Below are 72,089 nucleotides of genomic sequence, written 5' to 3'. Positions count from 1 at the left end.
CAAAGTTGATTGTATGATATTTCTAATGTATTATTTCTATTACTTTGTAAATGTTCTCCTGTTTTTCTCTCCTTGTAGAAGTCTCCTGATGTTGAAATTTATATTTAACACATACTCTTTTCATCAAGACTGATCCAACTTGGTATTGGCTAAAGCATCTTCTGCCCCAGCATCTATAACACCTCCTATTTTGAGTACTTTTAAATCTACAATGTTTTATTGGCTACTTTCTTAAATCTTCAAGATTTATCTAAAAGCCATAGGCAATGCAATGGCACTTGGCATACAAACAAGTGATGGGCAATGTGGGTAGTGTTACATTCATTTTCAAAGATTGCAGTGTGGAAATATTTTATGATTTGCCCAAGAGAATACAGTAAGTAGAACTTGAGCTGGTAATAAAAGCCATAGCTCCTAAGTCTACTGACTACTTTTAGCCATAATAATTAGTCCAATTATGTTACTAAATGAGATAATATGTAAATGATGCAACTATATGTAATTTTATTCATTTAGGATATATTTTATCCTAATATAGGATATACTTTATTCACAATGAATGCTATTATCTAGTTATTAAAACAGCAACAATATTGAATATTCTTTCAAAATATTTAGAGCCATGCATAATTCAACTTTTTTTCTGGTTGAAATGAAACCCTTTTTTTCTTTCGTTTTTTCTTTCTTTCTTTCTTTCTTTCTTTCTTTCTTTCTTTCTTTCTTTCTTTCTTTCTTTCTTTCTTTCTTTCTCTTTATTTTTTCAAAAACATTTGTCCCCACCTTTCCCCCACCACTTTCCCCTATCTCCCCCCAATCCTTCGCTACTTTGGCTTTGTCCATGAGTCCTAGCTATATGTTCCTTGACTTGACCCTTCCCTTCCCATTCCCTGCACACCCCTCCCTCCTTCCCTCTTGTCTCTGTTGCTTCCTTTTTTCTTTCAGTGTTGCTGGTCTTATTTTCCTTGCATCTTTGTATTGTTGGTTAGGTTACACTTATAGGTGAGATCATATGGTATTTGTGTTTCGCCCCTTGGCTTATTTCGCTTAGCATAATGCTCTCGAGTTCCATCCATGCTTTCGCGAAGTGTAGTAGTTCTTTTTTCCTTTCTGCTGCATAGTATTCCATTGTGTAAATGTACATAGTTTTTTTATCCAATCATCTACTGATGGGTATTTAGGTTGCTTCCAGCACTTGGCTATTGTAAATTGTGCTGCTATGAACATTGGGGTGCATAGGTTCTTTTGGGTTGGCGTTTTGGATTCTTAGGGTATAGTCCCAGCAGGGGAATCACTGGATCAAAAGGCAGTTCCATTTTCAGCTTTTTGAAGAAATTTCACACTGCTTTCTACAGTGGCTGCACCAGTCTGCATTCCCACCAACAGCGTACTAGTGTCCCCTTTTCTCCACAGCCTCGCCAGCACCTATTGTTTGTTGATCTGTTTATGATGGCCATTCTGACTGGTGTGATGTGGTATCTCATTGTGGTTTTGATCTGTATTTCTCTGAAGGCTAGTGATGCCAAGCATCCTTTCAAATGTCTCTGGGCCCTCTGTATCTCTTCTTTGGAAAAAAGTCTGTCCAAATCCTTTGCCCGTTTTTTGACTGGATCATTTGTCTTCTTGGAGTGGAGTCGTGTGAGTTCTTTATATATTTTGCAGATCAAACCTCTATCTAATATATCATTACCAAATATATTTTCCCATAAGGTTGGCTCCCTTTTCATTTTGCTGATGTTTTCTTTTGCTGTGCAGAAGTTTCTTGTTTTGATGAGATCCCACTTGTTTATTCTTTCCTTCATATCCCTTGCTTTAGGAGACATATCGGTGAAAAAATTGCTGCATGGGACATCTGAGAGTTTCTCCTCTGGGACTTTTGCTCTCCTCTAGGATTTTTATGATGTTGCAACTTATATTCAAGTCTTTTATCCATTTTGAGTTTATTTTTGTGTATGGTATCAGTTGATGATCAAATTTCAATTCTTTGTATGTAGTTGTATAGCTCTCCCAACACCAGTTGTTGAAGAGGCTATTTTTACTCCATTTTATACTTCTGCCCCCTTTGTCAAATATTAGTTGCCCATATAGACCTGGGCTTATTTCTGGGCTTTCTATTCTGTTCCACTGGTCTATGGGTCTGTTCTTGTGCCAGTACCAGATTGTTTTGAGTATAGTGACTTTGTAGTATAGTTTAATGTTCGATATTGTTATCCCTCCTACTTTGTTTTTATTTCTCAAAATTGCTGTGGCTATTCAAGGTTGTTCATGGTTCCATATAAATTTTGAAATGTCTGTTCTATTTCTGTGAAATATGTCATTGGTATCTTAATAGGGATTGTGTTGAATATATAAGTTCCTTTGGGTAGTATGGACATTTTGATGATGTTACTTCTTCCAATCCATGAGCACGGTATATGCTTCCATTTATTTGTGTCTTCCTTAATTTCTTTCTTCAGTGTTGTATAGTTTTCTGTGTACAGGTCTTTTACCTCCTTGGTTAAATTTATTCCTAGGTACTTTATTTTTCTTGTCGCTATGTCCAATGGTATTTTTTTTTTTACTCATTTCTTCTTCTTCTATTTCATTCCTGGTGTACAGAAATGCATTTGATTTCTGAATATTGACTTTGCATCCTGCTGTTTTGCTAAATTCACTTGTTAGGTTGAGGAGTTTTTTGGTGGAGTCTACAGGGTTTTCCATGTATACTATCATGTCATCTGCAAACAATGATAGTTTTACTTCCTCCTTTCCTATTTGGAGACCTTTTATTTCTTTTTCTTGTCTGACCGCTGTGGCTAGCACTTCCAATATTATTTTGAAAAGAAGCGGTGAAGGCGGACATCCTTGTCATGTTCCCGATCTTAGTGGGAAAGCTTTTAGTTTTTGCCTGTTGAGTATGGTGTTGGCTGTAGGTTTTTTATATATGGCCTTTATTATGTTGTGGAATGCCCCATTTATTCCCATTTTGCTGAATGTTTTGATCATATGGGTGCTGTATCTTATCGAACGTTTTTTCTCTGTCTATCGAGATGATCATGAGGTTTTTGTCTTTCTGTAAGTTTATGTGATGTAGTACGTTTATTGACTTGCGTATATTGAACCATCCCTGCATCCCTGGGATGAATCCCACTTGATCATGGTAGATAATCTTTTGAATGTATTGCTGGATGTGGTTTGCCAATATTTTGTTGAGGATTTTAGCGTCTATGTTGATCGGCGAAATTGACCTGTAGTGTTCTTTCTTTGTAGGGTCTTTATCTGGTTTTGGGATCAGGGTGATGCTGGCCTCATAGAAAGAGTCTGGGAGTCTTCCCTCCTCTTGGATTTTTTGGAATAATCTGAGAGGGACAGGGGTTAGCTCTTCCTTAAATGTATTGTAAAATTCTCTTGTGAAACCGTCCGGCCCAGAGCTTTTGTGTGCCGGAAGTTTCTTGATTAATGCTTCAATTTCCCCAGCTGTTAAATTTTATATATGAACAAAATAGATCTAGTCATCAGTCTTAGGGGTTGGCAAACATATCATCTGTTTTATTACTACAATATAAAACTATGTATTTATTTTCTTTTTTAATTTTTAAAAATACATTTACTGAATTTTAGAGAGAGAGAAAGGGAGAGAGAAACATCAGTGCAAGAGAAAAACATTGATTGGTTGCCTCTCATATGCATCTTGACTGAGAATTGAACACTCAGCCTTTTGGCGTTTAGGACAGTCTACAACCAACTAAGCCACACTGACCAGGACAAAAGTATACATTTCTCTATGTATTTTCTATGACTCCTTTTCTAGTAAAAAAGCAGAGTTGACTGATTGCAACAGAGATTGTATGGTCTGCTTCTATACAAAAAACGTTTGCCAATCTCTCGTCTTCTGTCTGACTTCTCAAAGAATTTCAAGTGAAGGATAAAGTTACTAATGTTACTAGAATGCTCTTCCGACAGTCATCCAACCAAATATTACAGAGTGCTTATTCTCAACACCAGAAGCATAAAAACAATAGAAACAAGATCCCTACTCTCTTAGGATGGGACCTATTAAACAAGAAATTATTAGGAAACACTTATAAGAATAAAGAAGAAAAGCTGAGTATCTTCTTTGCATTTTTAGAGGAGGCATAAATCAGGGTTTAAGGGACAAGTGGGTATGTAGCAGCTGATCTATAGAGAAGAAAGCAGCTAGTGTTGAAATTCTATTGTATTTCTTTTTTGTACAAATGCCTAAATAAGGAGAGTGGGAACTGAACCACTTCTTGACAAGACACTCTCGGGGAGCTGGCACTGTATTAGCAACAGGGTGAGGAGGACCAACATCTAAACATTCTACTCAGGACACCTCTGAGTGAAATGATATGCTCTCAAAAACCGCTCCACTTCTCGAATTCTAAAATTTATTGATTCTATGTTTCCAACTAACTGTTCAAAATGAAATTGCTGAGGTTTAGAGTAAAAATCCCAGATCTCATAATTTCAGATATTGAAGTATTACATGAAATTTTAGAACCTCTGAAGATTATCCTGACCATCCTCCCTTATACAGATGATTAATTGTAGATTTTTATGGCTTGTTGTTCTTGATGTACTTGTTCAACTTATTTTTATGGAATACTTTTCTAAAGATGAATGGAAATCACACCATTACTTTCAAGTGACAAGCACATTCATGGTTTATTCACATATGCTTTAACTTTACATACTTAAACTTTTCAAGTTAAAATCTTGAAAGAATCTATTTTACTACTCTTCACTACATTTAATATACCTTCTCATGGCATTTGCCCTATGAAAGTAGATCTGTGCATAGCAAGGGTAATGGTGTCATGTAGAATCTTCACGTGGTATCACTTGTTCATGCAAATACATTTTAACAACTTCCAAATCTCTCCCCTCATCGTCCAATGATGATTTTTGAAATTCATCAAGAGAGATTCATTTATACAAAAATGACTGCTTCATTCCCTCTTTTTAAAAACTGTAATTATACCTGGACAAAGAACCATAATCTTGTAAATGGTTATTAAGTCTCTTAATTTTCTGATAGAGGCAAACCTCACAGTTTCAAAGATGGGCAGAGGAATTTAAGACACTTAAAGTAAAAGGGTAAAAGAAGGGCAAATAGACCCTTTATACTGTTTTCCATAGTGGTTGTACCAGTTTACATTTCCACCAGCAGTGAATGAGAGTTTCTTTTTCTCCACAACCTCCTCAACACTTGTTATACCCTGTCTTGTGGATAATAGACATTTCAACAGTTGTAAGGTGGTATTTCACAGTGGTTTTGATTTGCATTTTCATAATAGCTAGTGAGGCTCAGCATCTGTTCATATATCTTTTAGTCATTTGTATGTCTTCTCGAGACAAGGTTCTGTACTCATTTTTTAATTACATTGTATGTTTCATGTTGAGTATTATGAATTCTTTATGTATTTTCTTGCAAATGTATTCTCCTTTTTAGTTGGTTGTCTTTTTGTTCTGTAAGCAGTTTCATTTGCTGTGACAAAGCTTTTTAGTTTGATGTAGTCTCATTCATTTATTTTTTACCTTTACTTCCCTTGTCTTTGGGGTCAAATTCATAAAATCCTTTCTAAGAACAAGGTCCATTAATTTAGTACCTATGTTTTCATCTATGTAAATTATTGGCTCAGGTCTTATATTTAGGTTTTTTATTCATTTTGAGTTAATTTTTGTATATAGGACGAACAATAATCTAGTTTCATTATTTGGCATGTAGTTTTCCCATTTTCCCAATATCATTTTTTGAAGATGCTATCTTTTCTCCATTGTGTGTTTTTGGCTCTTTTGTCAAAAATGATGTGCCTATATTCTTGTGGATTTATTTTGGGGCTCTCAATTCTGTTCCATTAGCCTATGTCTGTTTTTCTGCCAATACCATGCTATTTTGATCATTGTTGCTTTACAGTATAATTTGAAGTCCCAGAGAATAACACATCCAGCTTTGCTCTTTTTTCAGGATTTCTTTGGCTCTTTAAGGTCTTTTGTTGTTCCATACGAAAGACTTAGCAATCCCTCTTCAGGATATCTATCCAATTTTTTAAAACATTTATTTGCAAAGACATATGCACTCCTATTTTCATTGCACCATTATTCATGGTGCTCAAGACATAGAAACAACCAAATTGTCTTTCAAAAGATGACTGGATAAATGTGTTAGATATATATGATGGAATACTAGTTAATTATAAGAAAAGATGAAATACTGCAATTTGTGATAAAATGGATGGATCTTGAGAATACTATGCTAAGGAAAATAAATTGGACAGAAAAAGTCAAGAGCCAAATGATTACACCCATATGTAGGATATCAAACTGAATGCAAAAAAAAAAAAATGAACAAACTGAAAATAAACAAAAACTCACAGACAAGATGATGGTGGTTACCAGAGGGAAGAGGGGAGGAGAGTAAAGGGTAAAGAGTGCTAAATATATGGTAACAGAAGATGATTTGGCTGTGGGTGGTGGGCACAGAATGCAGCATACAGATCTTGTATCTTAGAAGTGTACACTTGAAATCTGTATGATCTTATTAACAAATATCATGTTTAATAAATTTAATTTTAAAAAGTATAAAAGATGAAGATAAATGATGGAGAAAAAGAAGAGCAAGTGCATCACATTACATATCATGGATAAGGGTATAAAGCTAAGGTGTAATTACTAAGGGATCCTAGAAATCAGCGATCTGAAAAACAGACACAATTTCTCTCTCATGCTGTAGTTCAGGGTAAGAGGGTGAGTTGCTTTGCTCTGCAAGTTATTCAGGAGTCAGGTTTCTCCCGTTACGTTTTTACATCAGTTGCATTTTTGGAAAAGTATGGATGACAAGGTAAAGGTGGTAAAAGCTTGTTGCATTAGAGATGTATGTCTTCTCCCAAGGTTTCTGTACTTTTAAGTGAATCACTTGTCTGGTCCCAATTAAAAGTGAATCTATTTAATACTTAGGACCATATCAATGAATTTATTATACTTCTTCTTTAGTCTTCCCATGTTTACATCTACTTTGTTAGTTTTATGATTAATGTATCTATATTTTCAGAATATATTAAATTTGCCTGCTAAGTATTCCTGTCTGTTAATCTTAGTCCTTCAGTGAAATGTGTTTGTACTTTTCCTTAGATCTCACATAGCTGTCTGACACTTGTTCTTTTTTAAGGAAGATTCTGTGGGAAAAATACTTTGAGTTCTTGTACAAATTTCACTATTTCTTTGGTCTATACTTTGAATACCAATTTGTTTTGGGGATGAAACACTTGAATTTTTGTTTACAAGTTCTGTCGGGAGAAAGCGCTAATTGTTAATATAATGAGAATGGTTTGTATGATGTCAGTGTAACCTGGCAGCCAAGGAGAGTGGACTGGAATGTGCATGCAAGAACAATGATGACTTCACTGTACTAGTCAGTGGGGGTCGTAGACACCGTTGAGTGAGCATGGTGTACCATGTGGCCATCACATTCGAAATAACTGAGCAAGTAGAGCAATAAATATGCATCAAATTTTGTGATGAGCTTTAACATTCCTCCATGGAAAATATTTCCTTGATTCAGAGGCCACAGCCATGGGCAACTCATGGCTGACAGCTTCATCAGCAATGCACCCACTCATGCCTCACATCACGTGCAGAGTTTTTCGGGGAAACATGAAATGACCCAGGTGACTCAGCTCCCCTATAGCCCAAATTTGGCATTCTACAACTTCTGGCTTTTCTCAAAATTAAAATCATCTTTGAAAAGGAAGAGATTCTGGACTGTTGATTAGATTTAGGAAAATACAGTGGAGCACCTAAAGACGATTGAGAGAACTATGTGATGTCCCAAGGTGCCTGCTTTGAAGGGGACTGAGGAGTCATTGTTCTATGTACGATGTTTCTTCTATCTTGTGTCTTCTTCAATAAATGTCTCTGTTTTTCATATTACATGGCTGGATACCTTCTGGACAGACCTCGTATATTTACTGCTCATTCACAACAAATATTTAGGAACTGCAATAACAATAACAATTTTTAGCAATCAATAATCAATTTATATAAATGTATTTTAATATGCTTGATATATAAATAAAAATGAAATTAAAATATGTATTTCGCCAATCTAGTTGTTATTTTGAAATTATTTTGTGACATTAATAAGATACTAAAAATCTTAACTTTTCTTCTTCTCAACTTTCCTTTTGGTTTTCTTAATTTAAAATGTCTAGACTTGTTCACTTTGCAGTCCTATCCCAACTTGTGCAATGTTAATTTTTCTTTCTAAGTTGCCTTCACTGTACTAGAAAAAGAAAATGCAACATAATGCAATAGCCACAGGTGAAACTACTGGTTTGTTCAGATTTTCTGTGATCACAAAGCACAGTAAACTCCCTGCAGGAAAAGGTTAAAAGATGTAGTGAATCTAGATGTTGTGATTAAATTTTGAAGGCAAATAGTTTTATTTCCTATGAAAGTTTCACATCCTACAGAGGTGTATACTTTGTTTTCTTTAAAAACATAGAAAGTATAACTCTATTTGATTCCTGAAGCATTTCATTCTCTAACATGTTATATGAAATCAACCTACTTTTCATTTTCCATCTTTTTCTCTCTTTATTTCTGAGACCAGTCAGCAGAAATTGTGTTCTAAAGCACCCTGAGAACAAGAGCCGTGACCTCCCCAGTTGGAAATTTAGACCACCTTCCTCTTGTCACTCTCAGCTGTAATTTAAGATATAAGCTTTAAATTATTTAGTGGCTTATAGGTATAAATAATTCACCAGTCAACAACTAAGGTGACAGGCCATTAATCAGCCTGCAAACGTGCACAGGTGTCATGCTGTGGTCTGAATTAGGCTGTGTTCTGTTGAGTTGGACATGCTTAGAGCCATTCTACGTTGCTTTTCCTCCCTAATATGTGACCCATCTTGCTTGTGTATTGAATTAATTGGAGCTCATGTTAAGATGTGTGCTCTAAAACTCTAATTTTCAGAGATATAACCAAACTTTGCTACAAGAGTATATGCAATATCAGCTTTTCTGGTGCTAACTGGTTACAACTGTACTGTGACATCACTAGAAAACTGTGTAGCAAAGATAGATTAAGTGATAAAATTTTACAAAGAAGTTGCATTTTTTTTCCTTTTTATTGAATGAATTAGAGTGACAATGGTTAGCAAAATTACACATGTTTAGGCACACGATTCCACAACACTTCATCTGTACACTGTATTGTGTGTTCACTGCCTCTAGTCAAGTCTCCTCCCATAACAATTTATCCCCTCTGTACCTTCTGCCACCTCCCCCTACTATCCCTGCCACCAGTAATCACCACACTGCTGTCCATGTCCATAAGTTTTTGCTCTTTTTTTTTTTGCACAGTCCCTCTACCCTCATCACACCACCGCTCGGCCAGCAATTTGTGATTTTTTTAAAATAAAGAATGTATGATAATATTCAATGTTTGCGTTTATCTTCTTGTTTTGGTTTTTAAGTCTTGACTGATGATTTTTTCAGGAGCTTTGTTCTCTTTCATCATCCATGTGTGCTAATGAAAACATGAACAATTCTTTTTATAACTTTAGAGCATTTTAATATAATTCAGGTAATTGATTTTTCCTTTTTTTGCAATGAGGTTTGCACTCTCCTAAATCTCTTTAACTTTGTAAAAACGTACGTCACCTTCCTTTCAAAATAGTGACTTATGGTAGTTTAAAATACATTCAACATTTGTACAACAGACTAATGAAGACATTCTTTTAGTAAAATTACAGACTCTTGGCAGCAGGGTAACTCCAAAATTACAGTATGGTTATGCAAGCTCTTCTCTTGTATATTGATATGCGAAGAAGAAAACAACAGAGTGGGTACTTAATCTGTACACTCTAATCACCTCTAACTACTCTTTGCTTCCAGTCTCTCTCTCACTAAATCTCTTTTGAAAGCACAAAGTTAAGTCTCAAAATTTTGTTGTTATTCCTCCCCAACCGAGCATACCAACATCTGCACATAATAACCACCCATCCTATGTAGTACTGTGTCATACTGCCTTAAAACACACACACACACCATACACATTTTGAAAGTGTTTTAGTCAACTAAAAAGTCAAAAGAAATATCTCCATGAAAGGTATCTCCCTGAGAAGAGGCCCTCTGATCTCTCTGTCATGCTAAACCCTTATAGATTAGAGTCTGATGGTGGTTGGAGAAGGATGTTCCTTTCTCAACTATGAGTTTCATCTAAAATCCTGGATCAGATATTACATATTTTGTGTCCAAACTGTTTCAATGCTATCATGAATTAAGCCCATCTAACTTTTGCTTAGGTAGCCAGAGGTTGGGTTTAAAGTAGTGTTCACATTTTATACTGAAATTATATTTGGATGATTATCCAAGCAGCAATTTAGACCTCTACCTAAGTCATTTCCTTAGTCTTCATGTTATGTATATCTTTGCCTTTGTTCAAATAATCCTCACTAAACAAAAGTTACTTTTTTAACTCAAATTCTCCACAGACAAATCCAAAACATAGTCTATAGAATTCACTTACAGTTTCTTTACCCATAATCATCACATAATCATTTGTCCATTGTCTAACTCTAATTGATATAACTGTCATTTGATAAAGGTATATTATGTGTTAAGCACTAATGAAATAATTTTTAAAATATTTTACCACTTAATTGTCTTCATAACACAAACATGCTAACAAAACTACTAACCACTAGTAGTACTAACTACTACTCGTTAGTAGTAAAATGAGGATCCACTTTGGGCCTGTCTGACTACAAAGCTCATGGCCCCTAAACACTCCTCTGTGTTGGCTTTAATCCAAACAAAACATCTACTTTTCTCAGAGATGAATCCCTGTCATTCTCACAATATTCTTATTGTTTCTAAATGTCCTTCTCCAATAGAATCTTCCCTTTTAGCTAAAGTGACAACCCCAGACTCAAAATGCCTTTGTCCCTGAAATCTCATGATAATTATTGTATTAATCTCTTTGTCTCCTAATATGTATACATGAGTCCTGATATGAAGAAAGTCAACTGATATTCTGCTCCCTATTCCATGGTTCATGTTAGTATAATTCAGAGAGTAAATTTTTTCACATCTAAGTTTAAATTAAAACATGTAGCATATTACTTTCCTGAATCCTGCAACTAGAAATTATAGTTCTTGACTCCAGCAGCTCTTCCCTTTTCTTAGGTCCCTGTGTCCTTGGTGTGTACACTGCCCCTTAAGATGTCACTGTGTGTCAAACTTTTCCTCAAACCTTGTAAGCAATGGGGGGATGAACTTAAGTGATAAAACAGCATAGCAGAGCCAAGTATGCAAACACACAAATCTTTAGGACCTTTTTTACTGCCAATTTCTTGAACCTCCTCTGTATCCTGATACTCCTCAAATTTTCTTCTCCCTGAATTTTCTACTCCCTCACTCACTCTCCATCTCTGGCTAGCCATGGAAGCTGTATCCATCTTCCACTTCATAAGCATTATACATCAGGTGTCTCTTTGTATTGACTTGTTCTATGCCATTTCTGCCCAGAATGAGAGCTTTATCAACCAAAACCTCTGTCAGGGAACATTCATATGTTTTCCTATATAAAATCAACCACTTATATAAAAAAATACATTATGCTTTGCCTCTAAAAGTTTTTTATACATAATAATTTGCTGAGTAAAGAAACACATTTTTTTTGTACTTAGATTTACCTTAAGATTCAATTTATTTACAAACCTTCCTCTATGTTTAACTCCATGCCAACTACTGTATTACTTTTATTTCCATATATCTACTGTGAATATAGCATCTGGCACCGAATTGCTACTCAAGAGGTATTTGTTAAATTAATTTAACATTTAACAACTTCACTGACATGAATGAAAGCATAATAGTCTTAACCAAAGAAAAAGCAATGGTGATCAATTGTTTATTTCTTAGAGGAAAAGGATAGCACAGAAATTGTATTTCAATAGCTCTAGATTTCAATAACACAGTTCTACAGAGATATCTTGGAGATAATGTGCACTTGGTTCTAGACTACCACAATAAAGCAAATATCACAATAAATTGAGTCACTTTAATTTTTTTGTTTTCCAGTGAATATAAAAATTATATTTACACTATATCACCATCTATTAAGTGCACAATAGCATTGTGTATAAAAAAATAAACAATATACATACCTTAATTTAAAATACTTTATTGCTAAAAAATATGAAACATCATCTGAGTCTTCAGTGGGTAGTAATATTTTTTGCTGGTGGAGGGTGTTGCCTCACTCCAGATGGCTGAAAACTCATCAGAGTTGTAGTTGATGAAGGCTGAGTGGTTTTGGCAATTTATTAAAATAAGACAACAATGAAGTTTTTCAACTGATTAACTCTCCCTCCTGCGAACTATTTCTCTACAATATGTGATGCTGTTTGATAGCATTTTACCCATAGTAAAACTTCTTCCAAAATTAGAGTCAATCCTCTCACACTCTGCTGTTTTACTGAATCAGTTTTCTTGTAATATTCTAAATCCTTTGTTGTCATTTCAACATTCTCCAGCAGCAGAAACCACTTTCTTTGCAACCTCATGCATGAGAGTTTAATCATGAGGTTGCAGCAATTCAGCCACACTATTGGCTCCACTTCTAGCTCTAGTTCTCTTGCTTTTTTCACCACATCTGCAATAACTTCGTCCATGGAAATCTAGAACCCCTCAATGTCATCCATGAGGATTGAAACAAGTTCTTCCAAACCTTTGTTAATGTTGATGTTTTGACCTTTTCCCATGAATCAAATATGTTCCTAATGACATCTAGAATAGTGAGGGTTTCCAGAAGGTTTTTAGTTTGCTATGCCCAAATCCATCAGAAGAATCACTATCTATGGCAGCTAAACACCTTATGAAATGTATTTCTTAAATAAAATAACTTAAAATTTAAAATTAATCCTTCACCCATGGGGCTTTGGAATAGATATTGTTTTAGCAGGCATTAAAAAAATAACATTAATCTCATAGTTCATCTCCATCAGAGTTCTTGGATGGCCAGGTTATTGTCAATGAGTAGCAGTATTTTGAAAGAATTGTTTTTTATAAACAGTAGTTCACAAGACTGGACTTAAAATATTCTGTAAACTAGGTTGAAAACAGATATGCTATCATGAAAATTTCATTCGATTGATAGAGCATATGAATTTTAGATTAAGCATAATTTTTATTATTGTTTATTGTGTTACAGTTGTCCAAATTTTTCCCAACTGGGAATCAAACTGGTGATCATTTGGTTCTCAGGCTGGTGCTCAATCCACTGAGCCACACCAGCCAGAACAGTTAATAATTTTTCTTGATGTTATAGTAAATTGAATTTTTTTTCTAATTTCTGTTTCTGATATTTCATGTTGGTGTACCAAAAATACCTTTGATTCCTGAATATTGACTTTGTATCCTGCTGTTTTGCTAAATTCACTAATTAGATCAAGTAATTTTTTGGTGGAGCCTATAGGGTTTTCTGTATACACTATTATGTCATCTGCAAATAATGACAGTTTTACTTCCTCTTTTCTTATTTCAATGCCCTTTATTTTTTTTTTCTTTTTTCTTTTTCTGTTTGATCACTGGAAAGAGCTTCCAATTCTATGTTGAATATAAGTGGTGTAATCAAACACCATTGTCTTGTTCCTGATCTTAGTGAGAAAGTTTTCAGTTTTTGCCCATTGTGGATGAAGTTGGCTGTAGGTTTCTCATATATGGCCTTTATTATGTTGAGTTTTGCTCCACCTACTCCAACTTTGCTGAGTGTTTTCATCATAAATAGGTGTGGTATCTTATCAAATGCTTCCTCCATATCCATAGATATTATGTGATTATTGTCTTTCATATTTTTATGTGATGTATTATGTTTATTGCTTCACAAATATTGTACCATCCTTGCATCCCTGGGATGAATCCCACTTGATCATGGTGTATGATTTTTTTTAATGTATTGCTGGATGCAGTTTGCCAATATTTCATTGAATATCATAGAATCTATGTTCTTCAGCAGTATTGGTTTATAGGTTTCTTTCATTGTTCTGACTTTATCTGGTTTTGAGATTAGGATGATGTTTCATAAAAAGAGTTTGGGAGTCTTCCCTCTTCTTTGATTTTTTGTAATAGCCTAAGAAATATATGGGTTAGCGTTTCCTTAAATGATTTGTAAAATTGTCTTGTGAAACTTTCCAGTCTAGGGCTTTTGTGTGCCAAGAATTTTTTTGATTACTGGTTCAATTTCACTAGCTATTATCATTCTGTTCAGGCTTTCCGCTTCTTCTTCATTCAGTTTTGGAAGATTACATGTTTGTAGAAATTTGTCCATTTCACCCAGCTTTTCAAATTTCTTGGCATATAGTTGTTCATAGTAATTTCTTACAATCCTTTGTACTTCTGTGTTGTCAGTTGTAATTTCTCCTCTTTCATATCTGATTTTATTTATTTGGGTTTTCTCTCTTTTTTCCTTGAAGAGTCTTGTTAAAGACTTGTTGATTTTGTTTCTGTTTTCAAAGAACCAGCTCCTGGGTTTATTGATCCTTTGAATTGTTCTTTAGTCTCTATGTCATTTAATTCTGCTCTGATCTTGATTATTTCTTTCCTTCTATTCATTCTGGGCTTTCTTTGTTGTTCTTCTTCCAGTTCAATTTGTTTATTTGAAATATTTCTATCTTTTTTAGTTAGTCCTGTTCCTAAGAATTTCCCTCTCAGGACTGTTTTTGCTGTGTCCCATAGGTTTTGGACTGTCATGTGTTCAATTTCATTTGCCCAGAAAATTTTTGATTTCTTCTTTAATCTCATTATTCACCCATTCATTGTTTAATAGCATGCTATTCAGTATCCATGAGTTTGAATATTTTTGAGTTTTTCCTTGAGGTTGATTTCTAATTTTAAGCCCATGTAGTCCAAGAAAATGTATGGTATGATTACAATTTTCTTGATTTTGGGGGTTTGTTTTGTTTCTATGTCATATCATGTGGTCTGTCTTTGAAAATGTTCTGTGTGCATTTGAAAAGAATGTGTATTTTGCTTCTTTGGGTTGAAAGGTTCTATTTATTTCATTTGAGTCGATTTAATCTAGTTTGGAGTTTAGATCCACATTATCTTTATTAATATTTTGTTTGGAATTTCTATCCATTGTTGACAGTGGGTGTTAAAATCCCCTATTATCAGTGTGTGGCTGTCTATATCCTTCTTGAAGTTCTCCAAGATTCTCCTTATATATTTGGGTGTTCCCATGTTGGATGCATATAGGTTTACAACATTTATGTCTTCTTGATGGACTCCCCCTTTGAGAATTATGAAGTGTTCTTCTATGTCTCTTTTTATGGCCTTTGTTTTGGGCAATGAAAGAAAAATGATTTTGAGAGGTGGAAGGAGGAGCACTAATAAAAGCAAGGAATCCGACAAAATGAAGAAGAAATTAAAATTTACATCATAAATAAAAAATGGAATGAAGAATGCAGAATGGAGTAAGAAAAAGGTGCATAAAATATTAGTTTTAAACAGAAAATAAATAATAAAATAAGTAAATAAATAATAAAAAAATTAGGAACCAAATTGGACAAAACGATATGCCACAGCACTAACAACAAGAAATGAGCTAAAATTAATATATGTGGGATGGAAATAAGAAGAAAAGATAAGAAAGAAAGGAAAGCTTAAGAGATGCCTAGAGGGAAGGGAAGTGATCTTGAGATGACAGAGGGAGATGAAATACTAAGAATGAGGAACAGAAACTAGGCTAAGACTGGGAAAAATTAAAATTTGAGACAAAAAAAAAAAACTAGGAGAAGAGAATGGTAAAATTTGAAATACAAAATTAGTAAAGATGTATGCACAATCAATGAGCAAAGATTGCTATAAAGGTTTAGAGAGAACACGAGAATATAAGAGCAGGAAAAAAGAACGTGAGAAATTGACAAGAAAATTGGTTTTGAGAGGTTGGACAAGGGAGAAATAGTAAGATGTGGAATGGATACAAGTTGTAGGAAGAGAGAAAACAAAATTTAAAATGAAAATAATAAGAGGAAAAAAAGAAAGTAAAATAGGGTCAGAGAAGGGAGGAGCAAAATATGAGAACTGAAATAAAGTATAGTATAAAATCTAGTGACTTAATATGCACAAATGTGATGAACAAGAAGTGAATGTTAAAAAACTATATCCCAAATCATGGAGAAGACCATGGTGGATATCCTATCAGTAGCATGTTGTATTCACCATTGTTTGTTTGTTTTTTTCTGGATCCACCTTCGGTAATGTCCGATGGTGTGACCCCATCTGATCTTAGACAGCCTGTTGAAGGCTTCCAGGGATCTACTGTCTGTGGCTGTCTCCTTCAGTTGTTAATCTAGTCACTCTGCAGTCAGCGGTTAGGCATAAGCACAACAGAACATGGGCAGAATCCCTCCTGGAGTTGGGGTTACTGTTTCCCCTCAGGCTGATGCCACTCTGAGGGGAGTGCTCTGCCTGAGCAAGATGGACTGCTGTCGTATGGAGAATGACTCAGCACTGGCATCCCTGTGGCTACTGTCTCAGCTCTCCCCCTAAAATTCTGTCCCAGTCTCTCCTCAAGTGTTTCTAGTCCACTATGCTCCCTCCTTTGCCAGAGCCCAGGGTAAGTGGCTACAAATGAAAATATATATTTTGTCCCTTTATAATGCTCTTTGTGTCTCCAGTTGTCAGCCTCTGGCAGCAACCCTGCCGCGTTTTGCCACTGGTTGTTATGTGTGTATTTTTTGGGCTCTGGCGCTCTAGACTGGGGATCCTAGCTTAGGGATTTGACCGCACACTTCTCTGAAGGAATACAACCATCCACTTTGGCATCCCTCCAATGCTTCATCTGTTGCCTTTGGCTGCTCCAGCAGCCCTCTTGCTTCTTCACTGCATGCCCTACCAGTCACGTTGTGCTGAAGCTGATTCTTCTGTCTCTATGATGATATAAGGCTTCGCTCTCACTATTTTTCAGTTGTTTGTTCTGGGTGCTTTCTCCACAATTTAGTTGTAATTCCAGATTTGTTCTGCGAGGAGGTTAATGTGACTTCCACTAACTCCTCTACCATCTTGGGTCAGAATTCCTCTTTTTTTTCTTGTGTAAATGTACCACAGATTTTTAATCCACTCATTTACTGATGGTAATTTAGGCTGCTTCCAACTCTTGACTATTATAAATAATGCTGCTATGATACAGGTGTGTAAGTTCTTTTGAATTAGTATTTAGGGATTCTTAGCATACATTTTCAGCAGTGGAGTCACTAGGTCATTACACAGTTCCATTTGTAATTTTTTTTTGAGGAAATCCCATATTGTTCTCCACAGTGGCTGTACTAGTCTGCATTCCCACCAACAGTGCACTAGGGTTCCCATTTCTCCACATCCTTGCCAGCATTTGTTGTTTGTTGACATTAATTATGGCCATTCTGATAGGTGTGAGGTGATATCTCATTGTGGTTTTAATTTGCGTCTCTCTGATGGCTTTCATATGTCTTTGGGCCATCTGTATGTCCTCCTTGGAGAAGTGTCTGTTCAGGTCCTTTGCCTATTTCTTAATTGGATTATTTGTCTTCCTGTTGTTGAGTCTTATGAGTTCTTTATATATTTTAGAGATTAAGGTCCTTGTCTTATGTATCATTGGCAAATATGTTCTCCCATAGAGTTGGTATACTTTTCACATTGATGATAGTTTCTTTAGCCATGAAGAAGCTTTTTTATTTGATGTAGTCTCATTTGTTTATTTTTTCATTATTCCCCTTGTCCTAGAAGATATATCAGCAAAAATAGCCTCAGCAATCTTGAAAAGGAAGAAAAAAGTTGGAGAGATCACAATTCTTGATATCAATCTATACTCTATACTTCAAGGCCACTGTAATCAAACAATCTGGTACTGGCATAAGAGCAGGAACATAGATCAATGGAACAGAATAGAGAACCCAGAAATAAGCTCATGTCTCTATGGTCAATTAAAATATGACAAAGGTGCACAAGCATACAACGGAGCAAAGGCTGTCTCTTCAATAAACAGTATCGGGAGAACTGGACTGGTACATGTAAAAAAAAAAAATTAAACTAGACCATCAGCTTACACCATACACAGAAAAAACTGAAAATGGTTAAGACACTTAAATATTAGTCATGATACTATAAAAATGCTAGTAGAAAACATAGGTAGTAAATTTTCAGATATCTCATGTAGATTTAACATCATTCTTAAAGGCCTTAGTATATTCAGAATGGTAAATAAGCATTAGATCAAATTAGAGTCAAATTTTGATGCAAGCAATTGTTTCTATCTTGCTATAAAAGTCCTAGATGGCATATTCTGTCAATATAAGACTTTCATCTACATGAGTGTAGTCATCATAATTTATTATCTTAGCCAGATCCTCTGAATAACTTGCTGCAGTTTCTATATCAGCACTTACTTCTTCACCTTGTGCTTTTATGTTATCAAAATGGCTCCTTTCCTTAAACCTCATGAACCAACTTCTGGTAGCTTCAAACTTTTTTCTGCAGCTTCCCCACTTCTCTTAACCTTCATAGAACTGAAGAGAGTTAGGGCCTTGTTCTGGATTAGGATTTGGCTTATGGGAATGTTATAGCTGCTTTGATCTTCTATCTAGACCACTAAAACTCTCTTCATGTTGGCAAAGGCTGTTTCACTTTCTTCTCATTCATATGTTATAGTAACATTTTTAATTTCTTTTAAGAATTTGTCCTTTGTATTCAAAACTTAGCTTTTTGGAACAAGAGGCCTATTTTCCATTTCATCCTGTTTTTGGACATGCCTTCCTCATTAAACTAAATTATTTCTAATTTTTTATTTAAAGTGAAAGACATGTGACTTGTCCTTTCACTTGAACACTTAGAAGCCATAGTAGGGTTATTAATTGACCTAATTTTTATGTTATTGTGTCTCAGGGCATAAGGAGGCCAAACACAGGGGCGAGAGAGGCAACGGCCATTTGGTGAAACAGTCAGGACACACATATATATTCGTTAAATTCATCATCTTATATGGGCATGATATTTGGTTCCCCAAAATAATCACAATAGTAACATTAAAGATGACCGATTAGAAATTAATGTATCAAATGTAGTAATAATTAAAAAGTTTGAAATATTGCAATAATTAGCAAAATGTGACACAGAGACATGACAACAAATGCTGTTGGAAAAATGAAGCCAAAACACTTGTTTGATGTATTGATGCACAAACCTTCACTTTGGAAAAACAAAACCATACAATATCTGCTAAGTGCAGTTAAGTGACATGCAATAAAATAAGGCGTGTCAGTCTATTAGCTTTTTAAAAAACAAGAAGTAGAGAAAAAGGAACAGAATAGATGGAAAAAATATGATACTAATAATAAAGTGGTAGAGTAAAATATGTAAATAATTAAATGTACATTAAATAATTATAAAATTAAAATTAAATATTGTCGAATTAGATGGAAACAACTCTGTGCTGCTTATAAGAGCTGTACTTTAGTCTTGGCCAGGTGGCTTTGTTGGTCAGAGCATTGTTCCAATATGCCAATGTTGCAGGTTTGATCTCCTTAGGGGATGTACAATAATCACCAATTACTACATAAATAAGTGGTATAACAAACCAATGTCTCTCTCTCTCTCTCTTTCCTCTTTCTTAAAAATATTAATAAATTAAAAAAATGATTTCCACTTTCAACATACAAAAATATGTACTCTGAAGCATCTACTAATAAATAGCCTGATATAAGACTAATTAGGTATATCAATATGAGTTGATTTGACATTAAAAAAGAAATATTACCCATACTTAAGTTCACCAGAAAGAGATAATGATTCTAACTTGGTATGCACTCATAGTATAGGTTTAAAACATGAAAGACAGAAAATGAAAGAACTAAAAGGACAAATAGACCATCTATAATCATTGTGGAAAATTCTCACACACTGTTCTCAGTACCTGAGAAAGTCTCAGACACAAATTAGTAAGGATATGGAGGACATAAATAATATGATTAATGAAATGGATCTAATCAACATACATAGAACACTGCTGCTAACAACTGCAAGATACATCATCTTTTCAATTAAACACAGACTCTGTTCTGTAATTGACCTTTTCATTAATTGACCATCATCCCCAAACAGCAATACTCAATAAATACACAAGAATTAAAATAATATGGGTGAAATGTTCTATGACAAGATGAGAATTAATCAGAACTCAATAAAAAAAGTTACCTAAAGAATTGTAAAAATATTTGGCAACTTTTAAACAGTATATAGGTTTAGAAAAATAAAATAAAATTTTGGGAACATTTTTAACTGAAAAATAGTAATAATGATAATAAACATAGTAACCTTTAGAATGCAAATAAAGTTTTATCTACAAGGAAAATGTTTACCTTTAAATACATATGCTATGAAAGAAGAAAAGATGAAAGTTAATTTTCTAAGTATCTATCTTAAGAAATTAGACAGATAATAAATTGAATCCAAAGAATTTGAAAGAAAAAAATAAGAGTAAATTGATAAATTCTAAAGCAATATATATTTTTAAAAAGCTTAGCAGAGACACACTAAGTTCTTTGAAAATTAGCAAGTTGACAAAATAATATAAAGACTATTAAATACAAAAAGTGTAGGACACAAACTATCAATATGAAAATGAAAAAGGTTGTTACTACAGTTTCTGTAGGCATTAAAATTATAATAGAAAATATCATCAGTAACTCTATGCCAGTAATTGTGATTATTTACACGAAAAAGACGGTAGGGTAAGTGGAGGCAGTCTAGCTTCCTCACCCAGATGCTTAAGTAACTAGGGAGAGCAGCTTCTCACAACATTGAAGGAGTCTGATAAAGCAGTATTCTCATAGCCTTGAGACTGGGTGTGATAAATTGCCCTTTTGCCTTGAGTTGACTGGCATGTGCGGCTCATGCTAAATTACATAACTATGTGGCCTGAGGATGGCTTTGTTTGTGCTAGTACTTAAGGAGTAAGGGAAAGAGAAAAGGAGTGAGATAGTTGTGGCCAACATAGACACAGGCTTGTGGCCTGTGTGACTCCCGAATAAAGGCATGTCAAGCATCCCCACGCCTCCACGCATTTTCTTCTGACTACCTGAGTCTCCACTTGACCTGCCCAGCCTAGGAAAGCTGTAACACAAGGACATATTCCTAGAAAATTACAATATATATAAAACCTAACAAAATATGGATAGAAATTGTACTGGTGATTAAAAATCTTCCCACAAGTAACTAATGCAAGCTTCAATGGCTTTATTGATGAATTTTCTTCTCTCTCTTTATAAAAGTATTACTAATATACAATTTTTACACAATACAAAAATGAGAGCCCTTCCAAACTTATGAAGCTAACATGAGATTCCTTCAAAACCTCCAGAACATTACCAGGTAGAAAAATTGCAGATTAATCTCACTTACTAACATAGATGCAAACAAAAACAAAAACAAAACAAAAACAAAAACACCTCTAAACACATTAGAAACAAATTCTAGAAATATTAGAAATTGATTGAATTTTGAATATATTCATTAAGGTGGATATATTTTAGGGCTGTGAAGTTAATATAACTTTTCAAATCCTTTCATGTAAACATATTAATAAACTAAAGGGGGTAAATTATATTCTCAGTAGATACCAAAGGACAGAAGAAAGTGAGAGAGTTGGACAGAAATAGAGAGAGAAAAAAAGCGAAACAGAGGAAAAATGAAATAGAAATGGAAAACATTCATTCAAAATTTTAATAAAAGTTTAAAAATAAAACACCACCATCAATGTTTTAGTAAATGAGGAAAAGAAGAGAAAAAAAAACTTAATCTGACACAGGATATCTAAAAAACCAAACATGATACTTAATGTTAAAATATTAACAGATTTTTTCCAAATTCAATTGGCAAGAAAAATGTATGTTTGAAAAATATAATAAAATATGAATATTTGCACACATAGCCATGTATATAAATTTTTTAAAGTATGCAATCTACATGCCTTATCATATTTATTTAATAATGTTACTGGAGGAAGTGACAAGTGCAAGCATAAATTGACCCTTGAGGCCCACGATTGAGGAGCGGCTCACAGAATTAGTAGACCCCGGGGCCAACGGGGTCACAGAGCTGCCCAGAGTCCTTGGAGGAGAGACGGGAGACAGGATTAAGCAGAGAGTCCTGGAGCTGACTTCCTGCCATTTCCGTAGTTTCCATTTGGCGAGGGCAAGCAACGCACCCAAAGATCCAAAAGCAGGGAAAACAAACAATAGAAGACCCTAAACTGACCAGTGCCGGGGAGTCCGCCGGCCAAAGGGGTCAGACGAGTTCGCGAGGTCGCGAAAAAGCCGCGTGGTCTGGGGCAAGCACAAGCGAGCCCAGGAAGGTGGGTGATCCTGCCACACCGGGGAGCACACTCAAGGAGCCGGCCTAAGAGTGCAAAGCGATCCAAAGAAATAGTCCATTCCTAACAGAAGGGGTCACAGAGCTGCCCAAAGCAGGAGTCAGACACAGAGAGTAGATTCCTGGAAGGCTCAAACAAACGACCCAAGGTCATATACGGTCAACAACTGACTTCATCAGAGGCAAGCCCAGAATGAAAAGTAAAGGGAAAAATAAATAAATAAATAAATGAAAAGACCCACCTACTACCAGAGAAGTTTAATCCACAAGTCAGGAAATCTAGACAGCTCAATCGAAGCAGAAGCAAAAATAAATAAATAAGTAAGTATATTAGTTAACAGACTCTCACAAAAATGGGAAGAAAAAGAAGTTGACCCCAAATGAGTGAAAAAGGGGACTCCCCACAGAGAGAGCTAAATGAAATAGACACAAGGGAACTGTCAGATATTGAATTCAAAACAATGGTTCTAAGGAAGCTTAATGAGCTCAGTCAACTCAAAGATAACTATGAGAAACTGCAGAGAAACTATCAGATCTTACAACAAACTATATCAGCCTGGAAAAGGACATAGAAACTATCAAGAAGACACAAGAGCATATGAAGAATACCATTTCTGAATTGAAGAACACAGTAGAAAGAATCCAAAGCAGGCCGGATGAAGCTGAGGATCGAATCCGTGAGATGGAAGATAAGGTAGAAAAAAAGCTCCCAGAAAGAACAAGAAATGGAAAAAAGACTGAGAAAGAATGAAGAGGCATTTAGGGAAATGCAGGACAACCTGAAACGCAATAATATCCGTATAATAGGGATACCAGAAGGAGAAGAAGAGGAGCAAGGGATAGAGAACCCCCTCGAAAAAGTAATGATGGAAAATTTCCCTAATTTGAGGAGAGAAAGACTCTCTTGGGTCCAGGAGGCACAGAGAACCCCACTCAAGAGCGACTGAAGGAGGTCCACTCCAAGACACATCATCATTAAAATGGCAACTATCAAAGACAAAGAGAGAATCCTCAAGGCAGCAAGGGAGAAGGAGAAAGTAACATACAAGGGGGCCCCCCATAAGGTTAGGAGGTGACTTCTCAACAGAAACACTACAAGCCAGAAGGGAATGGCAGCAAATATTCCAAGTCATGAAAAGCAAGGGCCTACACAAGGCTGCTCTACCCAGCAAGGCTCTTAATGAAAATGGAAGGTGAAAGAAGAAGTTCCCCAGACAAAAGAGACTAAAAGAATACACCTCCACCAAATCAACATTGCAAGATATGCTTAAAGATATGTTTAAGACACAGGGAAGCTGAATGGATAAGAAAACATGACCTATAAATATGCTGCCTACAGATACCACCTCAGAGCAAGAGACCTACACAGATTGAAAGTAAAGGGATGGAAAAAAATATTCCAAGCAAATGGCTAAGAGAAAAAAGCTGGGGTTGCCATACTTGTATCAAAGTAGATTCCAAAACACAGGCCATTAAAAGAGACCCAGAGGGGCACTTTATAATACTTAAAGGAAGAATCTATCAAGAAGACATAAACATTGAAAACTTATATGCTCCCAATATAGGAGCCCCCAAGTATAGAAGGAAATTCTTGAATGACTGCAAAAAAGATATAGACAGCAACACACTGATAGTAGGGGATTTCAACACCCCACTGTCAAAAATGGACAGATCTTCCAACAAAACATCAACAAGCGTATTGTGGAGCTGAATGACACACTGAATCAAATAGACTTAACTGACATAAATAGAACCTTACATTCCAAAGAAGGAAAATACTCATTTTTTTCAAAAGCTCATGGAAGTTTTTCAAAGATGGACCACATGAAAGGACACAAAGCAAGCATCAGCAAATTCAGGAAAATTGAAATAATACCAAAGTTTTTCTCGGACCACAAGCGATTGAAACTGGAAATCAACCTCAAAGAGAAACTTCAAAAACGTGCAAACTCATGGAGACTCAACAGTAGACTGTTAAACATGACTGGGTCAATAATGATATAAGAGAAGAAATCAAAAAATTTCTGGAAACAAGTGAAAATGAACAGACAACAGTCTAAAACCTATGAGACAGAGCAAAGGCACTCCTGAGAAGGAAGTTCATAACAATACAGGCTTACCTAAAAAGATAGAAACATTTCAAATAAAAGACATAACACTACAACTTCAAGAATTGGAGAAACAACAACAAATAAATCCCAGAGCAAGTAGAAGGAAGGAAATAGTAAAGATTAGAGCAGAACTGAATGACATAGAGATGAAAAGAACAATTCAAAGGATCAACCAATCCAGAAGCTGGTTCTTTGAAAAGATAAATAAAATTGACAATACTTTAAGCAGACTCATCAAGAATAAAAGGGAGAGGACCCAAATTAATAATATCAGAAACGAAGAGGAGAAATAACAACTGATACCACAGAAATACAAAGGATTGTCAGAAACTACTATGAACAATTATATGCCAAGAAATTTGAAAATCTTGAAGAAAAGGATAAATTTTTAGAAAAGTATAATCTTCCAACACTAAAGGAGCAACAAACAGAAAGCTTGACTAGTCCACTAACAGCTGGGAAAATTGAAGCAGTAATCAAGAAACTTCCGGCACACAAAGAATTCGGTCGGACGGTTTCACAGGAGAATTTTACAAAACATTTAAGGAAGAGCTAACCCCTGTCATTCTCAGACTATTCCAAAAAATCCAAGAGGAAGGAAGACTCCCAGACTCTTTTTATGAGGCCAGCATCACCCTAATCCCAAAACTAGATAAAGACCCTACAAAGAAAGAAAACTACAGGCCAATTTCGTCGATCAACATAGACGCTAAAATCCTCAACAAAATATTGGCAAACCGCATCCAGCAATACATTCAAAAGATTATCCACCATGATCAAGTGGGATTCATCCCAGGGATGCAGGGTTGGTTCAATATACGCAAGTCAATAAACGTACTACATCACATAAATAAAAGAAAAGACAAAAACCACATGATCATCTCAATAGACGAAGAAAAAGCATTCGATAAGGTAAAGTACCCATTTATGATCTAAACACTCAGAAAATGGGAATAAAAGGGGCATTCGTCAACATAATAAAGGCCATATATGAAAAACCTACAGCCAACATCATCCTCAAAGGGCAAAAACTTGAAGGCTTTCCTACTAAGATCGGGAACATGACAAGGATGTCCGCTTTCACCGCTTCTTTTCAACATCGTACTGGAAGTCCTAGCCACAGTAGTCAGACAAGAGAAAGAGATAAAAGGCATCCAAATAGGAAAGGAGGAAATAAAGCTATCATTGTTTGCACATGACATGATAGTGTACATAGAGAACCCTGTATAAACTCCTCAACCTAATAAGTGAATTTGGTAAAACAGCACGATACAAAGTCAATATTCAGAAATCAAAGGCGTATTTGTACACCAGCAATGAAACAGAAGAAGAAATCAGAAAAAAAATACCATTCAATATAGCAAGAAGAAAAATAAAGTACCTAGGAATAAATTTAACCAAAGAGGTAAAAGACCTGCACGCAGAAAACTATACAACACTCAAGAAAGAAATTAAGGAAGACATAAATAAATGGAAGCATATACTATGTTCATGGGTTGGAAGGATTAATATCATCAAAATGTCCATACTACCCAAAGCAATTTATAGATTCAACCAATCCCTATTAAGTTACCAATGACGTATTTTACAGACATAGAACAGACATTTCAAAAATTTATATGGAACCATAAATGACCCAGAATAGCTGCAGCAATTTTGAGAAAGCAAAAAAAAGTAGGAGGGACACAATATTGGACATCAAACTATACTACAAAGCCACTATACTCAAAACAATCTGGTACTGGCACAAGAATGGATCCATAGATCAGCGGAACAGAATAGAAAGCCCAGAAATAAGCCCAGGTCTCTATGGGCAACTAATATTTGACAAAGGGGGCAGAAGCATAAAATGGAGCAATAATAGCCTCTTTAACAAATGGTGTTGGGGGAGCTGGACGGCTACATGCAAAAAATTGAAATTGGATCATCAGCTGACACTATACACCAACATAAACTCAAGATAGATAGAAGACTTAAATATAAGTTGCAACACCATAAAAGTCCTAGAAGAGAACATTGGCAGGAAACTCTCGGATATCCCACGCAGGAATTTTTTCACTGATATGTCTCCTAAAGCAAGAGACATAAAGGAAAGAATAAACAAGTGGGACCTCATCAAAATAAGAAGCTTCTTCATGGCTAAAGAAAACATCAGCAAAATGAAAAGGGAGCCAACCTTATGGGAAAATATATTTGCCAGTGATACATCAGATAGAGGTTTGATCTTTCAGATATATAAAGAACTCACTCAACTCCACTCCAAGAGGACAAATGATCCAGTCAAAAAATGGGCAAAGGACCTGGGCAGACGCTTTTCCAAGGAGGAGATATAAAGGGCCCAGAGGCATTTGAAAGGATGCTTGGCATCACTAGCCATCAGAGAAATGCAGATCAAAACCACCATGAGGTACCACCTCACACCGGTCAGTATGGCCATCATAAACAGATCAACAAACAACAGGTGCTTGTGAGGCTGTGGAGAAAAGGGAACCCTAGTACACTGTTGATGGGAATGCAGACTGGTGCAGCCGCTGTGGAAAGCAGTGTGGAATTTCCTCAAAAAGCTGAAAATGGAACTGCCTTTTGATCCAGTGATTCCCCTGCTGGGACTGTACTCTAAGAATACAAAAACGCCAATACCAAAAAACTATACACCCCAATGTTCATAACAGCACAATTTACAATAGCCAAGTGTTGGAAGCAACCTAAAAGCCCATCAGTAGATGATTGGATCAAAAATATGGTAGACACAAATAAATAGAATACTACACAGCAGAATGAAAAAAAGAACTACTAAGTTTCGTGACAGCATGGATGGAACTGGAGAGCATTATGCTAAGCGAAATCAGCCAGGGGGCGAAAGACAAATACCATATGATCTCACCTATAAGTGGAACCTAACCAACAATACAAAGATGCAAGGAAAATAAGACCAGCAACACTGAAGGGAAAAGAAATCAACAGAGACAAGAGGGAAGGAGGGAGTGGGGGCGGGGAAAAGGAAGGGAAGGGGAAAGTCAAGGAACATATAGCAAGGACTCATGGCCAAAACCAAAGGGGAAGAGCTGAGGGAGGGAAAGGAGAGAGGGGACAAGGGAAAATGGTGGGGGGTAGGCAGAGACAAATGCATTTGAGAAAATAATTAATTAATTAATTAATTAATTAATAATGTTACTGGATGCATGCCCAGTATACAAAAATGAGTTTTACTTCTCTATACCAGCAATAAGCCAGTGAAATATTTTCAAATGATACTATTATTTAATACCCAGAAACATTGAATATCTAAACATAAATTTATTTATATATATTTGTGTGAGTGTGTATATATATTTGTGTGTGTGTGTGTGTGTATGTATAAATAAAATGCTGTGGCAGGAAAATCGCATAGATATAATTGAGACAAATTATTATACAATTGAAAAAGTCAACATTGTAAAGATATTGATTCTCTCCATATTCACTTGTTTAATGTCATCCTACTGAAAATCCTAAACATGTGTTTAGAATTTTCACTGTGAAAATTAGAAAGGAAATTCTGAAATGTATATAGCAATGTACATGGCCAATAAAAACTAAGGCAATCATGAGAAAGAACAAAGTTGAAGGACTTGACTTCCAGATATAAATAAGCAATAACTAAAACAATATGCCATTAGCTTAAAGATATACACATCATCTAATGAAATAGAATAAAGGGTTTAGAAGCATATCTATAAATATATATAAACATTTGTGACATTCTAAAATAGTGGCTAAATATTAATAGGTCTATTTGTCATTCATGTAAAAGAAAACAGCATTGATCCTTGTCACATAAAAACATTAACTGTAAACAGATCCAATTAAGAAAGTTTGAAAATCATAACACTTATAAAAAGCTACCCCAAGTGTTATACAGATCCTATTTACCATAAATAATAGTTTGGAGAACTAGGTTCTATTAAAATTAATAAATCCAATTATTCAAAGTATATGAGAGTAAAATAATACAAAAAGATTGAAAACATTGACAATACGTAAGTCTGTCAAAAGACTTGTATTCAGAATACATAACTCCAACAAACTGACCACAAACAAAACATATTAAAAAATAAAGGATTGGATTGGTATTGCTGAAAGATGATATCAAAATGGCTAATCTAACTATAAAATCGCTATCATTCGTGTTAGAAAACTAAAAATTAAAACTATTACGAAATATTATTACACTAACAATACTAACATGATAAAAAAGAGTATAAATTATTTTAAAACTCTGGAAGAATTCCTAGCATTATATATTAATGCAGAAATTATACTTAGATAACTGGTTATATACCCAACATAAGTGCATGTATATGTGCACCAGAATATATGTACAAGAATATTAACAACAGCGAGATTCCTAGCAGCCGTAAACTGAAAACAACACAGAATGTTTATTCAATGGAACACTCTAAAACATTAAAATTAATGAACCACTCTAATGCATAATATTGAGAATAAGTCTTACAAACAAATTGTTGAGAAGAAATTCTGCACAAGAGTACATGCTGTATAATCAGATTTATATGAAGTTCAAAAAAAGCACAAATTCTACATGGTGATAGGTCAGAGTAGTCACTATCTAAGATATGATGGTGACTGGGAGTGGGCATGAGGGAACTTCTGGGTTATCATCAATATTTTGTTTTCGTTTCTAGGTGTTGATTGCATGGTTCTGCTAATTTTGTGAACATTTATTGAGTGGTACACTTACACTATGTGTTTTTTTCCAGACATTTATACTATAGTGAAGATGTTACTTTAAAAATAAATTATGATTGTACAGCTGGTTGTTATACACTATGCTTGAATTATAAAAGTTGTAGGCATTTTCTTTTTTTCTTAATCTATACCTGAGGACGTGTTTATTGATTTTAGACAGAGAAGGAGAGAGAAAGAGAGAAACATTGATATGAGAGAGTAATATTGATTAATTGCCTGCCATACAAACCCCAACCAGAAATAGAACCCTCAACCTTTTGGTGTATGTGATGATGCTCCAACAAACTAAGCCACCTGGCAAGGGCAGTTGTAGGTGTTTTCAAAGGATAAATTGCTCTGTTAATGATTTCAATGACACTTGCATTGGACTTGGCCTCAGTGGGCATAGGAAAAGAAAAAAAAATGTGGTCCAGAGAAATCTAGTTTCTAATGTGAGAATGATGAAAGGATGAACATGGTGAAGATATGGATGGGGAGATATCAGTTCAATGTATTATACTAAGTTTTGGGGTTGTGGCAGCTTCTGCAAGTGGAAACATACACCTGACTTTAAACACTAAAGAGATATTGGGGAAATTAAGTAAAGGAGATAGTTATGGAGGAAAGATTGATAACTCAGTCTTTTTTGTGCTCATCCTGATTGATATGATTACTGTTTGTTCATAGCATTTATTATATTTGTCATTCATTTTGACAATTATGTGAATACTGCCTGTTATTATCACTTAATTATGTCAATATGTATTAGGTTGAACCATAGAAGATTGTTAATACTCAATCATTTTATTTTAATCTATAACAACAGAAATTTCATATAGTCCAACTTAGTTATGTGTGTTATTTAGCAAGTCACTCCATTAGCATTTTTGTATGCCTACCCTGTCTCTAATGTCTCTAAGTCTCACTTACTTCATCCACAAAGTGGGTATTCACAGAACTGTATAATGATGAAATTAAAGTTTTATGTGAAAGTCCTTTGTAAATTCTAATGTAAAGCCCTAGTTATTAATACAAAGAATAATATAATTTATTGCCAAAGAAATACATCTATACAGTGGCTATAACTGGAATCTCTCTATAGCCAAAGATAAATATGTAGAATTATACCCTAAGGATCCTGAAACACCAATTCCAAAGAACCTATACATCCCAATGTTCCTAGCAGCATTATTTACAATAGTCAAGTGCTGGAAACAGCCTAAGTACCCCATCAGTAAATAAGTGGATTAAAAAACTGTGGTACATTTTACACAGTGGAATACTGTGCAGCAGAAAGAAAGTAGGAACTCCTACCCTTAGTGGCAGCATGGATGAAACTATAGAGTATTATGCTAAGTGAAATAAGCCAGGAGGTGAAAGACAAATACCATATTATCTCACCTATAAGTAGAACTTAACAAAACAAGCAAATGAGCAAAATAGAACAAAAGACATGGAAATGATGAACTGACAATGACTAGAGGGGAGGGGAGAGGGGGATAAAACAGGGGAAAGAAAGAGAAGGGTCAAGTCAAGGAACATATATATAAAGGACAAGGACAGGACAATGGGAGAAAAATGGGTACAACTATAATTGAACAATAAGAAAAAGTAAAGAAAAAACTTACTTTATAATATATAATCTAGCAAAATGTCAGAGAAGAGAAAAAAATGAATGTGTCATTTGGATATGGCATTGTTAACTATTCTGAAAATGTAAGGTTTCATTAGGTTACTTTCCTTCTTAGAAGCTGCATGGACAATACCAGTAGCCTGATATGCAAATTCTTCCACAGCTAATCCTCAGTTTTCATCTCCAGTCTGATATTTCTGGCTATTTACCTTTTAGAAACCTACTATGTGCCAGATACTATGCTAGATAATGAAAATGCAACAATGGTCAAAAGTGACAGAGCATCTGCCAGTTCAAAGCAGCAAATCTGGAAGGCAGACAACTCAATAGATAATTACAATACAGTAAAGACAATACAATTACAATAAAAACTAAGGTGATGAGCTGGAGCTTTTCAAGTACACAAGGTAATTCAAGTTCAGGAAAAGTGATAATGCATCTCAGAAGCATTGATGTTAAAATTTACACCTAAATGTTAAAGGAATGGCAGGTAGGAAGGCATAGGCAAAGGTCTGAAAAGAGAGCATGAGATATTTAAAAACTGGAGAGGTGGACATTAAATAGAGCTAGCGGCATGAGGTGGGATGGGAGACACTAAGGAGGTAAGTAGTTATTTTAGGCCACACCAGGAAGTTTGTGGTTTATCTTGAAGTAAATGTCACTGAATTCATTGAAAAAAAAACAAAATCAAGACAGTATGACTAGTTTTGCATTTTAGAAAAGTAACTATGCCTGGAAAGGGAACAAGAAATTAAGAGGAGGCAAGACAGGAGGCAGATAGCACAGGAGATTGCTGCAGTACCCACATGCCACATGTAGAACCGAACCCAGATGGTGGTCATGAGAATGGAAATGGGTTCACAAGTCACTTAACAGTCACTGAATAACAAAAGTAGGTGAGTGGTTTTCTGTAGAAGGGGAGAAGATAATCAAACAGGGTCACCACATTTCTGCTGTGTACAACTAAGTTCAGGGTATTGATCTTTAAGATAAAGTGCATTAAAAGAGCAATTGGTTTGAAATGAGTGCCACAGGAAAGAATAAAAATAGTTAAATTTGGTACATTAACTTTAAAGAGCTTATCTGATATCCAAGAAGAGAAATTCAAGAAGCTAGCTACTTGAGAAAATTTGGAGCTTGGCAGATTGGGGGCTGCAGAAGGTATGAGGGTAGAAGCTGAGCAGACAGAAGAGATTACCCAGGGAAGGTTGCAGAGTGAGGACATTAGTGTTCAGAGTACATGCTGCATGAACTCCGTCCAACTCTTCAGGGATGTTTAGGGAGGAAAGGCTACATTTGAGGATGAGGACCAAAATAATAAGAGAGCAGATTTTGTAGAGGACAAAATAAGACAGTATCTCTAAAATTTAAAAACAGTTTTAGATGTTAAGAGATTGTATTGAAAAAACTGAGAAGAGCCATTAGATTTACAATAAGAAAGTCACTGGTGACCTTCAGGTAAGCAATTTTAGTAAAAGGGACAGCAGGTAAAGATGCTGCATAAAGGTAAACATGAGGATTAATGAATTTTTTTTTTTTTTTGGAAGACAGGAGAGTATTTACATGTCAATTAAGAAGTCTTAATTCAGGGAGAAAGGCTGAGTTAAGGGTAAGAGAAGACATTTCTGATAGAATGAGGTTTCCAGGAAAGTGTCAGGGATTAGAATCCAAAAACAAAGAGAAATTAGTTATCGGTAGGAGGAAAGATACTCACTCATTGTACTAAGAGTTACAAAAAATGGTGTGCTTAGGTCAAGTAACAAGGTCTGTTTAGTGGGGTGATATGTGAAAATCCTACTATCTTGTTGCTTTTATCATTTCTGTAAAATATAAAATAAAGAAAACTGCTGATACTAAAGTCAGACATGACATCTGTATAGTAAATAATCTATTATTATCCCAAAAGAGGTTTGACTTTTGCAGTTAGCCTCTGGAAGTTTATCTCAAAACCCATGGAATGTCATGCCTGACAGTAGTGTTTGTTATCCTGGGGGTCTTGAGTCACATTGAATAGTCAAAAAATATGATTCAAGGTAAGGGCTAGCAATGCTAGAAAGATTCTCAATTTGATTTAGAATAGAAACTTTGGATTGTGTGATCATCTTGGAAATTGAGATTAACCACAAGGTCAATCAATAAATTGATAAGCAATCAACCAGTTCTATATGATAGAACCCTGATAAAAACTCTGGACAGAGGGGCTCAGGTGAGTTTGCCTGGTTGGCAATGCTCCAGGTGTATTGTGGGACATAAAAGATGGAAAGTAAAATGTCCCAACTCCAAAGGGAGAGGTCTATAGACGCTCTACATTTGGTATTTTTTTAAAGGTTTAACTTATGAACTTTTATTTCTTTATTTTTTTCATTTTCCTGATTGTTGTTCAAGTGCAGTCATCTCCATTTTCCTATCATTCCTGCAACTTTCCCCTGCCCCACTCAACACCCACCTTCAATCCTTCCCCACTTTGTCTCTGTCCATGGGTCCTTCACAGATGTTCCTTGACGACCCTTACCCTTCTTTCCCCCATTATCCCCTGTCCCCCTCCCCTCTGGTTACTTTCACTTTGCTCATCATTTCAATGCCACTAGTTATATTTTCCTTGCTTGTTTGTTTTGTTGATTAGGTTCCACTTATAAGTGAGATCATATGGTATTTGTCTTTCACCACCTGGCTTATTTCACTTAACAAAATGCTCTCCAGTTCCATCCAAGCTGTTATGAAGTGTAGTAGCTCTTTCTTTCTCCTGTGTAGTATTCCATTGTGTAAATATGATCCACTCATTTACTGTTGGGCAGTTAAGTTGATTCCAGCACTTGGCTATTGTAAATTGTGTTGCTATGAACAGTGGGGTGCATAGCTTCTTTTGAATTGATGTTTCTGCATTCTTAGAGTATAATCCCAGCAGTGGAATTGCTGGGTCAAAGGGCAGTTCATTTTTTAGATTTTTGAGGAAACTCCAAACAGTTTTCCACAGTAACTGCACCGGCCTGCATTCCTACAAACAGTGTACTGGGCTTCCCCTTCTCCCTAACTTCACCAGCACTTATTGACTGTCGATTTGTTTGTGATGGACATTCTGATGGGTGTGAAGTGGTATCTCATTGTGGTTTTAATTTGCATTTCTCTGATGGCTAGTGATGATGAGCATCTTTTCATATGTCTCTGGGGCCTCTGTATGTCCTCCTTGGGGAAGTGTCTGTTCAGGTTTTGTCCATTTTTTAATTGTATTGTTTGTCTTCCTGGAGTGGAGACATGTGAGTTCTTTATATATTTTGGAGATCAAACCCATGTCTGAGGTATCATTGGCAAATATATTTTCTCATACAGTTGATTCCCTTTTCATTTTGCTGATATTTTCCTTGGCTGTGCAGGAGCTTCTTATTTTGATGAAGTCCCAATTGTTTATTCTTTCCTTTATGTCCCTTGCTCTAGGGGACATATCAGTGAAAATATTGCTGCCTGGGATATCTGAGAGTTTCCTGTCTATGTTCTACTCTAGGACTTTTATGGTGTCGAGACTTGTATTTAAGTCTTTTATCCATCTTGAGTTTATTTTTGTGTATTGTGTAAGTTGGTAGTCAAGTTTCACTTTTTTGTGTATACTTGTCCAGATCTCCCAACACCATTTGTTGAAGAGGCTATTTTTACTCCATTTTATGCTCCTGTCCTCTTTGTCAAATATTAACTGACCATTTTCACATGAGTTTATTTCTGAGCTCTCTATTTGGTTCCAGTGATCTATGTGTCTGTTCTTATGCCAGTACCAGATTGTTTTGATTAGAAGCCTTGTAATATAGTTTGATATCAGGTACTGTGATCCCTCCTACTTTCTTCTTCTTTCTCAAAATTACTGCAACTATTTGGGGTTGTTTATGGTTCCATTTAAATTTATGTATTATGTTTATTGATTTGTGAATATTGAACCATCCTTGCATCCCTGGGATGAATCCCACTTAGTAACAGTTGATGATCTTTTTAATGTATTGCTGAAGCAAGTTGCAAATATTTTGTTGGAGATTTTCAGTTTATGTTCATCACTGATATTGACCTGTAGTTTTCTTTCTTTGTTATGTCTTTATCAGGTTTTGGGATTAGGATGATGCTGGCCTCATAAAAAAGAGTCTGGGAGTTTTCCTTCTTCTTGGATTTTTTTGAATAGTCTGAGAAGGACAAGGGTTGGCTCTTTCTTAAATGTTTTGTAAAATTCTCTGGTGGAAACTTCCATTCCAGGACTTTTGTGTGGTGGGAGTTTTTTGATTACTGTTTCAGTTTCACCAGATGTTATAGGTTTGTTCAAGCTTTCTCCTTCTTAGTCATTCAGTTTTGGAAGATTATTTTTTTTTCTAGAAACTTGTCCCTTTCACCCACATTTTCAAATTTCATGGCATATAGTTTTTCACAGTAATTTCTTGTGATGCTTTGTATTTCTGTGGTATCAGTTGTAATTTCTCCTTTCTTATTTCGGATTTCATTTATTTGGGTCCTCTCCCTTTTTTTCTTGATAAGTCTGCTTAAAGCCTTGTTGATTCTGTTTATCTTTTCAAAGACCCAGCTCTTTGGGTTTATTGATCTTTTGAATTGTTCTTTTACTTTCTATGTCACTCAAGTCCCCTCTGATCCTGGTTATTTCCTTCCTTCTATTATGGCACTTGTTTGTTGTTGTTTATCTAGTAGTTGTATATGTAGGATTAGGTTGTTTATTTGAAATATTTCTATCTTTTTTAGTTAGTCCGGTTGCTATGAACTTCCCTCTCAGGACTACCTTCACTGTGTTCCATAGGTTTTGGATTGTTGTGTGTTCATTTTCGTTTGTTTCCGGAAACTTTTTCATTTATTCCTTGGTCTCATTATTGATCCATTCATTGTTTGATAGCATGCTATTCAGTCTCCGTAAGTTTAAATCTTTCTGAGTTTTTTCCTTGAGGCTGGTTTCTCTGTTCAAGACCTGTGGTCTGAGAAATGCTTGTTATGAATTCAATTTTCTTGAATTTGTTGAGGCTTGTATTGTGTCCTAATATGTGGTCTGTCTTTGAAAATGTCCCATGTACATTTGAAACAAATGCGTATTTTGCTTCTCTGGGATGAAAGGATATATATAATTAGTTAAGTACATTTGATCTAATGTGTAATTCAGCTCCACAATATCCTTTTTGATATTTTATTTGAAAAATCTATCCATTGTTGACAGTGGAGTGTTAAAATCCCCTGCTATCAGAGTGTTGCTGTTATATCTTTATTAAAGTCCTCCAAGGTTTTCCTTATATATTTGGGTGTTTCTATGTAGGATGCATACAGGTTTTCAATGTTTATGTCTTCTTGATAGATTCTCCCTTTGAGAATTATGAAGTGTCCTTCTATGTCTCTTTTTATGGTCTTTGTTTTGAAGTCTATTTTGTCTGATATAAGTATTGCTAACCCTGTTTGGTTTTTTCCTATCCGTTTGCTTTGAATATTTATTGTCCATCCCTTCACTTTCCATCTATATCCGTCTTTTGTTCTGAAGTGGATCTCTTGTAGGCAGCATATGTGCAGGTCATATATTCATATCCATTCAGCTACCCTAAGTATTTTGATTGGAGTATTGAATCCATTTATATTTAATGTTATTATTGATAAGTACTTATTCATTTTTCCCCTTTGTACTTGTGTTCCTCTCTCTCTTTCCTAATATATACAGTAGTCCCCTTAGCAAAGTGTACAATGCTGGTTTGGTGGAGGTGTATTCTTTTAGATTTCTTTTGTCTGGGAAACTCTTTCTTTCACCTTCAATTTTAATTAAGAGCTGTGCAGGATAAAGTTGTCTGGGTTGCAGGCCTTTGTTTTTCATTACTTGAAATATGTCTTGCCATTCCTTTCTGTCTTGTAGTGTTTCTGTTTATAAGTCAGCTGCCAGCCTTATCAGAGTGCCATTCTATGTTACTTCCTGTTTCTCCCTTGCTGTCTTTAAGGCTCTCTCTTTGTCTTTGATATTTGCCATTTTAATTATGATATGTCTTGGAGTGGGCTTTTTTGGGTTCCTCTTGATTGGGACTCACTGTGCTACTTGGATCTGTGTGACTTTTTCTCTCATCAAATTAGGGAATTTTCCACCATTACTTTTTCAAACAAGTACTCTACCACTTGCTCCACTTCTTCTTCTTCTTGTATCCCTATTATATATGGATATTATTACATTTCATGATGTCCTGCATTTCCTAAACCTCTCTTCATTCTTTTTGAGTCTTTTTTCATTTCCTTGCTCTTTCTAGGAGCTTTTTTCTACTCTGTCCTCCATCTCACTGATTCAATCCTCTGCTTCATATAGCCTGTTTTGGATTCCTTCTACTGTGTTCTTCTATTCAGAATTGTATTCTTCATTTCCTCTTGCCCCTTGTTGATAGATTTTATGTCCTTTTCCATGCTGATATAGTGTGTAGTAAGTTCCTCATAGTTTCCCCATAATTTTTGCTAATTTTCACTGAACTCATTGAGCTTCCTTATCACCATTGTTTTAGAATCAATATCTGATCATTTGTCTCTATTTCACTTAGCATTCTTTCTGAGGAGTCCTCCTTTCCTTTTGATTGGGGAGTTGTTTCTTTATCTTCCCATTTTTGGGAAGACTCTTCTTCTTTTCTTCTGCTTCTTAAACTGATCTGTTTTGACTCCCTTTCTTTGTGATGTGAACTCCTATGGTAGGAGACCTATGAGATTTAGTGGTACAGCCTCCTTGATCTCCCACATTTGATGCTTTTAGGATGCGTTTTATGCCATTTATGTTTGGTCTCTGGAAGTAATTGGATTTTGATTGTTTATTGGTCATTCTTCAGTGGGTACTTCCCTCCAACTTATTGACTGAGGGTCATACTACCCACCATGTCTTTTGTATTTTTGTGCAAGTGCTGCCAGAACAAAACCACAAAGCCCTGGAATCAAACCTACAACCACAAAAATAAGTACCCCCTGCAATCCCACTATCAACAATACGTGAACCACTATTAATAAGGTTGTTAAGAGATTAAGCCTATGATAAGAAAGGAGGGAGATACATTAGAGTACAAAATCTACTTACTTATAATACACAAACTTGATGGACAAGAAATGAATGTTAAAAAGCTATACAGTAAAGTAAATATGGCAAATCATAGAGAAGACCACAGTGGACTTCATCTTGGTGGCCTGTAGTTTTGCCGCTGTTTTTTCTTTCTTGATCATCCCCTGGTGATGTCAGATATTGACCCCATCTGACCTTAGGCAACTTATTTGAGACTACCAATAATCTATTCTCTGTAGGTGTCTTCTTCAGTTGTTAGTCTAGTCACTCTGCACTCAGCAGTCAGACTTAAGCACCCTACGATGAAGTAGAATCACTCTTGGGGTTGGGACTGTTGCTTCCTCTCAGGCTGCTGCCACTCAGGGGAGTGGTCTGATGGAAGAAGATGAATGTTGCCATATAGGGGGTGACTCAGCACCAGGATCACCATGGTTATTCCTTCAGTTTCTCCCCAAAGTCCCTATCCCCAGTGTTTCCTCAATCATCTCTAGTCTTCTCAACCCCAACCCTTGCCAGAGCCCAGGGTAAGTGGATGGACATGCAAATTTATGCATTGGCCCTTTAAATGTCTCTTTGCATCTCCAGCTACCTGTCTCTGGCAGAAGGCAACCCTGCTGCTTTTTGCCACTGGATGTTATCTGTGTACTTTTTGGACTCTGGTGTTAATCACAGCTTAGGGTTTAGACTCCATACTTCCCAGAGGGATCCAACCAGCCATTTAAATAACCCTCTTGAGCTGCTCCCTGTGGGCACCCAGCCAGCCTTCTCAAGTCTCCACTACACTCCTTACCAGGCAGGTTATGTTGAAGCTGATTCTTCTGTTTGTCTAAGGTTATAAGGCTTCACTATTGTTCAGTTTTTTGTTCTGGGTAATTTCTCCACAATTTAATTGCAATTCCAGATTGATCCTGGGAGGTGGTCAGTATTTTTCCCATTCGTTCCCCGGCCATCTTGTCAATCACACTCTGCATTTGGTATTTCTCCTGACTCTGCCCTATGCTATTCTTCCATTGGCTGATCTTAATATCTTTTTTGTCTCTGCAGTATACTATGATTCTAATGGTTTTTTGTGTGCTTTGGGAGTCCTCCTAATGAATTATCAAAACTTAGGGTTCTTGGAACCATCTTGACCTGGCACTTCAAATGAAGGGCCCTCATTTCTGGCACTTGGTGTCAGAAATGAGAGTGATCCTGTGGGGACTGTGTTTCTTCAAGCTCCATGGTTGGCTAAAACTCTTGTAACATTATTAGGTTCAGGAGAATAGGAAAGATGTGAAGTCACTATTGTCAAGAATGTGACATGAGCTGAGCAGGAAATAAGAGGCATATTGGCCACTGAAGGCTTGAGATGAGAAGTGAGCAGGAGGAGGCAGTGTCAAAGTGCAGTCTATTACTCCTGTTACTCAATTTTTCTGAGTTCATGATGCCTTTACTCCAATGGGTATTCTTTCTGTTTTGCAAACCTGGCATCTAGTCTCCTGTGCATCACCTGAGTCCCCTATATTCTTCAACCGATTCCCTATTTTGTTTAAGATACCTATAATCCTAAATTGATCTTTGTGCCTTTGTATATCTCCATGCATCACATTGAATTCCACTGTTTAAAGTTTAAATTATAACATTTTTCTCTTATTGCAGTCCATGCATTTAAGCTTCTATCATGCATTTTAATAGGAACTCTATTTACTGAGTATCTACAGGACACTATTGGTACTAAACCAGTTTTCCTCTCCCTTAAAAGTCTGCATAGTTGTACACTTTTATTTTTCCTTACACTTTGTTATAGAACAATTATGCCTTGTTCCCCCTCCCTAGCCCCATCACTATTCCCTTCCAAAGTTTTGTCCTAGCAACTAGTGACAGAGTATTTCAAATTTTAAGATAGTATTAAGATGATAATATTCTTTAGATTTAAGTTATGATTTCCACACCATGTTTGAATTGCTTCTTATATTAGTCATATGCAGAGGTAATAATTCCTTAAAGTTAAAAAGACTCAGAAATTGAGTCAGGAACAATGAAACTGACAGAACTGTTGGCTTATAAAAGTATTTACTGAACTACATTCTCCAACATACAAGTATGTAGAACCACTGCAAGTAGACATCTGTGTGCCTAAACATTGTGACACACAGAACTTAGATTGAAATATATTTTTTAAAGGAGAAAAGGACATCAATATACATTCATCATTGGATGGGAGAACAATGAAAGCTTACAATATAGATCTGAGCACAAGAATCACCCTGTTAAAAATATGGATTTTGCTTAATCCTTTATATACTTTCTGAATTTACTTCATTGTTGTGTTGTAATTTTGCAGTCAGTACAACTTTTTAATCATGAATACTCAGAAGACTTTATAGTCAATATTGCAGCCCAAGATGGACACTCACTCTGAGATTCTCATTGTGAATCCTAGATACTAAGACAGTAAGAAGATTGAGGACTAAATGAAAGTCAAGTTTAATAATAAAGATGAATAAAAAGAAACAGCCAAATACATTGTTTCAGAATTCAGAAGATAACTTTTTAAAGCATGATAATCTGTTTTTTAAAATTATGAGATTGAAATGTCTGTTCTTTTTCTGTGAAATATGTCATTGGTGTCTTAATAGGGATTGCATTGAATCTATAAATTGCTTTGGATAGTATGGACATTTTGATGATATTAATTCTTCCAATCCATGAGCACAGTATATGCTTCCATTTATTTGTGTCTTCCTTAATTTCTTTCTTCAATGTTGTATAGTTTTCTACGTACAGATCTTTTATCTCTTTGGTTAAATTTATTCCTAGGTACTTTATTTTTCTTCTTGCTATATTGAATGGTATTTTTTTTTTTCTGATTTCTTCTTCTTCTATTACATTGCTGGTGTGCAACAATGCCTTTGATTTCTGAATGTTGACTTTGTATCGTGCTGTTTTACCAAATTCACTTATTAGGTTGAGGAGTTTATTGGTAGAGTCTACAGGGTTCTCTATGTACACTATCATGTCATGTGCAAACAATGATAGCTTTACTTCCTCCTTTCCTATTTGGATGCCTTTTATCTCTTTCTCTTGTCTGACCACTGTGGCTAGGACTTCCAATACGATGTTGAAAAGAAGCGGTGAAAGCGGACATCCTTGTCATGTTCCCGATCTTAGTAGGAAAGCCTTCAAGTTTTTGCCCTTTGAGGATGATGTTGGCTGTAGGTTTTTCATATATGGCCTTTATTATGTTGACGAATGCCCCTTTTATTCCCATTTTCTGAGTGTTTAGATCATAAATGGGTACTTTACCTTATCGAATGCTTTTTCTTCGTCTATTGAGATGATCATGTGGTTTTTGTCTTTTCTTTTATTTATGTGATGTAGTACGTTTATTGACTTGCGTATATTGAACCAACCCTGCATCCCTGGGATGAATCCCACTTGATCATGGTGGATAATCTTTTGAATGTATTGCTGGATGCGGTTTGCCAATATTTTGTTGAGGATTTTAGCGTCTATGTTGATCGACGAAATTGGCCTGTAGTTTTCTTTCTTTGTAGGGTCTTTATCTAGTTTTGGGATTAGGGTGATGCTGGCCTCATAAAAAGAGTCTGGGAGTCTTCCTTCCTCTTGGATTTTTTGGAATAGTCTGAGAATGACAGGGGTTAGCTCTTCCTTAAATGTTTTGTAAAATTCTCCTGTGAAACCGTCCAGCCCAGGGCTTTTGTGTGCCAGGAGTTTCTTGATTACTGCTTCAATTTCCCCAGCTGTTAGTGGACTAGTCAAGCTTTCTGTTTGTTGCTCCTTTAGTGTTGGAAGATTATACTTTTCTAAAAATTTATCCATTTCATCAAGATTTTCAAATTTCTTGGCATATAATTGTTCACAGTAGTTTCTGACAATCCTTTGTATTTCTGTGATATCAGTTGTTATTTCTCCTCTTCATTTCTGTTATTATTAATTTGGGTCATCTTTTTTTTTCTTGATGAGTCTGCTTAAAGTATTGTCAATTTTATTTATCTTTTCAAAGAACCAGCTTCTGGATTGGTTGATCCTTTGAATTGTTCAGTTCATGATCTCCAAGATATATAAAGAACTCACTCGACTCGACTCCAAGAAGACAAATGATCCAATAAAAAATGGGTAAAGGACCTGGGCAGAAGCTTTTCCAAGGAGGAGATACAGAGGGTCCAGAGACATTTGAAAGGATGCTCGGCATCACTAGCCATCAGAGAAATGCAGATCAAAACCATCATGCGGCACCACCTCACACCGGTAGAATGGCGGTCATAAACAGATCAACAAACAACAGATGCTGGTGAGGCTGTGGAAAAAAGGGAACACTAGTACACTGTTGGTGGGAATGCAGACTCATGCAGCCACTGTGGAAAGCAGTGTGGATTTTTCTCAAGAAGATGAAAATGGAACTGCACTATGAGCATTAACTTTGCCATCAAAAAGATACCCTTAAGTATTTGGAAAATATTAGATATTGAATGAAAGGAGAGTTACAAAAATAGCTGAGAGTATTATTTCAAAACTAAAACAAGCAAGTTAATATAGAAGCACCTATATTAATGTAAAAATTATACCAAAATTATTAATCACTTAAATGTAAAAATAAATCATAAAATCTATAATACATGTGAATATCCATATAATATAATTATATATTTAGGGTTTCTTAAGCATACTACCAAGGTAAATCTATAAAAAAACTATTCAATTGACTATATAAAATTTTTACAGTTTTGGGATGTAAAAATAGGTTAAAAGGCAAAAAATTCATGTAAGGAATGCATTCTGTCTCACATCCAAAAATATGTAAGAAATAATTAATATCCTTGAAATACAAAAAGTAATTTTAAATCTATAAGAATAACTTTAAGTATCTCTATAAATTTACAACATATAGGAACAGTTAACTTAAAAATTACATATATATAATAAAGTATTAGAAGTTGATCCTAATTATGTGCAAATTTAAGCAAAATACACCAAAATAACAACATAGAACACATGCTCTATCTACACTTGCAGGAAGGAAAGGCTTTCATTCTATTTATTTCATTCATACTTCTGGATAAAGATGATTCTAATAAGGATTGAATGATGGCTATTATGAGAAACAGGCTTTGGACTTGATGATTATTTGTTGTTGGTTTAAGGTAAATCTTAATTGACTTTTAAAACAGATGCTTTTATATACATGATAAAACAATTATCAAAATGTACTTAAAGTTTAAGTAAAATAAAATGTGTAAGTTTTGGAGATCTGCTGTACAATGTTATGCCTTTAGTTAATATTAATGTACTGTACACTAAAAAAAAAATTTAAATTTAAAAATGTAGATCTCAGAGAAGGTAGAAGTTACATGCAGCTTCTCCCAAGAACAAATCAAAACTACAACTAAATTACAGAACAATCAATCTGTATAACCAAGTGAAGAATACCTGAACAGAAGACTTATAACTAAGGAGATACAAAAAAGCCATGTTGAGGCTGGTAGGAAGATTGCAGTCAAGAAAAGGGCTGATCTCACATCTATATGCAGTGGAGGAAAATCTGGAGGGATATCTCAGATATAAAGATTCCCTCTGAGAAGAGATGAGTCTCAAACTTATTCTGGACTCCCCAGAGCAGAACATGAGTGCTGGAAAGAGGAGCCCGCATGACATCTGGCTGTGAAAATAATCAGGAATTTCATCTGCCATGTTGAGACAAGAGACTGCTAGAAACTTAGATTCCCTCTTAAATGAGCCATAGCACAAAATTTTGTCTGCAGACACTTAACCCGGGATCCATAAGAAAGACCGAAGCTTGGAGTAGACTAGACCTATATCAGGAGAGATTAAGTTGTGGGGCTTCCGAGAGAAGGCTTGGAGGGACACCTGCCAGTGTCCTGGTGTGAGTCTCTCTCCCACATCACCCACAGATGCCATCTTTTCTGAGTGTAGAATATAGCATCAGCCTGGGGAAATGGTCTAGCCCCATTCTCTAAACTTCCTGTGGCTTTGTCAAGCTCACACCCTGCGAAGCAATGTGCCAGCTGTAGCCAGTCTGGGCCCTTATTTCAGTCTTTCTTGAAGGGCTCTGAAGGAAATCTGGACAAGTTCAGAAAGTGTCAAAGACACACAGGAATAGATTGAGTGAAGTAGCTTTAACCATTTTTTCCTTCATACCCAACCAGCATTGTCTCCTCCACATCAGTCTGGGAAGTTGTACTAGCCTCCCCCTCCTAGCTCCTCGAGGCCCTGCCCCACCAACTGTACTCTGTGAAGTAGCCTCTGCTGACTATGGCCAGCCTAGACATGCAATGCATTCTTTTTTTTGAAGGACTCTCAGTGAGAACTGGGCAGACGCAGGAAGTATTAGAAATATACATATCAAGAGACTGAATTTTGTGGACTTGTGTCACTTTTAGGTTGGGACCATTTTTCCCCATTCACCCTGACTGGTGCTACAATTCCTGGGCAAAGCCCCTCCTCCACATAGAAAAATCTTCATTTGTTATAGTGTGATAAAGTCTAGGGTTTTCACCCTAGTGAATCCCTGAGAAACTGCCCCAACACAAGTGTTTGCAGGCCCTGGGGAGAGGGTGGTGGCTGACTTTGGTGTAACCAGAGACTTTTGTTACATGGCCTAAGACCTAGCACTGGTGCTAAGTTTGAATCTGTATCAATACAATGAACATTATTTGCTGATACCAGGTGACTCCTTGAGAACCTGCCTCATACATCTTGAATATCAACAGAGGCCCCTTCAGTGACTATGCCTAACAGACATCCAAGGTGAGTTTGATCTCAGGGTTCCATGGGCTTTTTGTGGATCTACTCAAAGCTCAGCACTGGTGGAAGATAGCGTTGATAGAAACTTGGAATTTCCTATGCACACCTAGCCACAGTAGAACCATCAATGAATCATGGATCACTTTGTAGCTCCGACAGGTAGTCCATGATAAGTAACAGGGAACATCTAACACTGACCTGCACCAGAGTCCATCCTAAGAGTTCCCAGACCAACAAACTTGGTGGATGACCTTAGACCATATCAGAGCACTATCAAAGCTCCACAAGTGGCACACCCAAAGGGAGATCTTGGCAGAAACCAGACCCTGCTAAAGCAAATTTCAATTTGTGGGGTCAGCCCCCACACAGCAGCTCATAGAGAGTGGTCAGGGTCAATCTTCACTGTCAACCAGCTTGAGGGTCAATCTGACCCAGAGATGGGCAAACGGCAATCAAGACTCAACTACTGCAGGAGCACTCATAACCCACAGAAGGAACATTCAAGGAGCAACTAGTTCAGGGGATCAGAGAGACTGTGCCATTGAGATTACAGAACCCCTATTACATAAGACCATCCTACCAAGCCTGGGAGACATAGAAAATTTACCTAATACACAGAAACAAATATAGGGAAGTAGCTAAACTGGGGAAACAAAGACACATGCCCCAAATAAAAGAACAGGGAAAATCTTAACAAATACAACTAAATGAAATGGAGACAATCTATAAGACAGAGTTTTAAAAAAATAGTAAATAAGGAAGGTCAAAAAAGTTAGGGGAAGATGAATGAGCTCAGTTATAACTTCAACAACAAAAAAATAGTAAACATTAAAAAGGACATAGAAACCACAAAAATTAACCAATCAGAAGTAAAAAATACATGATCTCCAATGAAAAATGCACTAGAAGGAATTGACAACAGATTATATGAAGCAGAGACTTGAATAGGTGATTTGAATGGCAAAGTAACAGAAAACACCCACTCAGAACAGAAAAAAGAATTTTAAAAAATGAGAAGTTTAAGAGACCTCTGGGAGAACTTCAAACATACCAACTTCATGTAATAGGGGTACCAGAAAGAGAAGAAAGACAGAAAGGGGTGGGAGAAAAAATGACTAAAGACTAGCTTAATCTGGTTAAAAAAAAAAGACACACAAATCCAGGAAGCACAGAGTCACAAAACAGAAGACCTCAAAGAGGTTCACATGAAGACACATCATAATTAAAATGACAAAAGCTAACGACAGAGAGAATTGTAAAAACAGCAAAAGAAAGACAGCTAGTTACCTAAAAGGGAACTCCCATAAGAATGTCTGCTGATTTCTCAACAGAAATATTTCGGACCAGAAAGAATTGATGTGAAATAGTCAAAGTGATGAGAAGCAAAAATCTACAACCAAGACTATTTTACCCAGCAAGGATATCATTTATAATTGAAAGAGAAATAAAGAGCTTGCCACACAACACAAAACTAAAGGAGTTCATCAAGACCAAATCAATACTGAAAGAAATGTTAAAGGGACTTTTTAAAATAAAGATTTAATGTATTTATTCTTACGGAGAGAGGAAAGGATGAAGAAAGAGAGGGAGAAAAACATCAATAAGTGGTTGTCTCTCAGATGCCCCCTACTGGGGACCTGGCCTGCAACCTAGTTATGAGCTTTGACTGAGAATCAGGCTGGCATTCAATCCACTGAGCCACACCAGACAGGGCTTAAAGGGACTTATTTAAGACAAAGAAAGGGAAAAGAAGAGGAACATAGATATGTATTAAAAAATGGCTATATCTATCTATCTATCTATCTATCTATCTATCTATCTATCTATATATCAATAACCCTTTAAATGTAAATATATTAAGTAATCCAATCAAAAGACATAGGGTAGCTGAATGGATAAGAAACCAAACCCATATATATGCTGTGTGTAAGAGACTTACTTCAGATTAAGAGACATATACAGAGTGAAATTAAAGGGGTGGAGAAATACATTCAGGCAAACGGAAATCAAAAAGAAACTAGGGTAATAATACTTATATCAGACAAAATAAACTTCAAAATAAAGGCTATATTAAGAGACAAGATGGTCATTACATAATGATAAAGGAATCGATTCAACTACAAGATATAAGCCTTGTAAATATTTATGCACCCAACATAGGAACAACTGAATACATAAATCAAAACTTAATGGACATGAAGGGAGAGACAGACAGTAATGCAGTCATAGTAATGGACTTTACCACCCATTTGACATCAATGGATAGATTACCCAGACAAAATCGACAAAGAATACAGTGGCCTTGAATGATACACTGGATCAAATGGATTTAATTGATATTTTCAAAGCTTTTCACTTCAAAGCAGTAAATATACATTGTTTTCAAGTGTACATGGAACAATTTTTCAGAATAGACCATATGTTAGAACGCAAAACAAGTGACAATAAATTTTAGAATGTTGAAATAGACTCTAGTTTGTCTTCAACCGTAATAGTATGAAATTAAAAATCAGTTATAAAAATAAAACTGAAATACACAAAAATACATGGAGGCTAAGTAACATGTTACTAAACCATGGATGGGATAACAATGAGATCAAGGAAGACATCAAAACATACCCTGAGGCAAATGCAAATAAAGCAGAACAACTGAAAATTTATGGGACACAGTAAACACAGTCCTAAGACAGAAATTTATAGCGTTACAAACCTACCTCAAGAAACAAGAAAAATCTCAAATAAACTATCTAACCTTACACCTAGAGGAACTAGAAAAAGTTCAATAAACAAAGCCCAAAGTGAAAAATATGGATCAGAGTGAAAGTGAGTAAAATAGAGTTTAAAAAGCAATACAAAATATCAAGAGCTGGTTCTTTGAAAAGATAAATAAGATTGATAAACTTTAACCAAGAAGAAGACACCTTAAATAAATAAAATCAGAAATTAAAGATAAGATTACTGTGAAACCACAGTAATACAAAGGTTATAAGAAAATATTATGAACAACTGTAGGCTGACAAATTGGATAATCTGAAAAAATGGATAAATTCTTAGACACATACGATTTTCCAAAACTGAATTAAGAAGAAGCAGAAAATCTGAACAGCCAATTATAACCAACAAAATCAAAACAGTAATCAAGGTACTCCCAACAAACAAATGTGTTGGACTGGATAGCTTCATAAGTGAATTTTACAAATATTCAAAGAAGGACACTTATCCTCAAACTATTCCAAAATTTAAGAAGAGAGAAGACTCCTAAGCTCATTTTATGAAGGCAGCACTATCTAAATTTCTATAGTAGATAAAAACACTACAAAGAAAGAAACTTATAAGCCAATATCTCTGGAGAACATAGATGCAAAAATCCTCAACAAAATATTAGCAAGTCAAATTCAGCTATACATTAAAAATACCATATAAGATGATCAAGTGGTATTTATTCCTGGGATGCACAGTTGGTTCAATATCTGCAAATCAATTATAGTGATATAACATATAAACAAAATGAATAATAAAAGTGATATGATCACATAAATTAATGCAAAAAACAACATTTAACAAAATCTAGCACACATTTATGATAAAAACTCTCAGCAAAATGAAAATAGAGGGAATGTATCTTATCATAATAAAGACCAAATATGACAAACTCAATAGGCATAACTGAAAGTGTTTCCCTTCAGATCAGAAACAAGACAGGGATATCCACTCTTATCACTTTTATTCAACATAGTGCTGGAAGTTCTAGCCATAGCAATCAGAGAAAAAGAAGATATAAAAGCCATCCAAATTTAAAAGGAATAAATAAAACTGTCATTATTTGTGATGACATGATACTATATAAAGACAACCTAAAGATCCACCAAATAACTACTAGAACAAATGAAGGAATTCAGTAATGTAGCAAGATAGAAACAAATATTAAGAAATTGGTTTCATTTTTATACACCAATAATGAACTATCAGAAAGAAAACCTAGAAAACATTCCCATTTACAATTGTCTCAAAAAAAAGCCCCAATAAAATACATAGAAATAAATTTAACCAGGAAGATAAAAAACCTGTACTCAGAAAATTATAAAACATGGAAGAAAGAAATTAAAGATACAAATAAATAGAAGCATATATCATGCACATGAATAGAAATAATCAACATAGTTAAAATGTTCACACTACCCAAGGAATTTATAGGTTTACCATAATTTCTATCAAAATTCCAATGGCTTTTTCTCACAGAACAAAACAAATAGTACCAAAATTTATTTGGAACAACAAAGGTCCTCAAATAGTCAAAGCAATCTTAAGAAGAACAAAGTTAGACAAATCATACTACTTGAAATTACACTATACTACAAAGCTAAAATGATAAAAAGCATCTTGGTATTGGCATAAACACAGATACATAGATCAATGGAACAGAATAGAGAGCCTAGAAATAAACTCCAGGGTCTATATGGTTAATTAATATATGACAAAACAAGCAAGAGCATACAATGGGGTAAGGTAAATAAAGTCTATTCAATAAATGGTGTTGGGAAAATTGGATAGATATGTGTAGCAAAAATATGAAACTAGACCACCTTCTTACACCACAGACAAGAATAAGTTCAAACTGGATTAATGATAAGTGTAAGACTGGAGACCAAAAACTCCTAGGAGAAATCATGGGCAATAAAATTTCTAATGTTTCCCTTAGCAGTATTTTTTCTGATATATCTCTTTGGGCAAAGGAAACAAAAGACAAAATAAACAAATGAGACTACATCAAACTAAGCAGTTTTTGCACAGCAAAGGAAACCATCAATAAAATGAAAAGACAAACTACTGAATAGGAGAACATGCTCTCAAATGATACATTCAATAAAGAGTTATTGTTCAAAAATAATAACAAACATATAACTCAACAGCAAAAAATAAATTAAATTAAATTAAAAATGGTGAGAGTATCTGAACAGATACATCTCCAAAGAGGACCTACAGATGGTCCAGAGAAATATGAAAAGATGCTCAACATAACTAGCCATCCGAGAGATGCAAATTAAAACTACATTGGGATATCTTCTCACACCTGTCAGAATGGCCATCATTAATAAATCAACAAACAAAAAATACCGGAGAGGATATGGACAGTGGGAACCCTAGTGCTCTATTGGTGGGAATTCAGAGTGGCGCAGCCATTGTGGAAAACAGTATGGAATTTCCTCAAAAAACTAAAAGTGGAACTGCCTTTTAATCCAGAAATTCCACTGCTGGGGAATATATCCTAAGAATCCCAAAACACCAATTCAAAAGAATTTATGCACCCCTATGTTCATGGCAGCACTGTTTAAAATAATCAAATGTTGGAAACAACCTAAGTGCCCATTAGTAAATAAATGGATCAAAAAACTGTGGTACATTTACACAATGGAATACTATGCAGAAAGAAGAAAGGAAAAATGCCTACCTTTTGTGACAGCATGGATGGAATTGGGAGAATATTATGCTAAGTGAAATAAGCCAGGCAGCTAAAAAAAAATACTGTATGATCTCACCTATAAGAGGAATCTAATTGCAAAAGAAATTAACAAACAAAATAGAATCACAGTCATGGAAATATGGAACAGACTAAAATTGACTGGGGGTGGGAGGAGGAGGGATAATGGTGGAAAGACGGAGAAGGGGTTAGACAAACAACCTGTATGAATGACCCATGGACACGGACAACAGTATGAGAATTAACTGTAGGAGTGGAGGGTGGGATGGGCAGAGAGAACAAAGGAGGAAAAACTGGAACAACTGTAATAGAATAAAAATAAAAAATAATTTAAAATAAAAATAAAAATATAAAACAATGAAAAATAAAAAAGTAAAAATTGGGCAAAAGACCTGAATAGACGTTTCCCTAAAAAGCACACACATATGACCAATGGACATATGAAAAAATGCTCAACATCACTAATCATCAGAGAAATACAAATTAAAATCCCAAAGAGATATTACCTCATACTTATCAGAATTGCTATAATCAATAAATCCATTACTAAGTATTGGCAGGGATGTAGAGAAAGGGAAACCACATGCAGTGTTGGTGAGAATGAAGATTGATGCATCCACTGTGGAAAGCAGTACAGAGTTACCTCAAAAAATTAAAAATTGAGCTGCCTTATTACCCAGAAATTCCACTGCTGAGTATATACCTGAAGAAAGCCCCAAAACACTAAATTGAAAGAATATGTACATCCTTATGTTCATTGCAGCATTATTTAAAAGACCAAAGATATAGAAGCAACATAAGTGCACATCAATAGACAAATTGGTAAAAAAGTGGTGGTATATATGTATATATATGTGTATATATATATGTATACATATATATATACACACATATATACACAATGGAATATTGCTCTGTCATCAAAAGAATTTTATTTTATTGTTTATGATAGCATGGATGGACTTAGAGAGTATTATATTAAGTGAAGTAAATCAAACAGATAACGAAAAATACCCTATGATTTCACTTACATGTGAAATCTAAAAAGCAAAATAAATTAATAAATAATATCAACTTTTAGTTGTATTTCCTTCTAGTCTCATCTTTTAGTTTTACATGTGTATGTGGGGGGTGTTTGTATCTGTAACATTTAGTATGATGTTCTTTATAGTCTTTCTATATAAACTTTCATCAAATGCAGTCAATTTTTTATAACTTTCTAGATCAAGTACAGAGTGTGCAGCTTTACATTCAAGGGTTTTCTTTCATATGCCACCATCTACCTTTCTGGTTTATCTTTAATACTGCTTTGGAGTTAATCTGCATTAGCTCAAATCCCTATCTCTACAGGTTAGTAATTATATGACTTTTAATGAATAAATTCTTCATCTTCAGATTCTTTTTCAGATTCTTCACTTACAAAATACCTCTAATAATAAGTATCTTACAGGATTATTTTGAGATTAAATTGCATTACATGTGTTTCATAATAATCACCCTATAAATATTAACTATTATTTAACAAAACTGAATTACTTATTCTTCCCAAATATGTTCCATGATTCATCGTATTTCATCTTAGCACACACTTGTGTTATTTTGCCTTTCTTCTCTACATTCCAATGTGTGAAAATATTAGCTATCTTCAATGGCTACATCAAATAAAACTTCCTCTATGTCATTATTCAAATAACACATTTGCATTTTAAAAAACTATTTGGCACTTTCTTATGTAATTCCTGTTATTGCATGTATATTCTATCTGGTGTTATAATTGCGTATAAAATCCATTTTTGTCTATTGAATTTAAATAATTTAAGAGTAAAAACTAGTTTATACTTATTCTTAACCCATTCAGAATCTGGCACATTTATTTGTAACATAATAAATTAAATGAAATAACAATTTAAGTTTTGTGTTTAAAAGACTCTTTTAAGATGATCTAATTTTGAGTGTTTTTGTGCATTTCTAAGTAGGTAAATTAGTCTAAATATACATTCATTCAATTATATATCCATTAATTCAACAAATGTTTATTGATTTAATTTCACATCCTGGATCATGGAGAAATACCAGAAGACAGAAAAAGTCTGTTTTCAGGAAGTTAATAGTCTAAGGAAGGATGAAACACAACAAAGAAGCCAGCAGATAAATGAGATAATCCCAGTACAAGAAGAAACTAACTCAGATAAAGTGGCAGTGCCTAAGCAAGCAGAGTCCATTTATGTTGGTGTGGGGAGGTGAGTTATCTAGGATGACATCTGGAAGAAAAGAAGAAAACTAAACTAAATTCTGGGGCAGTTGTACCATAGACACAGGAACAGCATATACATCCAAGGAACCTGAATAGAAGACAGTTTGACCCATTCCTAGAAATGGCAAGATAGTCCAATGCAGCCATAATATAGTGAAATTAGAAAAGTGGATACAAATTGATTCATGTAAAACCTAAAAAATTGTATTTTTAGATTTTACTGTAAGAATAACAATAGAGCACTGGAAGAGTGAAATACTGCTTTGGGTTTGGCCAGTGGGAAGCACTAGCAAAAATCTGGAGAGTAAAGGGGAGTAACAAAATACTGATTTCTGCTCCCCACCCTTCAGCCTTGCTTAAAAGGGCCTGGTGTGAATGTAATCTAATCTGATAGCTCTTACCCAGCTCTGTTCTTACTCCGGTCAACTTTCTCCCGATTTCAAGAACATTGTTTCCCCCCTTTTAGAGAAATCACTTATCCAGCCCTAACTATGTAATGGCTTTTGGCTACTGATAATCCCAAGGTGCTTCAGTGTTCTTTGTTCCCTCAGCTATGCCCATACCTTTGCAAGATGACCTTCATAAGCACCTATTTGGCTACGATCTCTAAACCAGCTGTGTCTGCTGGGGTACTGGCTGATGCAGAGGATTTGCAAAAGTGCCAGGTCAGCAAGACTGGGAGGTACAACATGGGTCCATCTGTGTCTATTTGAAGGCTAAATCCATGAGGTCTTTTCCATGTCTTGTACAACCTGAAAGTGAAGCCAACATTAGTTACTTCTATTCCTCTAATGACTTGATAATCTTATGAGACAGCACTTTTAAGGAGTACATCAGGAAGACTGACTGTCTCTGTAAGAGGTCCTTTGTTGCCACCATCACATTCTGGTGTTTCTTAGCTAATTGAGCCCCATAGTAAACCATAAAAAATAATCTCACTCCATCAGCCTTGGCAGGGAGGTCAAAAGACTAGTGATTCTGCAGCTGAATTTCTTGCTACCCTCTGTACCGCAGCAAAATTGAAAGGGATTTCAACTACATTTAGATTATTTGATATATTTACATATATATGTAATTTAGTTTATTTTATGTAACATATATTACATAAATATTTATATTTATATAAAACCACAAAAGATATTGTTATTGTTTTTCATCTCAAATATTTATTTAGGTTAACCAGGCAATTTTAGTCCTTATTTTTATCTTGTATTTTCATGGCATTATTTTCATTCTGCCTGCAGATTTTTGGAGCATTTTTTGTTGTTTTTCTTCAGATCTACAGGTTTAAAGTTGTTTCATTCTTTTTCTTCAAATAATTTCATTTCACCTATACTTTTAGGGACATTTTTGATGGTTATAAAATGCTAAACTAAAGTAGATACTTTTAAATTTTTTAAGAATATCATTTTGTCTTCTAAGTTTAGTTTTTGAATTTAGAAGTTAGCTTTTATCCTTATTTTTGCATTTTTGGAGGTGATCTCTTGATGGCTTACTTTTCATATTTATTTGAATTTCAACAGCATTGGTATAATTTATATTTTTCTAACCTTGTTTAGTAATTGCAGTGTTCATAGACTCTAGTTCTAAGTTGTTTAGTTGGTTGTGAAAGATTTCCCAAAACCATTCCTTAAATGTTACTCTGTTGAATTTTGTCTCTCCTTCTGAGATTCCAATTACATATATATATAGTGCTCCATAAATTTCTTATCTTCATTTTAATATTTTCCATGTTTTCTTCTATGTTTCAGTCTGATATTCTCTACTAACTGATATCAATAAATTGATCTTTACTTTAGAATAATTTTACCTTCTATTAGACTTGTATATTGAGATTTAATTTTATTCTTTTCTTTTTTTCTAAAGTTTACATTTGAGTCTTTGTATAGGTTGCATTATCCTTTAGGATATTGCCATCTAATCATACATCTTAATCACATTAATTGTAATATTTTATCTTTTGTCTAATAATACCAATATCTAGATCATGTGTGAATTGTCTTCTATTCTCTCTTTTACTCTTTATTTTGTACAACATATTTTTGTACTCTTTATTTTTACTCTCATTTCTTGGAATACCTAATGATTTGGATGGAATTTTATTGAAAAAACCTGATATTAAATATGGTAGAAGGTTGGAATAAAGTTTCTTCTCTTAGAAAACACTTTTTATTTATTTATGTATTTATTTATTTTAGTTAGTTATAATTTTGGAGTCTTTTAGTGTAAAAATATTTTACTTTAGTCCAGTTTGGAATTGATCTGATTTGAAACTGAATTTAGTCTTTGTGAATACTATTTTATTTTCAAGCCAGTCTTACATCTCAGATGTAGTCCTCCGGTGGTTCTCAAGTAAAAGTCTAAATTGTTTTTCAGTATTCTCCCTCTGGTCGCACCTACACTCCAATTTTTATGTCCTAGGACAGAGAGATGGTCAAAATCTTTGATCACTTTCTTGTTAGTTGGTCACCACTTAAAAATAAATAAATGTTTTGAAAGAAAAAGATGTATGGAATATTGTACACATGTGTCTTTATAAACCCGATTTCTTTATTTTGACAACAATGGTAGACCTGAAATATATCATTGCTTCTGCTCCATGAAACTAATTGAAGTTTTTCTCAGCTCCTGAGCTTAACTACTACTTTATCTTGAATGCTCAGCCTTCAAGTTCATCTTGCCTAAAAAGCAAATGTCTCCAAGAGAAAAAACAGTGTCAATGATGACTCACTTAAATGGACTTTTTTTTTCCCCAAAATCTTGGCCTCTTAAGCTTTCACTGCATGGGTAGCTCTTGATTTTATGTTTTATCCAAATTTTCTCATTTTTCATTGCAGAAGAGTTGGTCTGATCTTATTCAGGATCTAGTCCATATGTGAAAAGTAGATTCTGAATCTTGAAGTCACAATGGAACATAAATATTTTCAACTTTCATGCTTTTCATGAATTTCTAAGCCATCTATTTCCAATATTATTCAGCCCTGGAGTAAATATTTTTGAGGGAGAAAACATACTTTAAACTACTGGGTCTGTTATTTACTAGCTGTGTGAACTCTGGCATATTACCTAAAGTAAGACTAACTTTTCTCATCATTAAAATAGGGATGATAATACAGAAGGATAGCCACTTAATGCTGTTTTGAAAGTTAAATATGAAAATGTTTATGAACTGATTTAGAAATTCACTTCAAGGACGTCTAATCCCAGCTTTCATAATTTTGCTTGAGTATTATAGAGCTGTGAATGTAATATAAACCATGAGGAAATTTTTAGTATAATTATGTATTTGGAACATTCTTATACTCTCAGATATTATTTCTATACAAATTATAACTAAATTGGGCATCCTACATTTTATCTGGCAACCTTATATTAATTTAAACTGGAATTGTCTTTTTATTTTTATCTATATGTCTAGTCCTACCACTCCCCTAACTTTCCAAGATTCTATGAAAATATTTTTCCTTCTATTTTCCAAATTTTAAAATGATTATAAAATGACATGATAATTATTACTATCTCATTAACATTCCATGCTTTATCTTAACTATGTTATAATCTTTTGTATGTGTACACCACAATTTACATTTTAATTTTATTTCCCAACGTTGACTGGAACAGTGTCGATGCTTCCATTATGCTTTATTTTTAGCCAAACTTAGCATCTTGCAATATAAGTTTTTCATGACTCCTACTTTTTTCTTGCTACTTCTACTATACACACAGAGAAGCTTCTTAGTGGTTCAAAAAGAAAAATTTAAAATTCTTGATTTGAAAGAGAAGACTTTCAAAATTATTATATTCTGCCAAGACTCAGAATTAAGGTACAGTCTCACCTAATCTTTTGCTGTCTTCTAAAAATATGTTGTCCAAAAATCAAGATGATGGAGGAGTGAATGGAAGTCACACTGACCTCCTCCCAGGACCAATCAGGAATTACAACTAAATTGTGGAGAAATCACTTGGAACAAACAACTGAACAGTAGTGAGAGAGGAGCCTTGTAACTTCGGAGACAGAAGAATCGGTTTTAGCGCAATCTAACCGGTAAGGAGTGCGATAGAGACTTGAGAAGGTGGGCAGGGTCCCCACAGGTGGCAGCACCAGAAGGGTACTGAGACTGCCAATTGGATCCCCCTGGGAAGAGTGGGCTCTAAACCATAAGTGAGGATCTTCAGCCTACAGGAACAGAGCCCAAACAGTATTCAGATAACCACCAGCTGCGAAAAGCAGCAAGGCTGCTTTCTGCCAGAGATAGGCAGCCAGAGATGCAAAGAGCCTTTAAAAGGGCCAGTGCATAAAGTTTTATTAATAGCCCCTTACTCTGGTCACTGGCAAAGGTAGGGGGACAATAGGCTAGGGATGCCTGAGGAGAGACTGGAGATGGAGGCCTTGGGGAGAGAACTGAGAGAGTAGCTGGCTAGATCTTGATGCTGACTCCTCCCCCATATGGCAGCAGCCATCTGACTCAGGCAGACCACTCCCCTGAGTACAGCAGTGTGAGAGGATGAAATAACCTTGCCCCCAGGAGGAACTCTGCCTCACCCTGTGATGTCTAAGCCTGACTACTGAGTGCAGCATGACTAGATTAACAACTGAGGGAGACAGCCACAGACAGTAAATTCCTGGAAGTCTTGGACAAACTGCCTAAGGTTAGACAGGGTCAACATCTGACATCATCAAAGGCAGATCCAGAAAGAAAAAACAGTGGTCTCCTACCATTGACGTTCATAGCACAAAGTCAAGAAATAAAGTCAGATGAATTTAATAAGCAGAAGCAAACAAAAAGAGTCTCACAAATGATGAGAAGACAAAGAAACACCACCCAATGGAAGAGAAAGGAAGAATCCCCAAAAAGAGAAATAAATGAAAGAAGCAACTAAACTATCAGATATTGAGTTCAAAACAATGGTTCTAAGGAATCTCAATGAGCTCAGAGAGAATTACAAAAAACTACAGGGAAACTATGAGGAACTTACTGCAAACTATATTAGCATTAAAAAGAACATAGAAACTTTCAATAAGAGGCAAGAGGAAATGAAGAATACAATTTCTGAATTGAATAACATAGTAGGAGGAATCAAATGTAGGCTAGCTGAAGCAGAGGATCCAATCAGTGAGCTGGAGGATAAGGTAGAAAAAAGCTCCCAGAAAGAGCAAGATAATGAAAAAAAGACTCAGAAAGAATGAAAAGGCATTTAGGGAAATGCAGGACAACCTGAAACATAATAATACCCATATAATAGGGATACCAAAAGGAGAGAAAAGGAGCGAGGAATAAAGAACCTGTTTGAAAAAGTAGTGATGGAAAACTTCCTTAATTAGAGGAGAGAAAAAAATCACACAGGTCCAGGAAGCATGGAGATTCCCATTCAGGAGAAAAGCAAAGAGACCCACTCCAAAACACATCATAATTAAAATAGCAAATATCAAAGACAAACAGAGAATACTAAAGGCAACAAGGGAGAAACAGGTAGTAAAATATAAGGGAGCACTGGTATGGCTAGGAGCTGACTTCTCAACAGAAACACTACAAGCCAGAAGAGAATAGCAAGAAATATTGCAAGTCATGAAAAGCAGAGGTCTGCAACCAAGACTGCTCGTCCCAGCAAGGGTCTCAGTGAAAATAGAAGGTGAAATAAGTTTTCCAGACAAAAGAAGGCTAGAAGAATATACCTCCACCAAACCAGCATTGCAAGATATGCTAAAAGGACTGCTTTAAGAAGGTGAAGAAAAAGAGTCTATGAATACCCAGTTCCTTTTACAGTCACCTAGTACTTGATATTATCAATATTTTTAACACTTATTAATCTGATTGTGACAATGATGTGTTATTTTAATTGTTACTTTATTATTTGCTGAAACTAAACCTATTTTTGTATATTTCTTGTCTATTTCTTTGATTTTTAAAAAGCTTTAGATGACTTTTTGGTATTCTTTATCCATCTTTTGATTAAATATTTGTAGAATTTTTTTCCCCTAAAAAAAAACCCAACAACTATTAACCCCCTTTTAGGTATGTTGCAAATACTTTACTATTCTATTACTTGTCTTTTAACTTTTTTATATGTATATTACTGTATAATCTTAAATGTTTAATATAGTCACATTGTCAATATTTTACTTTATAGCTTCCCGGTTTGAATATTTTACTTCAGGGTAAGAAAAACATTATTTGTATTTTCTCCTAAAACTCCTTAGATTTTACATATTGATTGTTAACTCACATGAATTTTTTTTTTTTGGTATAATGTGTGAAATAAGGCTCTATTTTTTTTTCAAGTAATAGTGATCCATGAGCTTTATTTGTTGAATAACCCTTATTTTCCCCATAGGTTTGAAATATCATTTCAATCATATATTACATTGTTAGACAGATATATATGTCTATATGTTTCTAGAATGCTCATTTTATTTCATTGATCTACTTGATTATTTCTGTGCTTTTGTTATATCATTTTAATGCTGAGACTGTATAATGGATTTAAATTTTTAAATATTCTATAAAGGATTTTGACATTTAAAAAATGAATAAATAAAATCAATCTGCATTTAGAAAGATGCATTGTCCAATATAGTAGCCAGTTGCCACTGACCATGTGTGGCTATTGAGCACTTGAAATATAGCTGGTCTGAACTGAGATATATATAAATGTAAAATACACATGAAATTTCAAAGACTTCGTCACTCCCCCATGAAAGATGTGAAAAATAATCAATACTATTTTTTATATGGATTATACATTAAAATGATGAAAATAATTTCAGCTCTATTTTTTTAATTTGGCTACTTAAAATTTTAAAATATACACATGGCTACATTGTACTTCTGCGAGATAGTATTTTTCTGAATTGCCTGGGTTCTTTTCCATAGGCTTGTGAGCATAAGTTTACTGCATGATCTACTTCTGCCTATTTATGGAAACGAAGATGAAGTTGTTATATCTATGATGCAGCCCCTGAATCCCTAATGAGAATTATTGTTTTTCTCTTTGTGTTCTTAGAGGATATTCTTAGTCTAATAAACACATTGTTATAAATGGACAGTCATTGGTCAGTGTTTGTCTTCACTACTAAACTGGGCTTTTAAGTAAATACATAAATTTTTTAATGATTCTGTTTAATTGATTATGTAACTTAATTTTCTATTATCTTCAGTACTATATATGACAATTCTCTTTGGTTAATAAATGCTTTCTTTTCTCTCATGGAATATTTTGCTTCTATTCTTGTTTTTTTAATCTATCACTTCTTCCATTTTCTTAAGATAGAGTCTTATGTTCCCTGCACCTGGTATTAGTCTACTCTTGTAAGTTATCTTCCTCACTTTATTTTGACTTCCTGTCTAATTTTGTATGATGCTTTCCTATGCCTTGTGACTAAGGTCTGGTGACATAACCTACAGCCTTCTCTGCTCAATCAGTTTCCTCAGTATAAAATATTTTTTTTGTGTGTGTAGCACCCTTCTAACACTTAGATGGTCCTAAATTACAAGAGCAGCACAGGTTGTCCTTCTATATCACAATCTTCAGGACTTGGAACTACTACATTGCATCTTTCTATTATCCATGCTTCTAACTTCTTTATCAACATATAAGTGCACACACATTCCCTGCTCCCACATATGAACTAAATAACATCTTAACTTCAAATTAATGACATATCTATTTTAGTAATCAACTGAAACATCATCAAACTTTAAGTATTTAATAGATAATTTTATGCTTGGTCTTTGGAGATTTGATTTATTAGGTTGTTTATTTTTTTAATATTCTGGACATTAGTCTAATGAAGGTTCTTTAAAAACTAAATGCAATCATAAATAATGCATTTGTATTGTTAAATGAGTAAATAGTATGAGTGATCAATTTGTAAATATAGCTTTGAAATTTTAAAAAAATATTTTAACTTTTATGTATTCATTTCAGAGAGGGAGAGAGAGAAACATTATTCTGTTGTTCTACTTTATTTATGCATTCATTGGTTGTTTCTTGTATCTATCCTGACCCAGGATCAAACCTGCAATCTTGGTGTATCAAGACAATGCTCTAACCAACTAAGCTACCTAGCCAGGGTTAAGAAAGAATTCAAATTTTTCAATTATTTGCTTACATATCAATTGACAGTTTGCTTTGTTTTCATTTTGAAATTAGTTTCTTTTATGTCTTTACTACATAAGAGGAAGGGTAAGGATGAAAATACATGTATAAAAATGAAACCTAGCCTTGTCTTCTGCAATATTACAGTTTATTTGGGGAGAGAAGGCAGTAATAAACAGGCGTAAATGACAAAAGCTGGAATGGAATAAGGGTCACAAATCGGAGAAGTGCTCAGGGCACAGAAAAGGTAGAAGATGAATCTTCTAGCTGAAAATATTTCTAAATGTTTGGTGGAAGATTGGGGCTTGACTGAAGGGTTAATGTAAGTAAGATGGATGAAGGCGTTCTAGGCAGACACATAGAAGCAGAAGATGACCAAGCACATCCTGTAAAGAGCATCGTTTCATTGCAACAGAATGTGAGTGCAAGACTTCCAGCCAAGGTGGCAGCGTAGGTAGATGTACTTTGCCTCCTTGCACAACCAAAAGAAGGATAACTACAAATTTTAAAACAAAAAATAACCAGAACTCCCAGAAAATTGAACTGTATTGAAGTCTGACAACGAAGCAGCTGAAGAAGAAACATCCATCCAGATCGGTAGGAGGAGTGGAGACAGATAGCTGGGACAGAGAGGACGCGGAGCAAGGCAGCAGCTAGAGGACCAGGTGGGTGAGGTGGCGGCTGGCAGGCTGGATGGTCCCACATTTGCGTGCAGATAAACTGGAGAAATAGCTGGGGAGGGAGACAGACTGTGCAATCCAGGGTTCCAATGCAGGAAAAGAAAGCCTCAAAACCCCTGGATGTAAAAATCTGTGGGGGTTGTGGTGGCAGGAGAAGCTCCCAGCGTCACAGGAGAGTCCACTGGAGAGACCCACGGGGTCCTAGAATGTACACAAATCCATCCACCTTGAAAGCAGCACCAGAAGGGCCCAACTGGTTTGTCGGTTGTGGGGGAAGTTATTGAAAGCTGGCAGGAGACGAGCAAGCGGCATTGTTCCCTCTTGGACCCTTCCCCCACAAACAGCATCAAAATACAGTTACTTGGGGGTTCCACCCCTTCCAACATAACAGTTGGACTGAGACAAAGAAATATGGCCCAAATGAAAAAACAGATCAAATATCCAAAAATAGAACTAAGCAATGAACAGATACCTAACTTATCAGATGCACAGTTCAAAACACTGGTAATCTGGATGCTCATTGAATTGATTGAGTATAGTCGCGAAATGGAGGAAGAGTGAAAGCTATGCAAAGTGAGATAAAGAAAAATATACAAAGAACCAACAGTAACGGGAAGGAGACTGGGACTCAAATAAACAATTTGGAGAAGAAGGAAGAGATAAACATTCAACCAGAACAGAATGAAGAAATGAGAATTCAAAAAAATAAGGAGAGGCTTAGGACCAGCTGGGACAACTTTAAACCTTCCAACATCTGAATCATAGGGGTGCCAGAGGAGAAGGAAAAGAGCAAGAAATTGAAAACTTATTTGAGAAAAAAGTGGAGAACTTCACCAATCTGGCGAACGAAATAAAATTCCAGGAGATCCAGGAAGCTCACAGAGTCCCAAAGAAGTTGGACCCAAGGAAGCACACACCAAAACACATCATAATTACATTACCCAAGATTAACAGTAAGGAGAGAATCTTAGAAGCAGCAAGAGGAAAGGAGTCAGTTACCTCCACGGGACTTCCCATAAGACTATCAGCTGACTTCTTAAAAGAAATCTTGCAGGCAAGAAGGGGCTGGCAAGAAGTATTGAAAGTCATAAAAGGCAAGGACCTACATCCAAGATTACTCTATCCAGCAAAGAAATCTTGCAGGCAAGAAGGGCAGATAAAGTGCTTCCCAGATAAGGTCAAGTTAAAGGAGTTCATCATTGCCAAGCTCTTATTACATGAAATATTAAAGGGACTTATCTACGAAAAAGAAGATAAAAAACTATGAACAGTAAAATGACAACAAACACAACTATCAACAACCTAACCTACAAAAACCAAAACAAACTAAGCAAACAACTAGAACAGAAAGAGAATCATAGAAATGGAGATCAGAGGGGTTGGGGAAGGGGAAGAATGGAGGGAAAGGTACAAGGAATAAGCAGCATAAATAGTAGGTACAAAATAGGCAGGGGGAGGTTAAAAATAGTATAGGAAATGGAGAAGCCAAAAAGTTTTATGTACGACCCATAGACATGAACTAAGTGGAGGGTATGTTAGGTGGTGTAGGGTGGAGGGGAATAAAGGGGAGAAAAAAATGGGACAACTGTAATAGCATAATCAATAAAATATACACTTAAAAAACTAACGTGTGTGCAAATGTGAAAGGACTGAAGGACAGAGGAATGAGATTATGAAGTTGCTTACAATGTTAGGTTTAATAATTGAACTTGATCCTGTGAGCAGACAGTGGAGAACTGCTGAAGAATTTTGATCAAGAATGTGATACAAGGAGAAAATGGGTAGGATGGACTGACAGGAGAGAGACAGGAGTTGCAGAGGGAGTTGTTAGACCCATGACGTCAGCTGGTTCTATCCAGCGTGACAAGGGGATAGGAAATTTAGAGAATGTGTGCCTGGTTTGTAGCTGTAGGAACTTCTTAATTCACTCACACTTTCTTTCAGGATTTATCATGTTAATATTTGTTGAGCAGGTACAATTTAATTAATAATAAACAATAAATATTTGAAAAATCAAAAGCTGAACCAAGAATATTCAAGTACAATATTCTGTGTCTATAGCAGGCACTCTAAAAGTTGTGTTCTAGGTTTTTTGTTTGTTTGTTTGTTCTCCTTTTAGCACAAATAAATGAAAGGATAACTGAGTGGCTCTCCCTGTATGTTTGGTGTCTGTAACTTCGGGAATTATTTTGTATAAAGACTGAATGTTCAATATACAGATTCATTTCTATATTTCCCCCAGCTGGAATATGAATTACATTGGCCAAATTTGCAGGCAAAAACTAAAGGTTTTGCCCTATACCATTATATATAATCTTTCCATTTCAAATAAAATTATGTAGAGGATTAAACCTTTAAAAAATTCCTGGTGTTGTAAATCCAGTCTGCTGACTTCACAAGTTGTAGAAAATCAACTAGACTAATGGGTCATCGTCCAGATCAAAACTCAAGCCTGTTTCAGGTCCTTGGTAACTACAAACAGAAATGCTGTCCAGGCCAGCTTGCTATTCCATACATGCTGAGCCGCCAGGAAGGAGTTACAGGTGCTCTCCAATAGCATATAGTTAGGATTGATATATCATCACCCTTTTGGACCTTTCTTCCTACTGTGAAAAAGGCATACAGCATTTCATTATGTTAATGGGGAATGAGAGACACAAATAAAGCACTTGGTTCATACTGGGTACCTGTGAGAAGAGAATATTTTTAAATATCTGTAGGTGGTTCACTAACACAGGTAATTGAGTTTCAACATATTTCTCCTTTGAGCCTTTCCACGGATTTTCTGTCACACCATTAAGTAAGGAGGGAAATAAAAAGTGAACCCTTTTAAGGAAGCATTGCCTTCCTTAGTTTGATCCTTTAAAAAAGTACTTTGTTAACTTGCTTAATGCTCCCTTTTATAGCAATCTTTTTTTTTTAACTCAATAGGAAGCAACCCCCATTTTTAAAGAAATAGCAAAGGTGTTAACACTCCCACTTAAAGTAAGTGACAGAGATATTTCATAAAAGAGCAGAGGACTTTTTCAAGGCAGTGTGCACAGTGATGACATGAGCACCCCTCCGTGTGCATTAGGAGGACAAATAGCTCTCTTGGTAATGCTAAACATGTGTAAGTTATAACTTTCTCTCATGAAAAAGGATTTTCTTTCCTCTCTTTATTGTAATCATATGTCTTTCAGCGCAGGCTTACTTTACCTTTCATCTACATTAAGAATTGTTGGTGCTAAGGGATGCATTTAAAATTAGGGATTTTTTTCTCTTGTTTTTCCTGATTTAATAAATCTATACATGTTTTTCTTAAAAAGAAAAGGAAAGAATTAGGACTTTGGAGCCCAAGCATTGCCACAGTCTCCTGTTTCTATTTCTCAGTATATTCTTCCTCTCAGATCTCCCAGTGGTCACAAAGGCTACCAAGGCGAGCATTCAACAGTGTTAAAATAACAGAAGGCAGTGTTCACAATAGAATGGAATATGACAGGAGGCAGGATCTATTTATTTTTTTCAGCTTTGTTGACATACAACATTATGTAGTTTAAGGTGTACAACATGTTGATTTGATATCCTTACAGACTCTGACATGGTTACCAGGATTCATTCTTGACCTATCTAGTTCAAGAGATATAAAATGAAAAGTTGAAAGTTCCTAAAACATACATTCTTATAAATAAGGAAATCAAAACCCTGATGGTTTACTTGACTCTCCAAAGAAGACACACACAAGAGACGAGAATGTAGCTCTAGGCTCAGCCACTTAGACCACAACACCCCGCGTCTCTGTGCCACATTGCTAGGTCTCACAAAATCTGTCCATTTCATTAACTCAGAAGACAGTACAGTCAGACCCTTATACCAGGCTGTCCACTTTCAATAATACAAGTGTATACCTGAAACTAATACAAAATAATATTGACTGTCAACTGTAATTAAAAACTACAATTAAAAAAACTGGAAATCCATTCTAATCTGTTAAGAATAAGAGATAATTTAATGATATTTTAAATAATAAAAATAAGTAAGCTAAATTTGTTTTTCTAATTCCTACAAGAAATGCTATCAAATGTATCATCACTACTGTTGTCTTTTCCCACTGAGGCATTAAGTAATCAAACAAGGAGCACACACAGTCCTGGTCAGCATCTCAGCATGTGGAAAAGCATCATGATACCTCCTTCTAAAACAGAAGATTACAACCAGTATGTCTGTGCAAGTAATCCAAAGAACAGAAAGACATCTGTTGGAGATGAACACAATAAGGAAACAGTTCAGAAGCTACTGCATTATTTTTTGCTTTGTGAGGCACATTTACATAAATTTCCTTGCCAGGTAGACTCAAAATTAAGTCCCGGTGGGTGAATATCAATTTTGTGTGACTTAGTTTGGGGAGCCCTATCCTACATTCCATATGCTGAAAAAAATCACACTTTCATGAAGACTATATCAGAGAAATAGTGTACTTTGGGATCTTTGGAACAACACCATCCAATTTCTAGGCTAACCGATTTTTCCTTAACACTTGAACTTGCCCCTATCACTGAGTTCATTTCATAGGTATTTACTCTCAATTAGATTATTAAAGGTATTCATTTATGCTTTAATCCATGTAATTTTGATTGCTTGGCTTTTTTTTTAAGAACACAAACTAGAAGAGTATGCATTTCAAATGCCACTTAAGTGTCATGGAGCAGATGTTGGAGTAAGATGTAAATGTGGGTAGTTGTCCTGGTACCCAGGTTTGTGATGCACAGTAAAGGATGATCTTCTGCAAGCTGATTGTGCTTCAGTCCCTGTGTTTAACTGTTCTGGGTTCTCAGTGGGGATAGCAGTGTCCCACCAACACACACTAAGGGAGCTGTTGGACTTGCCGAGGCTTCACTTCCTGCACCATTCAAGTCACTTCCTGCACCATTTAGCTGGCAGTGCCTGGGCAACATGGAGTGATGGAAGTGCAGGTGACCCAATCCACCATGCTCCGATGGCTACCTGGTAGAAGAAGGCCTGAAGTTCCGGAAATGATCCATTTAAAGTGAAGCTCTGGCAGTGAAAATGTTGAGCAGCATTTTCATATAAATATATAAGCTTGAAAATGATTTTATTTTCTATGAAGGGAAGGAAACCATTTCATATTAGTTAAAAAGGCAAATACAAATACAATATATTTTTATATTGAGTAACCTGAACACAAGCAAAACAGCTTTAAACATTATATTTAATGCTAATGTTTTAAATATTTCAGTCTCCAGTTAGACTGAAATATTTAAAGAATTAGCATTATGGGTCTTACAACCTTACATCTGAAGGTACCATAAAATAAAAATAAATTTAAATTGTTATGAAATCAAGGATAAGTTAAAAAAAGGAAAAGAAGGTCTTTTAGTTGAAAAGTTAAATAAACTTAATTATTTTCTACCTGGAGAAATATTACTTTAAGATTCAAGGTTAAAAATATTTTCACATTAATTTTAACTGTGTTTCATTTGAATCCTCATTTAAACGTAGTAATAAATATCCCCTTATCACATATTCTTAAACCCTAATCTATTCCTTTTTTATTTTTATATTTTTATCTTTAAATGAATCCAATATTTGAAATCTTCCAAATTTATTTTTCCTGTAGAACGTGTGATATCATTCATTGCTGGAAAGGAGAATCCATTCTGATATTGATTATGTTTTGTTAAATTTTAGATCTTTCTATAAATGTGTGAAGGCTGTAAACACCAGCAATTCTCAGTGGTTTAGCAGAATCATTCCTCCTCTGACTACATAATTGCTAAATTGTGCATGTCAATGGCTCGGGGATATTCTGTCCCCTTTGCAGCTGGTTATCAAGGAAAACTTGCTGCAGAATGGTGCTGTTTGTGCGTCCTTTAAGTTAGGAACTCAAAGGTCAAGAGTTGCCAAAAGCATTTTCACTGAGTAACTGCTTCTTTTCCTGTGCTCTGCGATGTGCCTCACCAATGATTCTTACCATTTATTTCTTAACGTGTGTATTTAGTTTCTAAGCCAAAGACAACTTTAACATCCAAGCTTTAGTACAATTATTCACACTGATTGGTTATATAATACGTTCATTACAAGCCTATATGCCAAATTTACAAGGTAATATTTTTTCATTATTAGTTTTAAGACGTTTAAAAAATAAATGTTTTCTCAATGATTTAAATCCTAGAACAAGCAATGATTAAATATTTAGTTTACAATAGTGTATAGTATGATCAAAAATCCTTTTTTGTAGTGGGATAAAAGTTTCTCTTCTTAGTGAGAGTGTGTTGTTTGATTTCTGCACAAACTTATGAGTGAAAGCGTTCTATTAATACACTGTGAGTAATGCCAGCACTGAGCTGCTAGATCCAGTTAGTGCGTGGTTCAGAAGCTCTGTTCTGAGCATTTCCTCTGAGACAGACTACTGCATAGTGGCCATTGGCTGCTCTGCTGCTTTAACTACTACTACAGGATTTATCTTTAGTTTTGATAGTTCAAACAGTTGCAGCAACTAATTACTAGGTAATAATTCCCCATCCCAAAAACACAGACAATGATAACATGTTCATAAATATGCTCCAATGCTTATCTGTTTTCCCCAAAGTATAACCTAAGATAGCTTTGCAATGACAAGTCCTAAAACTCACAAATGCATATACCTTTAAGTAAAAGAATGGTGAGAAGGGGGCAATGTGATTTCTTTTCAAGTGAAATGTTAAAACATATTGGATGTTCACATTTGATCAGAATTCCATGATTACGTTGCATATGTAAACCTTACTGCAATCTTTTATAAGGTCTTTTCTCCTTCTTTGCGGAAGTGTTGTGATATCACTTCAAGAACTGTAGTTTATGCATGTAAAAGCTGAAAGAACAAAAGAAAACAATGATGAACATGACAGGACACTACATTCAACATACAGAAAAAGACTCTAAGCAGCATCTGAAACAAATGAAAGTAAAACAGATTGTCGTCAAATCTCCATTTCTTTTTCAAAAGTTCGATACATATTTCTTTGGGGAATAGTTTGCAAATGATATATAGAATATGTGAAATGCAATTGTAAACAGACATGCAATTTACATAGGTTACAATCTGTTCCATGATCTTTGTTCTTTCTTAACAAAAAGGCAGGGTACACCACTTGGAACAGAATTGCACTAAAATAAATCTGAGATTGAATTATTAGAACTGACATTATTAATATTTTTTTAATATTCCATGGCTTTCTTGTGATTCTTTGCATGCCACATCTCTAGCAATCTCTGGTGCCTTAATCATTTTAAGATTTGCTGTGTTCTCACTAGCTGTTTGCTGGTATGTGAGCACAATCTCTTTGAATGGCAATATATATGCATGGTTAAAAAGAAAACTATAGTCAGAAAATCCTATGTCTAAAATATTAACTGCTATATTCAGTGTTTCTTACACTCTTGTTCACTGCACACATGTTGCCCTGGGGTCTGAAACTGAGCTAGCCTTGGCCTTTTGTAGCATGTTGGTCTCTTTCTTTCACCAAAGGCAGGGCACAGCAGGGGGGAGGTGAAGGAGGAGGGGTGGGAGCAAAAAGGGCAGGAGGGAATGGTGGATAAGCAGGACAAGAAAAGGAAAGCTCTCCCTGGGTCGCTTGTTGTCAGAGCATGGGAAAAAGAAATGCTATTGCCCTAAAGTGCTTCCTTCCACCCCACTTCACCCACACACCGGCCAGGCCCGGCCACCAGTCACTGACCACCGCCTTGTTGCATTTTCTTTCACCCTTTGAGGTTGCACATGTGCCAGAGTGCTGACTGACACCACATTTTGAAGCTGATTGCTCAACATTGTCCTGCACAAGCCATGCAGAAAGCTCAGCGGGCTGCGCACAGGGCCAGGACTCACAGCAGACATTTCTTTCTAGGTGGTCAGCCGTGGAGCACGGGTTCTGACAATTGCTATTGTCTGAGTATCTTGCTACAGAGTCACTCGGGTAGAAATGCAATGTTAGCAGAGGAATGAAAAGGCACAAGATCAGATATATATTTTGTTATCATGTATCTTGGGCTTGCATGGTTTTTAGCCTGCAGAGAGACCCTAGCTTAATTTATCAGCCCTTCTCTGTACCTGTGTTGTGCAAGATTCAAACAAGTCAGCCAGTCTGTATGGAGTTGTTAAAAGGTATACTTTGGATAAGCCATGTGCTGATCTTACTTAAATAAAGAAGACTTTTCTAGAAGAAATAAGAAATTGCAGCTGCTAGCTACGGTAGTTTACTATTTTTAAACAACTCTTTAGTATATGTTATTTTAATTCATCCCTCAGATTCAAATTGGACTTTGACTATGTACACTGATATATACTGCATGCATGGTGTTCTGAGTAATGCCGGTTTGCTAAAATTGCAATGTAGATTGACGCTAAAAAGGCAGCTTTGGCATCACTAAAATCTTTGCAGGCATTTCATACAGAATGAAAATGCTGACGGCCTAGCTACCTCTGCAAACATGGGTGCTGTAAATGCAATAGTCTCCATCCTGCTACTTTCAAAGTACAGAATGGGTAATTAGTACTGCTCAGGCTGCGATAGTGAAAGATACACAGTATTCTCATTATACCAAGAATGCTGATTTTCAGGCGTTTATTATAATCAAGCTAAAAAAATTCTATAGATAAAATTGTGAGCACTTTTCTGTGATGGGCAATCTTATTTTTATTTAACAAAATATAAAGGTAAGTCAAATAACGAAGGCCATGTCCAAGCTAAAAATATGTAGCAGTGGACATCTAAATTATCTGGGTTCCTGGATAATTACCTGTATTAGTTTTATTTATTCACTTTGCACTCAAAAACATAACTTTTTGTGTTCTGTTTGTCTGAATCTCATAATCTCCTAGGGAAAAGTCTTTATTGCTTAAAGTTATTAGACCATGTCAGGATAACATACTTCTGTGCTCTGCATGTCAAATGGTACTGCAGTGTTGGAGTTTCTCCATTGGCCATTGCTGCATTAGCTGACCAAAGTTCTGCCCCTGATATTGGTGGTCATGTTGTGTTGAGTTTCCTTATTAATACTTTGCTAAGGCAAGTAAAATCTTGCTCAGGCTACTTCACCACTGAAAGCAATTAACCTGTAACATGAGCTCTAACATCACTACACACTGCAGAGAACCAACAAAGGTTTGTTATTTGGCATAACAACAAGTTTTAATCCTCTCCCAGTAGAGTTCTCTGGGGGGATTTTTAGCATTTGGACCTTACTGAACAGACATGTTCCAACTGTCCTGGTATGATGCACTGAATTTGTTCCAAACATGGAAAGTCTACCAAAAAGCTGCTGCATCATGCACACAATTGACCACAAACATCCATTATTAATTGCATTTTGCTCAAAATCTCTATTAAGTAAAGCCTGAGCAGGTCCTAATAATAATATATAGAATGTTTGGTTATAAATATGCCATGGTTAAATTGTTGAGCTACAAAGCCTTTGTTAATATTTAGAGCATTATCTGAAAATCCTTTCTTTTCTTTCTTTCTTTTACTGTTTTGTTATAAACTATGAATCCTTTCCCGAACCAGGCCATGGGCCATAGCTGTATGTCTGTCTGCTTCAAATACTCCCTGACTTGAGTTCTTTCATTCATGTATTAGTTTATTTACTCAGTTATTCTACAAACACCAATTGGGTACCTGCTCTGTTTAGAGTCTTGCATTACACTGTATTTCAAAATGAGATTTAAGTATATTAACATACGTTTTCTTTCTTTTTTTTTACTCCCAGCTGCATGTTATGCCCATTTTCTTCCTCTGCTTCTAACTCAACATGATGGCACCCATCTTGCCCCTCCAAAAGCCATGATTTATTTGATAGCTTCTCTACCTTCTGCCAGATACTAGTTGTTGTAAGTGCTTCCCAATTTAGTTTATGCATGTATATGTTAGTTAACCTAGTTAAATGAATGTAGTGGAAACCACAATAAAATCTATTTCAATTATCAGCTCGTTTGCCCATTATAACATAGAAAGAGAAATATTCTTCCATTTCTTTTACCTCTCTTAGTTTCTTGGTTTCTTCATCTTACCTCTTCTTAAAAAAAAAAAAAAGTTTACCAGTGAAATAAATCCTCTATGGAACTATATCAGTGTGTCTTACAGAAGAGGAGTTATGGGTTTAATTTTACTCCTCTTTAACTTCTCAGCCAGCGAAACATCTGATCAAGTTATTCTGAAGACTGAGTGTTTTTTAATGATATATTTTGCTTCTGACTAAATTGCTTTAGTTAGCAATTTGTATTGCAACTGAAGCGCTGATTTGATATTTTTTGGTATGGGAATAAGTAGATCATCCAGTGGCTAAACCAATCTCCTTACTTCACAGTACTTTATCAGAAATGAGTACTTGTAAGCCATATATCTTTAGTGCAACACTGAGTTTAAACATTATGAAATAAACTAGAAAAAGAAGGTTAACTTTTACATGGGAACTGCATTAACTGGTCACAAGCCTAACCACTGCTACTGATCAATGAAAGAGGAATTAGCTCTCCAAACTTCTAGCATAATCAGTGACTCTCCTGTCACAGTGTGCATTAGAAAAGAAAATACATAGGAAGGAAAATTCCACAGTTACAATCCTATAAAGGAATGCATAGCTTTTTAAAAAGCAAGTAAAAGGAAGTGAAAAGGAAAACAACAGGTACAATCTTAATGATACTGAATGAGATAAAGTGTAGAAGAGCCATGGGTCAAATAAAACTGAGCCAAGGGAAGATGATTTTCGTGAAGATGAAAATCACCACATTCTGTAACTTATGCTTCATTTAAACACCTAAGACACATGTTTTTTACTAACAAATTCTTTTCAAAGAGGGTGTTGTGAGATTGTCAATATCTACTTGTACTAAGTTAATGTAACTAACATTCAAAGGTCGGGTTGAGGTCT

This window comes from Pteronotus mesoamericanus, unplaced genomic scaffold, assembly GCF_021234165.1.
Source record: "Pteronotus mesoamericanus isolate MK-2021 breed Mesoamerican mustached bat unplaced genomic scaffold, CSHL_Meso_final contig_48, whole genome shotgun sequence".
NCBI lineage: Eukaryota > Metazoa > Chordata > Mammalia > Chiroptera > Mormoopidae > Pteronotus > Pteronotus mesoamericanus.
The sequence above is the reverse complement of the archived record's forward strand: the minus strand, read 5'-3'. Positions refer to the sequence as shown.